Raw genomic sequence first — 72,089 nt, 5'->3', positions numbered from 1 at the left:
GAACTTAATCTTGAATACAAATAAGGTTAAAACTATATAATATCACATCAAACTAACTCCTAATAGCAATATCCACTTATTACCTTTTTACACTCAAATACCGGCAGGTGAGGTTCCCAGTGATAATTAACCTGTTGTCCGTCTACCATTACACATTGTCAGGTGAAGCCAATGTGGTGTAGGTGACTGTCTCGTTACCTGCAGGAGCTTCATCGTGTTGTGTGTGTCTGGTACTGTATCAGGCCAGCTGGAAGGTGCGAGGGTTCACCTGAAGATTCGATCCCCCTCCCCCTACTAATCACATTTCACCTGTTGATTAAATACCCCAACGCTACCTGGGGTGTTAGGTTAGGTTAGGTTTGGTTAGTTCAAAAATGCAAAATAAAATTACAAAAAATATATAAACAAAATCCCAACTCTCGACAAAGACAAATACACCATTAGTATTTATCTGGTTAATATTTACAATTCATCAAGAGACAAGCCTCCAGGTGCCTCAATAACTACCTGACACAGATTCATATTACAGGTAGATGAATTTGTAACTCAGGTGAATCTGGGAGGTAATTAAATAACTCAGGTGTTATGGGGATGTATTTAGTGAGGAGGGAGATATGTAGGGGGGCTGTCTTGATATGAGAGAGAGAGAGAGAGAGAGAGAGAGAGAGAGAGAGAGAGACAGAGAGAGAGAGAGTCTGGGTCGCGGTCCGCCAATAGTCCGGGTTTCCCCAGCGGGTCAGAGTTCACAGTTACTTGTCCTGGGCTGGCTTGTGGGCGTGCGGCACGCTGGTGCTGGTGGGCGGCATACTGAGACTATGGGAAGAGGGTGTCTGTGTTGAGGCGGATGTCAGGTGATAGCCGGTGGGCAGTAAAAGGGTGGTTGGCAGACAGTGGGTGGTGACTGGGTAGGTGGCAGGCAGTGGGCGGCGACTGGGTGGGTGGCAGGCAGTGGGCGGCAACTGGGTGGGTGGCAGATAGTGAACAATGACTGGATGGGTGGCAGACAGTGGGTGGTGGGAGGTAGCTGGGTGGCTGGATGGATGGCAAGCGATCTAACACACACACACACACACACAACAACTACTACTACTACTACTTTGCCGTCACTCGGAATCGAGTAGAACGATCATCCACCTATGGTACAATGATATGAGTTATTAAGGATGTCACCTTCGTTGGTGAGCTCTGAGGTGATTCGAGAGGCCGATACGGGACCGGCAGGGCCATCCACAGATGTTGCAAATGTGGAGGGCCACATCTAGTGCGGGAGGGGCGGCGGCAGCGTCTTTCCGGCGCTGGCGCTTGTCTGCCTCGGTTTGCAGTCGGGCTAACTCGAAAGTATTGACACCTTCTCGTGTGGTGCTCCTCCAAGCGTTAAGAATTGTCTCCCAGGTGAAGGGGTCAATTTGGCACTTTTTCAGGTTTGTCTTAGGACTATCCTTATACCTTTTCAGTTGCCCGCCAGCGTTCCGTTTACTATTCATTAGGTGACTGTAAATTAGCTACTTTGGCAGTCTACATGTCGTCCATGGATAATGGTAGCCTCGATGCTCCTACAGTTGGTGTCAGCGAGATAACTGGCATTTGTTCTCTTGTCTTCCCAGCGAACTCGGAGGATGGAACGTAGACTATGTTGGTGAAAGTTTTCAAGTGCCTTGAGGTACCTCCTGTATGTGACCCATGTCTCGCTGCCATATAGCAGGGTGGGGAGGAACCCTGCTTGATATATTGTACATGCAACTTTGTAGATAATTTCAGCTTCCTTCAGCTGAAGACATGGGTACGGAGTCTGCTAAAGGCTTGAGATGCACATCTGATCCGATGCTGAATTTCTTCATCGATGTCTGCCTTGGTGGGAGTCGAGATACCGAAAGTGGGTAACATTAGAGAGGGTAGTACCGTTAAGCTGGCTAAATGGTGGAGGTGTGGCTGAGCTAGGGGCAGGCTGAAAGAGAATCTGAGTTTTACGTACATTCACCTTATGACCGACGTGTATATAGGCATCTGCGTAGGTGTTCAGAATTTCCTGTTGATTGCGTTCAGTGTGAGCAACAAGGGTGAGGTCGTGTGCTTAATGAAGTTCAGTAATGGAAGCTACTGACACCTTTGTTCCTGCCTGGAGTTGTCTTATGTTGAAAAGGCCCTTCAACCGGTACTGGATGTCCACCCAGCCGGCTAAATTGGCACGAGTAAGGAAGGCAACCAAGAAAATGGAAGAGAGAGTTGGTGCCAGTACACATCCTTGATTAACCTCCGTTTGGATGGGGAAGAACTCAGACTGGGTGCCATTGTGCAGGACACTGTCATTCATCCAATATGGAATTGCCTCACAATGGCTATGAATTTTGGTGGGCTGGTAAAACGGCCGAGGGTCTGCCATTGGGCTTCCACGTTGACTGAGTCGAAGGCCTTGGTTAGGTCGATGAAGGCCATGTACAGGTCACGACGCTGTTCTCTGCACTTTTCCTGTATCTGGCGGGCAGCAAAGATCATGTCAGTGGTGACACGTGATGGTCATAAGACACATTGAGATTTTGGGAGGAAGTTTTTCGCCTCAGGAAGAAGTTTGTTTAGGAGGACTAGGGCGATAATCTTGACAGCTACGGACAGCAGCAAGATCCCACGGTAGTTACCACAGTCTCATCGGTCTCTCTTGTTCTTATAAATATTGACAGTGGAGGCGTCTTTAAGAGCTTGGGGAATTTCCTGCTTTCCCCATATGATGTCCAGGAGAGAGTGGAGATGGCTGGTAAGCAGAGGACCTCCAGCTTTATACACCTCGGCTGGGATTTCATCAGGCCCTGAGGCTTTGTTAGTTTTCATCTGTTGATGGCAGTAGCTACCTCATCCAGGGATAGAGGATAGCTAAAGTGGGTCAGCTCTGGATGCTGAGGGACCTGCTGGGTAGTCAGGACACCCATATCAGTGTTTTGGTTGAGCGGTGAATGGTAGTGCTCTTTCCCACCGAGTATGGGAGCTAACGCTCCTCTGGCAGTGTGAACGACAGACAAAAACTACCTCAAGGAGAGGAAGCCAACCTAACCCCACCTAACCCCTGAGTTGTGTGTGATATTTGACTAGTTGTGATGAATGAAGAAATTTCATTTACTTCCTTTTCACTTTAACTTATCTCTTTCTCCCTCTTTTCATTTTTCCTCTTTCATCCTAACTTCCTCTTTCATCTCCCCTTCTCTCCTTTCTTCTCTCTCTCTTCCTCCATTTACAATCATAATTCACATATCATAGCCTATGTTCATAATCCTCATCCTCTTCCTGCAACTGTCAAGTGAATTGTGATACCCGGAGGTGTAGTTGCAGGAAGCATGGTCTAGAGTGCTCAGTTGCTTGTGGATATTACAGAGGGGTGGGCTGCACAAATGCCATGTCATCTGTGGACACCCAACCCGAAGATGACAATACTGAGTTTAAAAAGATTCCATGTCATATGTTGATGAATTTCAACTGACTGATCATGCTATATGTAACGTCACAATTTGGTGCACTTTGTTTACGTGGTAACGTGATCTTTACTAGCTATATGACTTATCTACGCACATTAAAAATATGTTATGAAAATAATCTAAAATTTGTTTTCCAATAATGTGTTTAGTTATAGGAAACTGCAGTGATAAAGATTTTGTACAATACTGGCATAGTAAAGATTTTTGGGGGTAGTGGTAACCATCTATAACATATAAAACCGTGTACAGTTCTTTAAAAGCTTGCATTATTTCATTCAAAATTGTTTTAAATAAGGACAAGGGAGAGCAGGATAGGAAACGGTTACCATAATGCAGTAGTTATGTTATAATTACAAATATAGAGTTAATGATCAAAGTCGGCAGGAAAAAAAAACAAAATTTTTAAGTTAATAAGTATATTTATTTCTGATTTTCAATAAAACTTGACAACAAATCATCATTACAAAGGTATGTGTTAATAACCAGTGATGGTATCTTTGGCTTGATACCAAATATTCCACTGTATCCTTTTATTTATATAACTGAAAAAAAATTACAAAATATAAATTATTTCCTTCCCTGAATTCAACAAAATTTGTTAAGTTTGAGGCCAAATTTCTTAGCTCTCGCTTCTATAGCTGCCCTTTGTTCTTGACTTAAGCCTGGGCCGGAGTAGGGCCTCTTGTTGCCCACAATCATTTTCCTCTCTGAAGAGGGGTTTTCAATGGTCACTAGCTCTTCTTGCTTTGGGACCACTTTTTCTACATCCACGGGACGTTTCAGAGGACACATAAGTGTAGAAAATGTTTCAATTTCTTCTTCTGGCAAGAATGGCATTTCTAGACTTGGCGATTCATTCTCTTCTTTTCCTCCTTTACGTTCAGGAACGTATTGTGTAAACGTCTCGGGGTTGCGCCATTTCATCCACAGGTAGACGTATGCTTGGTCGTAACGCTTGCCCATGCGTTTCATCTTAATCCCAGTTCTTTTTAGATGCATTCCAAAATTGGAGAAAGCAGCCTGAGTTAAACCATTCTTTTTGCAGTAAGAGACATAATCGTCTTGCAACTCCTTACGAAAAATTCTGTCATTGTCAAAATCACTGAAGATAACCTTTTGAAGTATATAAGTCATGAATGAATCTCGGCCAGGGTAAGGGCGAGGGTCGTTGACAAATTCAGCAAAAATTCTGTTTTGCAAGTCCATTTTGTCGATATGGATTTCTTACATCTTACTCAAGGACATCAATTTATTTTTCGGGGAGTTGGAGCAAAAAAGTAATATTACTCAGGTTGGAACTTTCAATAGTGAGGTTAATTGAGTGGTAAAATTTATTATAGTCGAGAGACAGAATTGTGGTGAAGATCGTAGTACAAATCTATCCTCTCCTTACTACAATCTCCCTTCCCTTACCATCCTTCCACTGATTGAGTGTTGCAGTGAAGATGTAGTACTAGTGTTGCAGTGAAGATATATATTGTGTTGTAGTGAAGAGGAAGTACTAGTGTTGCAGTGAAGATATATTATGTTGTAGTGAAGAGATAGTACTAGTGTTGCAGTGAAGATATACATTGTGTTGTAGTGAAGATGTAGTACTAGTTTTGCAGTCAAGATATATTGTGTTGTAGTGAAGAAGTATTGTGTTGTAGTAAAGATGTTGTACTAGTGTTGCAGTCAAGATATATTGTGTTGTAGTGAAGATGTAGTACTAGTGTTGTAGTGAAGATGTAGTACTAGTGTTGTAGTGAAGATGTAGTACTAGTGTTGCAGTCAAGATATATTGTGTTGTAGTGAAGAAGTATTGTGTTGTAGTAAAGATGTTGTACTAGTGTTGCAGTGAAGATATATATTGTGTTGTAGTGAAGATGTAGTACTAGTGTTGCAGTGAAGATATATTGTGTTGTAGTGAAGAAGTATTGTGTTGTAGTAAAGATGTTGTACTAGTGTTGCAGTGAAAATATATATTGTGTTGTAGTGAAGATGTAGTACTAGTGTTGCAGTGAAGATATATTGTGTTGTAGTGAAGATGTAGTACTTGTGTTGCAGTGAAGATATATTGTGTTGTAGTGAAGATGTAGTACTAGTGTTGTAGTGAAGCTGTAGTACTAGTGTTGTAGTGAAGATGTAGTACTAGTGTTGTAGTGAAGATGTATTGTGTTGTAGTGAAGATGTAGTACTAGTGTTGCAGTGAAGATATATTGTGTTGTAGTGAAGATGTAGTACTTGTGTTGCAGTGAAGATATATTGTGTTGTAGAGAAGATGTAGTACTAGTGTTGTAGTGAAGATGTAGTACTAGTGTTGTAGTGAAGATGTAGTACTAGTGTTGTAGTGAAGATGTAGTACTAGTGTTGTAGTGAAGATGTATTGTGTTGTAGTGAAGATGTAGCACTAGTGTTGCAGTGAAGATATATTGTGTTGTAGTGAAGATGTAGTACTTGTGTTGCAGTGAAGATATATTGTGTTGTAGTGAAGATGTAGTACTAGTGTTGTAGTGAAGATGTAGTACTAGTGTTGTAGTGAAGATGTAGTACTAGTGTTGTAGTGAAGATGTAGTACTAGTGTTATAGTGAAGATGTAGTACTAGTGTTATAGTGAAGATGTAGTACTAGTGTTGCAGTCAAGATATATTGTGTTGTAGTGAAGATGTAGTACTAGTGTTGTAGTGAAGATGTAGTACTAGTGTTGCAGTGAAGATGTAGTACTAGTGTTGTAGTGAAGATGTAGTACTAGTGTTGCAGTCAAGATATATTGTGTTGTAGTGAAGATGTAGTACTAGTGTTGTAGTGAAGATGTAGTACTAGTGTTGCAGTGAAGATGTAGTACTAGTGTTGCAGTCAAGATATATTGTGTTGTAGTGAAGATGTAGTACTAGTGTTGTAGTGAAGATGTAGTACTAGTGAGTGAGATGTAGTACTAGTGTTGCAGTCAAGATATATTGTGTTGTAGTGAAGATGTAGTACTAGTGTTTGAGTGAAGATGTAGTACTAGTGTTGCGTGAAGATGTAGTACTAGTGTTGCAGTCAAGATATATTGTGTTGTAGTGAAGATGTAGTACTAGTGTCGCAGTGATGATATATATTGTGTTGTAGTGAAGATGTAGTACTAGTGTTGCAGTGATGATATATATTGTGTTGTAGTGAAGATGTAGTACTAGTGTTGCAGTGAAGATATATATTGTGTTGTAGTGAAGATGTAGTACTAGTGTTGCAGTGAAGATATATATTGTGTTGTAGTGAAGATGTAGTACTAGTGTTGTAGTGAAGATATATATTGTGTTGTAGTGAAGATGTAGTACTAGTGTTGCAGTGAAGATGTAATAGACAAGCAGGTGCGGTAAGTGAGGTCTGGGTATACTAGCAGGTGCGGTAAGTGAGGTCTGGGTATACTAGCAGGTGCGGTAAGTGAGGTCTGGGTATACTAGCAGGTGCGGTAAGTGAGGTCTGGGTATACTAGCAGGTGCGGTAAGTGAGGTCTGGGTATACTATGCGAGGTCTGGGTATACTAGCAGGTGCGGTAAGTGAGGTCTGGGTTAGGTTAGGTTAAGTTAGATTTTTTCCCTATAGATTCAGATTCCTCCCTATAGATACGGATTCTTGCCTATAACTGAGAATGTTTTCCGGTATACTCTTATGGCTCCTGTACTATGAAAGAGGTTCTGTTGTTGATCACGTTCAGTACCTCTCTTCCTTCCTACCTGTTAATTAGTTCTGCAGGTGATGTTTACACAGTACCTGATAATGATTTCTAATTGGTTATTGTAATTATAATAGTTTATTTAGTCAGTAAATACAAATTGAATAACAACAGAAGAATTATTAGCATTACTGAGCCTTTCAAGTGATGTGGCAATTTGGATACGTGTTTATGTCTGGGCAGATGGAACACTGTTTATGTCTGTCTGTCTGCATGTCTGTCTGTCTGTGATTTAGGTTTATTATCAGGTGTAAGAATCGTATAATATATAGTTTGGGTAAGTTCATAATATCATGTGATTGGTTTGGATATACTGAGGATCGTGAAGTGGGATTGTGATTGTTTATGTCTGTTTTTTATTGTCTACGTAGTGATTGGCTGTTAGTCAATCTGTATATGGTAGTTTAACTTAAAGAATGTAGCAGAGAGAGAGAGAGAGAGAGAGAGAGAGAGAGAGAGAGAGAGAGAGAGACTTACGTAATATTATTCTTGTAATTTTCGTTATTTCTACTCAACAATGATAACTTAATTTGGATGGGTCATTCCATCTAAACAAACCCAAATCTGCGAAGTAAAAATAAAATGCAAAATTACTTCCATTGACTTTTTACATATGATTTCGTTTATATAATTTCTGTTTCGCTTTTGTCTGATAAGTTCAACGGACAGTCTGACCGGTCTCTCTTGTTCTTATAAATATTGACAATGGAGGCGTCTTTAAGAGCTTGGGGGGGATTTCCTCCTTTTTATTCTCCAGGAGAGAGTGGAGACGGCTAGTAAGTAGAGGCCCTGAGGCATTGTAATTTTTCATCTGTTTGATGGCAGTAGCTACCTCATCCAGGGATGGAGGACAGCTGAGGTGGGTCAGCTCTGGATGCCGAGGGACATCCAGAATGGTAGTGCTCTTTCCAGTGCTGAAAGATGCCTTCTTCGTCTTAGAGAATTATCTTCGGATGAGCAGAGGGAAGCTGTGCCATGTGTTATTGGCCAATAAAATGTTTTAGTGGAATTGAAAAATTCACGAATTTTGTTGAACTGCAAGTTTTTGCTTTTCACATGTTTTATTTTTAAACCAGTCGCTCTTTAGTTTGCTAAGTTCGCGTTGGGCCACCGTTTTCTTCTTGCAGAAGGTAACGGCTTTTGTCCGAGACCGAGGGTTATTCTGCAAGTCGGGTAAAGCACCACATTTGTCACTGATGAGTATATTGATTTCCGGGTCATTTTCTTCAAACCAGTCCTCGTGTATTCTTTCGATTCTCGAGGGTCTCTCTACAGGTTTTTATCATGACAGTGTCAAGAATGCCCCATTTAGCACTGGGATTTGGTTGTTTGTCGTCGGGTTGTTTATCAGCCCACGTTCGAGCAACTCTCTGAAAGCATGTGCTACTGCTGGACCCTCCAGACGCTTAGTGTTAAAACCTCTTCTGGAGGCCCGTTGCCTTCACTGTTTTGGGGCGCTGTGAAGTGAGAGTTTGGTTCTGACGGACAGATGATCAGTATCGCAGTGGTCTGAGCCACGCTTGGCTCGGATGATGAGGACATCTCGACTATCTCTTTCTCTGAGAATGATGTAGTCAATGAGATGCCAGTGTTTGGATCGTGGGTGTTGCCACGATCCCTTGAACTTGTCGGCCTGCATAAACAAGGTATTGGTGATAGTGAGGTTGTGTGCAGCACACCTGCTGAGGAGGAGTAGGCCGTTGGGATTATACTTGCCTAGTCCATTTCTCCCTATTATTCCCTGCCAAATGTCAACATCTCTGCCATCTCTGAAATTGAAGTCACCAAGGAGCACAACCTAGCCACGAGGAAGCACATCAGGAGTCTTGATAGTGAAGAGGCTGTGTACTGGCCAGCGGCCGTAGCTGAGAGCGAGAGGAAGTAAGCAGTGCCTGCACTTTAACACTAACGAAATGCTGCCACACTCGATGCATTACACCACTCTGTGCGTGCACGCACGCACGCACGCACACATGATGTTCATAAACTCCTGCAACTCACAACTTAACACATTAATAAGTCGGGTTGTACACTCAACAGGCACAAACCGTAACTGATGCGTGAAAACAAAGCTCATAAAATACTTTCTCTTGTTAACTTATCATAACTGAACTCAAATGTCAATAGTATAAGAAAATATTAATTACTGTCTGAGTGAGTGTCAGCAAATCAAACTTGTTTATCCTTCCTGTGTGATGACGTAACAGTGAGCGTTACCTGACAATGCGTTACCTGGCCATGTGTTACCTGGCCATGTGTTACCTGGCCATGCATTACCTGGCCACATTACAATGGGTGTTTGTCCTCAACAGCACCCATTATATATAATTTAGACCATTTCTACTACCAGGAGGACGGTGGTGGTACTGCTTACCACGTTACCAGAAGGCGTGGACCAGAAGGCGTGGATCAGAAGGCGAGGATCAGAAGGCGTAGATCAGAAGGCGTGGATCAGAAGGCGTGGTCATCTCCTTCACTTGTACTATCCCCAGTCAACTTCTTTTTTTTTTAGGTCATGTATTCACTACCTTACTCTGTATGTGTGTGTGTGTGTGTGTGTGATTTGATTTTGCCGCTTGCAGCGGCTACTTTATTGTGCACCCCACACTCATCCTGTGAGCGGTAGCGCAAAAGGATTACAGAGTAGGGTTTACAAAGGGTCATAATAATTAACCCCCGTTGTCAGGATATTATGGCACTGAAAGTTACACAGTATTTCATTTACATTATTTGTTTAGTTCTATACATAAGGGTAACTTATTCACAAATGCGTGAGAACAGGCGTGTGAGGCAGTATGTCTGGCCTCACACTTTGTTATTCACATTTACGTGGGAGGTATTCAAGCACATTGCGTATTTGGTTCTGTACATGAGAATTGATATAGTTACTAAGTGCAAAAAAGTGGATACAATCTTAATATGTCGGCTATCTTGCCATTAGAGATGAAGTGTTGTGCCATTTCACACACAGTGTGCTTGGACCTGTCCCTAAAAGGTTCTATCTTCACACAGTCGAGGACGTAGTGTTCAAGTGTGTGGCCATATGTATGGCCACACACTTTACATTTAGTTTTGTTTACATCTGCTTGAGGAACATACTGTGTGTGTGTGTAGGGAAGGGTGGAGGGAAGGTGGCGTGTTTGCGTAGGGGAAAGATGGGTAGTGTGTGGAGGGGAAGGACGACCTGGAGGGAGACTGGAGTGTGTGTGTGTGTGTGTAGGAGAGAGATATGTGGAAGGAGAGGTGGAGGGAAGATGCAGTGTGTGGAGGCTGGAGTGTAGCGTTCAAAGCTTCAATAGTCAGAACGAGGCCTCAAAATTTCAGTGTTTGGAAACCGACTTCAAGATCTCAGTGGATGGATCTCCCTCACAACATTCACACGGCCCCTCACCTCTACCACCGTCTCACACCATCGCCACCTCTTCGACCTCAAACAACACACAACAAGTGAACCATCTCAAACGTGACGAGGAGCAGATCTCTATAAACCACACAGGAACACTTTCACCAACTTTCGCCTCTGTAGTAGAAAAAAAAAGTGTGTGTTTGTGCATTCATTAACTCTCTGGATGAGTCAACACTGGGGTCTCAATGTTTGTTTATACCGCAAGATGGCGTATGTAAGTTAGTCATGTGACCGGGAATCTCGCGAGAAACAACGAGATTTTGGTTCTTGTTGTCATGTGGGGGATTTTCTTGGGGGCCATTATAATATTATACTGGTGGTGGATCATAGACTCGTAAATCTCAGGGTTTAGGATAGGAGTTTGTGTTTTACGGTCAGTGTTAGTGTTTTGTTAGTCCAGCTTCGGTAGAGAGAGAGAGAGAGAGAGAGAGAGAGAGAGAGAGAGAGAGAGAGAATAAGAGACATACAGAGATACGATAATATATTCACTTTCTGTCAAGTCTCTAGTGCAATATTAACGCCATTTTCACCACCATCTTTATATTGAAACATTAATATGGTAGATACATCCTCCTCACAACTCTAGTAAATGGCTGATTTAACGTAAGAATCATTGAGAATTCATCTTTGTGTCGTAATATTAATGGCGAACATATTCGTTCTCATGTGACCAGCTAGGAGGGAAATTATTTTAACCTATGACCCTTTGAGAATCCATGATGTGTTAAGCTACGTTTGGGGGTCTTGATGGTAAGAGTCTTTGCTAGTGAGGTCCTTGTTTGTACTGTTGCCTCCCTCTCTCTCTCTCCTGTTATTATAATAAACAAAGCGACTTTCTTATTCACTCGAGCGTTGGTGGTTAGGATCGTGTGGTTAATACCTTGATGAAATTACTGGTGTGTGTCTGTCTGTCTCACTCTTTCTTCACTCATTCACTCTCAATCGTTCTCTCCCTCTCCCTCTTTCTCTTACCATCTCTTCCAAACACCTTTTAAATCGTCCACTTATGCAACTCGCTCTTAATTGTATCATTAGCATTTATTTTCAGATTTTTTAAGAGAATGTGTTCCTGTAATAATAATAATAATAATAATAATAATAATGATAATAATAATAATAATAATAATAATAATAATAATAATAATAATAATAATAATAATAATAATAAATAGCACCGGACCTATCACCCAGCCTTGAGGAACGCCACGTGTTCAACTCATCCAATGGGATACTTCGCTATTTCCTCCTCCTGCCTCACCGTGTACGTTAGCCGAGGATCCACTTGTATAAATATTGTTCAGTCCCCTTCGACTTTACAATAACAGAGATGGAAATAAATAGATAGACATGAATAAACACAGAGAGAGAAGAGAGAGAGAGAGATGTCAGTCGGCAAGTCAAGGAGGTAACGTAAAAGCTGTCTTCTGTGTCATTTCTTCTGGGAACGATTGTTTTGTGTGGGTTGCCTGTGCTAGTGCTTGTGTTGTATGTGTCAGAGTTTGTGTGTTGTATGTGTCAGGGTTTGTGTGTTGTATGTGTTAGTGTGTTGTTTGTGTCAGTGTTTGTGTCAGTGTTTGTACCGTATGTTGCATGTGTCAGTATCTACTCACAAACGCACCAGAAAAAAACATCGAAAACCACGAAAAGTTGAAATACCACAACTTAATGAAGACAAGTGCTAAGGTTCTGTAGAGGTTAGCTAAAATAATCCTCATATCTGGACGCTGACCTTGGGTAGATGAAAGGTCACAAGATATTGGTGACCCCTACCTGATGTTTGACCCAATTTGACCTCACCCTGACTGACATTTGACCTGACTTTTCTTATCTCTTTTTTCTCTCTATCTAGTTTGTCTGTCTGTCTGTCTCTCTCTCCCATCATTACTGTTATCATCACCACCACTAACACCAACAGCCATCACCAATAATACCATTTCCACCACTCAAGAGGTTAAATTACTCAAGGGTTAAATTATCGTGCTGGAGGGGTTAAATCATCATACTCAAGGGGTATGGTGATCAATGATCCCAGCATGATCAATGATTCCCGACGATCAATGATTCCCAACATGGTTTCACAAGTGGGCCTTCATGTTTAACTAATCTCTTAACAATCTTTTCAACTGTTTTGGAATCGGTAGATAACGGGCACGATTATGATGTGGTTTACCTCGACGTTAGCAAAGCCTTCGATAGAGTCCCCCACGAAAGACTAACACGAACAGTGGTGGCTCATGCATGTACTGTAGGGCAGCGTCTCTTAGTATTGACGATCGAAGCGAAATATTTTCTCCTTCCGTTCAGGTTTTGTTAGTTATGTAGGATTAAGTTAACATGTAAACCCGAACCCTAACCTAACCCGAAAGCTAACCTGACTAAAACCTAACCTAGCCAAATTAATACCTAGAACTAAAACCTGGAACAACTTTACATGATGTCATTATACAGGTATATTCGGAGTCTTAACAACATTGATATGTGATAATAAATAAACGAAACTAAAAATAAGTCACACACTATTAAACAATGACATATACTCTCCCTATCATAGCTCGTGGGTGACTGACTGACCACTCCTCCAGGCAAATGATCTCATCTTAGACCGGAGTCACCCAGGCTGTGAGTTGCCATCGTGTCTTTTACTTTAAAATTATAAGAACAAAATGTATTGTAATTTACTAATAATATTCTTACAACTTTTACTGATTTTAGGAGATAATATTACAATTATTTTTAAATGAACAGGGTTTGAGATTATAGAACATAATTTATTACTAGAGTTAATTTAGAATGTCAGCCACGTTTGCCTCTAGTGACGTCATCATGGCAGAGCTAAGAGTACCATGTTTTGTCTTTTATTTATCTGGCGTAAAATTTTTTCCACCAATATTAAGTTAGAGATTAATGGATGTAAATTATGAAAGTTGTTTTATTGTGGAGGTGACCTTTAAGAAATAATTCATTGATTTATATTACCAATTCTTTCTCTGGATATATTATACTCTCTCTCTCTCTCTCTCTCTCTCTCTCTCTCTCTCTCTCTCTCTCTCTCTCTATTTTTTCTCCCCGTCTTTCTACCTTGTCACAGCTGTCTCCCTATAATCATTCTCCCTCTCCCGCTCCCCCCTTTCTCTTTCACCCTCTCTGTCTCTCAATTCTCTGTTTCCCTCATTCTCCTTATCGTCCCCATCTCTCCACTTCCTTAACACGAGTCACAAACAAAGTATTCCTTCAGTGGTTCCAAGACAGTGAAGACGTGGATAACGACAACGGAAACTGAGTCACTCCAAGACACTCTCGCTCCACACCTTGTACGTTGTCGAGGCGTGTCCTAAGTTTCTTGAACCTGAGTATGTGAGACGTGAGGTAAGCCAGGCAGGTATGTATTTATGTGTGGTAGGTGTATGGGTGGTGGTAGGTATGTGGTTGCTGGTGTGGTGGTGGCGTATGGTTCATTAGTTGTTGTTGTTGGTGTGGTTGGGATGTTGGTGTGTGGGTGGTGGTTGGTGTTGTGGTGGTGGTACTGTTATTTCCCCCCTCTCCATCTTACACCCCCTCCCCCATCCTACCCCCTCCCCTATCCTACACCTCCTCCTACACCTTAAAGATACACCAGACTTTACATAAAAGGAACGACTGATAAGAGAACATAACCTGCATCAAGAGCTTTAACAGGTAAGACAATCGACCAACATTAGTGGACCCTCATACACTAAATACGATTAAGCGTTTACACATATTAGATCAGTGAGCGGACATAGGTAGGACATGGGAGGGCGACTTTCGGAGAGGTATATGGGGGTGGATAAGGGGAGGGGGTAAGGGGAGGGGGATATGGGGTGGGGGATATAGGGAGGGGGATATAGGGAGGTGGACATGGGGAGGATGATATGAGGAGAGGACATAGGGAGGGAGACATGGGGAGTGAACATAAGAATGGAGGAAACTGCAGCGGGCCTATTGACCCATACTGGGCAGTCCCATTTACACCCAACCCCTATCGCTCATATATCCATTCAACCTATGTTTGAAGCTATCCAGCGTGTTCGAGTTAATGATGATATTTGGTAACTTGTTCCACTCATCCACTACTCTATTTTCGAACCAATGTTTACTATCTCGCGCCTAAATCTAAATTTGTCTAATTAAAAACCATTGCTATATGAGTTCGCTCCTGGTTGGATAGTTTAAGTACCTTTTGTTGTATCACCGTTGTTTGACCCTGAATTGCATTTATACACCTCGATCGTATCGCCCCTCACTCGACGTCTTTCCAGAGAGAACAGACTAAGATGCTGTCCCTGTACTTAAGGTTCCTAATGCCCGGGATTAGTCTTGTCATTCTCCTCTGAATTCCTTCTAAGGTTTCTATATCCATCCTGTAGTACGGTGACCAGGAATGAACCATATAATCCAAGTGAGTTCTCACAAACCAAGATATAGTTTCAGGATAACTTCGCTAGTCTTGTTGTAACTAACACTCTTTTGTATGAACCCATGTACAGTCACCCAAAAAAGTCCTGTTGCGAACCACGATTCAGACTCGTGAACCCGAAGCAGTAGACACTGATACATTATTCTGTCCATAAATGCTTCGGTTTCAAGAGCCTGAATCTCGGGGTTCATGGTTCGCGACAGGACTTTTTTGGGTGACTGTACTTTGTTAGCCTTAGTTTAAGATTCCTACTTATCATGACTCCCAAATCTTTCTCACAGTCGGATTTCTCTATAACATCGTTGTTCTTCTGACATCTGGTTTCTCTGTTTACATCTCCTAGACTAAGTACTTTACATTTGTACACATTAAATTTCATCTCCCATTTTTCAGACAATGTGAATTTTTTTTAGATCTTCCTGTAGTTTTGCGGAATCCTCGTAAGATTTAATTACACGCCCTATTTTAGTGTCGTCAGCAAATTTACTTATGTTGCTCTCTACACCTATATCTGTGTCGTTTATGTATATAAGAAATAGTATTAGTCCAAGTATTGAGCCTTGGGGTACTCCACTAGTGACGTCACCCCAATCGGATTTAGCGCGGTTAATGCTTACTCCCTGTTTCCTGTCCTGTAACCACGCCCTAATCCATTTTAGAATATCTCCTCCAATTCCATGAGCCTCCAGTTTTCGCATTAGTCTTTCGTGGGGGACTCTGTTGAAGGCTTTGCTAAAGTCGAGGTATACCACATAATAATCGTGTCCGTCATCCATTGGTTCGAAAATGGTTGAAAAGAATGTTAATAGATTTGTCAGACATGAACGCCAGCTTGTGAAGCCATGTTCAGAATCTTTGATGAACTTGTGCTTCTCCAGGTGATTTCGGATAGATTTTGAAATTATTGCTTCCAGCAATTTACCTACAATTGATGTTAATCTGTCTGGACAGTAGTTAGAGGATAGTGATCTATCTCCCTTCTTCAAAATCGGTATTACATTCGCTATCCTCCAGTAGTCTGGTACTACACCCGTTTTTAGTGACATGTTAAACAACTTTGCTAAGGGCATACTAGGCTCTTCCTTACATTCCTTTAATACTCTGGCAAATATCTCATCGGGAACCTGGTCACTTATTAGGCTTTAGCTTGTCTATTTGTTTACTAACATCGTTACTAGTCACTCCTATCTCGCTTAATCTATTTTCTTCACAATCTCTGTATATAGTCGGTGCCTCGGGTATCATGTTTAAATTTCTAGTGGTGAAAGCCGTTGAAAATTATCTGTTCAGATTATTTCTCAATTTTCCATTAGCTCCCCAGTATCTGACTGTATTGGTCCAATCTTTTCTCGTGTTTTAGTTTCATACATTTGGAAGAATCCCTTGGGGTTTGACTTCGCCTCCCTTGCTACCTTCAGTTTATTATTCCTCTTTGCTTTTCTTATCTCGGTCTTAACCCTACTAGCCAAAACCTTATAATAATCTCGGAGATAAACTTATTATTTATCCATTTAGGGTCATTGTTATTTGATCTGAGTTTTTTGTATGGTATATTCTGCCTTTGTGCATTAAGTAGGGAGGAGGATATGGGGGGAAAGGGAGGGGATATGGGGAGGGGAGGAGGGGATATGGGGGACATGGGGGGAGGGGACATGGTGAAGAGGGGATATGGGGGGGGAGACATGGTGAGGATGGGATATGGGGAGGGGGGCATAATGAGGAGGGGGAAATTTACAGGCACTGATATCTTGGGAGAAGGGAATAGAGTTGGGCTGTGGGAGGGCGAAGGAGGTCAGTGAAGGAGATCTTAATCTGTCTGTGCGTGTATATATGTGTGTGTGTGTGTGTGTGTTACTTAGAACAGTCCCCAAACACCCCCAGCTTTATATACACAACCAAAACAAAAGCTGACGTAATCTACACGTGTTATGGAAGCGCTCGGGTATGATCCAATTTACTGTCAACACTGATTGGATAAGTAGGTGAAGATAATTTGATGTCGAGTGAAGATGGATCAGGTGCGGCAAAAACGGTGTTTACATGAGTCAAGGCATCAGATAAGAGACTCAACATGCACTGAGGAAGTCGATGCAATTCTGATATGAATGCAAAGGAGTTTGTGCATTAAAGGGTAAGGAGGCTTATGTTAGTTAGTTCCAGGTTGTAGTGTGTTTTTGATTCTGTAAGATGTCTCCTTTCTATTGTCAGTGCATGTGTTATTAATGTGTTATTGTAAACTATATCAGGTTACGTTTATAAATGGTTCATATTCTCAAGCATTTTATATCTACAGAATAAAATACAAGTTTTTGTCTGGACTGTGAACGGTACTGTACACAAAAGCAAATATATCCAGTAACAAACTTACCATAATAGAATATTTGTACAACAAATTGTATTACATTATGAGTAAATACATTAGCAAATAATATAAAAAAATATATATACTGTACACAATACAACATACATCATTCAATATTGCCATATATGTTTAAACAGATGTAATGTATATTGTATACACTCACTCCAAAAGGTGTCGTTACGATTTTGTGAGAGACAATATGACATAATGGACGAAGGATTTTGACAACCCTACCGAGACAACAGGAGTCACAGTGTTCATTTTGAAATTCATCGGACTCCCCCTTAAAGTTACCTTCTGCAGCGAGTTACATATTAAAACAAAATGCCAAATATGAGAAGATAATTGATGAAACTACTCACCATTGTGCAGTAGAGGTGCCACGCTGACGTACACCCGGCGTCACTTCCACCTGGTACAGTGGCTGGCGCGTTTTGCGAGATGTGGCAGAACTGTGGAATGTTTATCTAGCATCTTTAGTCTGGCTACTGCTGTTGGGCTCCTTAGGGCCATACCGGAAATTTTAATATGATGCAAACAAACACATAGGTGCCACATCTCACAAAACGTGCTAGTCATTGTACCAGATGGAAGTGTAGGCGGCTGTACACACAACACATCATGCTGGGAATCCTCTCTCCTTCTGAACACCGTGGAGGAAGAGTTGCCACTGATATCCAACCGAGACTGGCCCCCAAGTGTTCACTGAAATCATCCATCATTATTGTTTTTGTTTAATTAATTTAATTTCAAAAGTTAACTAGTTAATATAATCAATTAATTTTTCTTGGAAGTAAACAGTAGACTCGTAGATCCACTAATATATATAGTGGCGATTAATTGCTGTGTGTTTCTCTGTCTCATAAAAATAGGTAATTCTGCTGCAGCTCCTTTGTGCCTATGTAACCTGACTTAACCTGGACCTGACATACCCCAGGCCCAGGTATAAAAGGGCAGGTCATCCATATAATGTAGTTGACTCCGCAGCTCTTTTGAATTTTAAACAGAAACACAATGGAGAGAGTTGAAGGAAGGTCGAGGGAAGATTTATTATTGGAGTATTGTATTGACCACCAAATGAGTAATTATTTGGGTTGAAACAACAAACATATCCAGGCCTGCACAACTAAGCCCCCTTATCACCACAACTACAACGATCCTACCACAACTACACCCTCCCTACCACAACTATGCCCTACCCTACCACAACTACAACCACCCTACAACAATTACACCCCCCACGCCACACCACCAGTCAAGCACATCCTCTCCCAAGTATAAACTAAAGCCTATTGCTTAACTTTACAGCATTCTTAAATCGTGTTGGTCGGACCTTCCCAGTTCAATAGACCATGGCGTGGCCTGGGTGGTGATTATAGCCAGGGGTGGTGATTATAACCAGGGGTAGATAATATAACCAGGGGTGGTGATTATAGCCAGGGGTAGATAATATAACCAGGGGTGGTGATTATAACCAGGGGTGAATATTATAGCCAGGGGTGGTGATTATAGCCAGGGGTAGATAATATAACCAGGGGTGGTGATTATAACCAGGGGTGAATATTATAGCCAGGGGTGGTGATTATAGCCAGGGGTAGATAATATAACCAGGGGTGAATATTATAGCCAGGGGTGGTCAATATAGCCAAGGGTGGTCAAGTGGTCAGGGTTAATATAGTTTTTGCCACCGTGTTGTGGGTGTCCTTGACGCCCGCCAGCCAGCCAGCCAGGTTACACCTCTTCTCCCTCCCTCCCACCCTAGTCTGTCTGCCAGGGAACCACCGAGTATCTTGGATTACCACCCACTAACTACCCATTGAGGCTGCTGCGACTGAGTGAACCACCGAATTAGAAAACCACTCCAATCTATATTTTGTGACAGGAGGAGTACTGTAAGCCCTCTCCTTACCCCCTACTCAGTCTGTATAAACAATGTGTATTATGATCCCAGTTTTACCAACACTTGTATGATGTCTGTACAAAAATCACTACCGCTTGTACACCTTGGGAACTCCACACTCAACCTGCTAAACACCTCTGTTGTTTCCCTTAGATCACCTTCACTTCACACCCACTGTTATGATTGAATATAGGACGTTTGGTTTGGGCCAGGGTGGCTTACCCCTAACCTAACCTAACCTAACCAAACCAAATCTAACACTCTCATACACTTCATATCCCCCCCCCACACACACGCATTCTGGTCATGCTCTCCCTCTCAGCCCCCTCACCCTCTCACTCACTGCCAGTCTCTCCCTCACTCCAGCCCCACTCTAGGTCTCTCTGGCGACCAGTCACCTCTCTCATGCCAGTCAGAGAGAGGTGGACTGTGAGGACAGGACTGTGTGTGTGTGTGTGTGTGTGTGTACTCCAGTCAGTGACCTGTGGTGAGGTGCGTGGTGAGGTGTGTGGTGTGGTGTGTGGTGAGGTGTGTGGTGAGGTGTGTGGTGAGTGTGGTGAGGTGTGTGGTGAGGTGTGTGGTGTGGTGTGTGGTGTGGTGAGGTGTGTGATGTGGTGTGGTGTGTGGTGAGGTGTGTGGTGTGGTGTGTGGTGAGGTGTATGGTGTGGTGTGTGTGGTGTGGTTACGTGTTACTGTTACTAATATATTTATAAAAGGAAACTCAGTCAGCCTTATTGGACACCAACATCAAATACGTAAATCACAGTTATTGACCTACTATCTCTCTTTCTGTCTCTCTCTCTCTCTCTCTCTCTCTCTCTCTCTCTCTCTCTCTCTCTCTCTCGGCTCTTCAGTACAAAAGACCAGCTTGTGTAGGTGAAGTCTCTGTCACCTTCAGATAACAGTATAGTCGAGAGAGAGAGAGAGAGAGAGAGAGAGAGATAGAGAGAGAGAAACCAAACTGCCCAGAATCTACCAGACACTCCCGTTCTGGCTCAGGAAATACAAGGGAAAAACATTATCTCTGAAACCCGTAACTTGTTCCCGTCCGGTTGTAGGGTGTGGTAGTGGGTGTGGCTAACTGACAAAGGGTGTGGCTAACTGATAAAAGGTGTGGCTAACCGGTAAAGAGTGAGGTAGTGGGTGTGATTAACTATTAGATAACATTTCTATAAGCAACAATAAATAATGTACTTAAAGACAGGCAGACACATAAAATATTCAGGAGTAGGAGAAGTAATTTTAAAGTAACCTAAAAGTTTAAAAATTAATTATAAGTGTAAGTAAAATTAGTATTAATTGTCTATAATTAAATCATAAGTAATTGGTTATAAGTGAAATTAATAAGAACCCTTACCTGTAAAGTAGAATTATTTAGTCCCTTTATAAAGTTAAATTATTTATGATTAATTACATTAAAAATACAGTCACAAAGAAAAAAAATATCAGTAATTAAATCAAGTCAAATTATTACGATATATATAAACTGAAATTAAACATCAACTAAAACAAAAAATAACAATTAATTAAACCAAACGAGACTCAACTCCACGAAATAACAGGGTGATCAAAAAGTTCCTGTGCACCTGTAAAAATAAACACTCTAGTTTACCTTGTTATACCTGCTTTATTATTGACCTTATTCAACTTAGAACAAATACTAGATATCCTCATAGTAAATGTTTAAAGTGTATACCAGTTGTACTATGTATTATAATTAGGAAAAAAGTATAATAATGTAGGTATGAGAAGGAAGAATTATTGTCGTCGTTAACTGAGGTGCACAGTGACTTTTGGATCATATAACTTTAGACAATTCAGCCTGGGACAAGGATGAGGTTTGTCTATGAGGGTAAAAATGAGTTAGTGGTGATTTGATGAGGTGTGAGGGTGAAGTGTGAGGGTGTTGTATGAGGGGGGAGTGTGAGGGTGGTGTGTGGTGTGTGAGGGTGAGGTGTGAGGGTGGTGTGTGAGGGGGGAGTGTGAGGGTGGTGTGTGAGGGTGGTGTGTAGTGTGTGAGGTTGAGGTGTGAGGGTGGTGTGTGAGGGGGTGTGTGGGGGTGGTGTGTGGGGTGGTGTGTGTGTGAGGTTGAGGTGTGAGGGGTGGTGTGTGGGGGTGGGTGTGGGGTGGTGTGTGGGGTGGTGTGGTGTGTGGGGTTGGGGTGTGAGGGTGGTGTGTGGGGGGTGTGGGGGTGGTGTGTGGGGTGGTGTGTGGTGTGTGAGGGTGGGGTGTGGGGTGGTGTGGGGGTGGTGTGTGGTGTGTGGGGTGGGTGTGGGGTGGGTGTGGTGTGTGGGGTGGGTGTGTGTGTGTGGGGTGGGTGTGGTGTGGGGTGGGTGTGGTGTGTGGGGTGGGTGTGTGTGTGTGGGGTGGGTGTGGTGTGGGGTGGAGTGTGGTGGGTGTGGTGTGGGTGCTGTGTGGGGTGGAGTGTGAGGGTGTGAGGTGGTGTGTGGTGTGTGAGGTGGGGTGTGGGGTGGTGTGTGGGGTGGGTGTGGTGTGTGGGGTGGGTGTGTGTGTGGGGTGGGTGTGGTGTGGATGGGTGTGGGGGTGGGTGTGGTGTGGTGCTGTGTGAGGGTGGAGTGTGGGGGTGGTGTGTGTGTGTGGGGTGGGTGAGGTGTGAGAGTGCTGTGTGAGGGTGGTGTGTGAGGGTGGAGTGTGGTGTGAGGGTGGTGTGTGAGGGTGGTGTGTGAGGGTAGAGTGTGGTGTGTGAGTCAGGGAGGGTATGTGAGGGTGATTATCAAGCGTGTTTATCTTATGTCAGAAACAATAAAAAGTAAAGTAACATTAAGAGAAAGAGACAGACTAATGGATATTAATCTCCTCATCCAAACAATGTAAATTATCATATAAATCACTTATTAATTATCTCAATAAGTTACATCAAATACAACAGCTGTAATAAATTCATTAGATAAAAAAGAATAAAAGAATAAAGATGAAGAATAATACGGTGACTGGGAAGCTTCTTGTTCTTTCAAGAATATTTTAACTTAATATAATTCATAATATTTATTCTTATTGTAGTTTTGATTAAGTGTCTCTAATATTGTCATGATTGTAATAATAAATAATATTCTTTTATTTATTTATTTATTGGATGTTTTATTATTTATAGTACTGTTTTTGTTATTAGAATACATATTATCTTTAAAAAAAATTCGTACGTGAAAATTAGATCATAAATACTAAATTCCATCAGAGTTTCGTAAAAATTCTCACAAGTTCGAAATGTTTACCTATAATAACCAACGCCTCTGTATTTATTATAATTTAACGGCATTTATAAATAAAATCGTAAGTTAGGTTATGCCATGACAGGTGGTAGAACTGTTATGAGGGGGGGGGAGGGGGGAGGGAAGGAGAGAGGGAGGGAGGGAGGGAGAGGGGATAGTGGATAGTGAGAAAGAGGGGAGGGAGAGAGGGGGATGGTTAGGGAGGGAAAGAAGAAGGGAGAGGAAGGGGGGTAGAGAGAGGGAGAGAGACAGGTGTGATAATAACTCTCACCTGGCCACGGTTATAAGTCATGTGTGTTGGCTCCTGAAGACGGCAGTAGCCTCTGTTAACACACACACACCGCCCTCAGGTGTATGATTTATGGGGCCACTTGATTTATCTCTCTCTCTCTCTCTCTCTCTCTCTCTCTCTCTCTCTCTCTCTCTCCCTCAGGTTTATTTCCTCTATCTGTCTGTCTCTGTTTGTCTGTCTATATGTCTGTCTCTCTCTCAGGTAAAAGATAAACACGGTCATCAATTACATCGACGATAAAGGCATTTCAACATTACATTACCTGTAATTAAAGCTCCCTCGGGCATAGCTGTAATACTAAACAAAATTCCTTTATTATGTAATCTGTATATAAGGTTCTCGTTAGCGTTTCTTTACCTATCGTTTAATTGGCCTTTAATTCACCTTCCTAACGATCATTATACGGCAATTAACTCAGTATTGTATAGGGTTACCAAGAGCCTTTTAAACCAATAATAATAATAATAATAATAATAATAATAATAATAATAATAATAATAATAATAATAATAATAATAATAATAATAATAATAATAATAATAATAATAATAACACACTAAGTCCGGTGATGATGTCATTACAATACTTGGGTATTCGTGTGACGTCATCACAATGAGTCGATGTTGATATGACGTCATTGCAGCGACCACTAAGATTACGACAACATATACCTCCCACTCTCTGTTTACCTTCGTGCACGCACACACACACACACACACTACCTTTCTCAAATGAAGGCTTTTGTTAAACCACCAATGTATGTAATAAGTCATTTATGTCCAATGTATATTTTCAGCCTTCGGGCTGCAGAACTTTTTCAATAAACCGTTAATTATTATTATTATTATTATTATTACTATATACCAGTATGGGAGATGTAAACAGGGAAACCAGTTACCAGATGAACAACGATGCCATAGAGAAATCCGACTGCGAGAGAGATTTAGGAGTAATGATAAGTAGGAATCTTAAGCCAAATAAACAATGTGTTTTTGCTCGTAACAAGGCTAATAAAGTACTTGGGTTCAACCAAAGGAGTGTTAGTTACAAGACTAGCGAGGTCATCCTAAAACTGTATCTAGCGCTTGTGAGACCTCACCTGGATTACGCAGTTCAGTTCTGGTCACCGTATTACAGAATGGATATAGAATCATTGGAAAGAATCCAGAGGAGAATGACAAGACTAATCCCGGGCATTAGGAACCTTGAATACAGAGACAGGTTAAAGCAACTTAATTTGCACTCCCTCGAGACGTAGAGTGAGGGGCGACCTGATAGAGGTGTATAAATGGAAGTCAGGGTTAAACAAAGGGGACATTACGAAGGTACTCAAACTATCCAACCAGGAGCGAACTCGTAACAATGATTTTAAATTAGACAAATTTAGATTTAGGCGTGAAATAGGTAAACACTGGTTTGGAAATAGAGTAGTGGACGAGTGGAACAAGTTACCAAATATCATCATTAACTCGAATACGCTGGATAGCTTCAAACATAGGTTGGATGCTTATATGAGCAATAGGGGTTGGGTATAAACGGGACTGCCCAGTATGGGTCAATAGGCCCGCTGCAGTTTCCTCCATTCATATGTTCTTATGCATACATACTTCATACGTCACAAGCATTAAAAATACAAGCTCCACGCACACATACACACACGTTTATAGCCCCTACAGCCATATACCGTACACGCCCTGCATAGGTGTGCACTTACACACACACACACACACACACACACACACACACACACACACACATATATATATACCTGCACGCCCACATCTCACCCATCAAACCACATATGGGCACACCATCAACACCTCCCACACGCCCACGACTCTGTATACAACCCACGCCCACGATACCCAAGACTTGCACTCACGCCCATGATTGCCTAACCTAACCTCACTCTTTCTTCTCTTTCTCATAATCCTCATCTTCACACACACACACACACACGGGAAGATACAGGGAGAGACATACAGTCAAACAGAGACATACAGACACACAAAGACTGACAGACACTGACAGAGGGAGATAGATAAAGACAACGAGAGAGAGAGAGAGAGAGAGAGAGAGAGAGAGAGAGAGAGAGAGAGAGAGAGAGATTGATGAATAAAGACAGATGAATTAAGATAGGGGGCAGTGGTAGTGGTGGCAGGGATGGTGGCAGTATTGGTGGCAGTAGTAGTGGTGGTGACGGGGGTGGTGGCAGGGGTGGGCTGGGGGAGGTGGTGGCCTTGGGAATCTCTCGTGTCATGGCAGAAGACTTGCAAGTTCCGGGTTGGTTGTCTAGGTGGCGCTGGTTAACACACAACATCTCTCTCTCTCACTTGATGTCTGCATAAAACTTACTCACCTTCCTTCTGATTCATTCTGTCATCCCTCACTTCTTCGTCTTTCACTCCTTCCTCTCCCTTCCACACACCACCCCTTCCTTCCCTCGATCCCTTCCAGCTCCCACTCTCCATTCCCCCAACCACCTTCCCTCCCTCCCTCCATCTCCCAGCTAGGTCAGGTCAGGGGCCCGGCGTGACCTCACACGGGCCCTCGTGACCAGGGTGTACCGGGCCATCAAGAGGCGACCAACGGAGCTGAGACAATGACCGCTTTGTGTTACCTCCGGCCTTAACACCCTCGTCCAGTTGGCTTCACACACGCACCTACACACCTTACTTGTATACCTGACTGCTGCCCCGGCTAGGGTAGAACCTTGCTTGTATACCTGACTGCTGCCCCGGCTAGGGTAGAACCTTGCTTGTATACCTGACTGCTGCCCCGGCTAGGGTAGAACCTTGCTTGTATACCTGACTGCTGCCCCGGCTAGGGTAGAACCTTGCTTGTATACCTGACTGCTGCCCCGGCTAGGGTAGAACCTTGCTTGTATACCTGACTGTTGCCCCGGCTAGGTGTTATTATAGGATGCGGTCTACCGATTTGGAGTTGTGTCTACCGGAATATTTACACTGTAGCATCCATTAACCTAACCTAACAGTCCAAGAGCTAGGGGAGGGGAGGGGGGGCTGTAATCACCCGTCTGAGGCTAAAAGGTTTGATCGTATTTTTGAAATGTATATTAAATGAGTAAGTCAAAATACCAGTTTTTACTTGATACAGCCTGGCCAAAAACCTATGGCAAAGGGCTAAAATTTGTACGTAACAATCTGAGTTATATTTTCTATGTTTACAGGAAAAGCTTGTCAAGATTAACCATTTCCATGTATATGTATCATTCTATATAATTATTATTGAAATATAATTTAGAGGTCAATCTATAATTGAGTGGCGAGGTTTTGTCATTAAATGCTGTACTTTACTTCTATATCATTATGGAGCTGTTAGTGATAAAAATCAGCACTGCATTTCAACTGGCTGTGCAGTTTCAGAAAAAGTGATCGAGTTAGCACAGTGTATTGATATCGGCCAGGAGTGGTGTGATAGTTCGTAACAGGCTGTTTTAATGACGCTAGTAGATTTGGAAAACCAATACCATGTTGTAGAGTGACGAACTTTGCAACAGATGGAGTAAAAGTCAAATTAACTGGGAAAGACACGAAGATCCAAGCAGCAAGAGACCTATTTGGAAGGTCATTATACCTAGTCACAAAAATTAATATTGATCTTTCTAAAGTTTGAGTTAACCTATCACCCCTGTACCTGCATCTCTGGCACTTCTTAACGGATTAATCAATAAAACCGGAAAGTCTGCACTAGTAAAGAAACTTGAAACGAAAGTAAACAGTCAGCCACCTTCCACAGTCGATACTTGTGTTATAGATGCAATGTTTCTCATCAGATCTTTGTCAGATCTCCCTGCTACCTATGGCGGGGTGGCTGAAGTTTTGCTGTCAAAGTTGTGTGCTCATGCTAGACGTGCGGACTTTTTGTGTGATTCTTGTACAAGTCCACCAATGAACGACACATGAGTGGTGCAATTGATGTCAGCGTTGTTATTGCTGGCCCTGAACAGAAATGACCAAAAAACTTTCAGACACTGTTATTCAGCCTATTCAATCCACCACTCTTCAAATTCCTTGCAGCTTCATGGAAAAAGAACACATACAAAGAATTGTTAGACGGTCATGAAATCTATCTAGCATTCGAAGAAGAGTGTTATAAATTTGAAGTAAAAAGAGGATCAATGTTTCGACAGATTGTACCTAAACTTGGCTGTCAGCATGAGGAAGCTGACACAAGTGTTGCTTGCACGTGAACCATATCAAAGAAACCACGACAGATGCCCAGGTTAGTGTTAGAGCAAATGACACAGATATACTAGTGACCCTTCTTTACCATGTTGCAAAGGGTACTGGCACTATCAAGGTTTGGATGGACCTTGGTTTTAGCAGCAACAGCTCTCGTAGATAGATAGATTATACAAGACAGATTAGCATTTTTTTTGTGTGTGTGTGTGTGTGTTGAAAGATTTAATACAGATCCACGTATTAATAATCTGTCAGTTTAAGTTATGGATCACAACACCTGTCTGACCATTACCTCCTATTATCACCTATGCACTAGTCACCTGTACAATTAATAGCCCCTCGTGATGCCTTGTACCTGGTCATCACCTGAGAGAGGGAATATATAGCTGAAGGACTTTACTGAACGTGTAGGTTAGTGGAGAGGGAGACTTGTGTAGGGGGTAGCGTGGAGGCATTGTACTGTATCGCCTTCATTTCCTCAACTATAAAGGCAGTAGTTGAGTGTGGTATCCCATCCAGTCTAAATACGTTTTTTCGACAATCTTTCCCAAGCTGCCACGAGTGACTTCCTTCTTCTTCATCCTCCTCTTCCCCCTCACCCTCTTCTCACCCTCTTCCTCCTCCTCCTCGTGGTCAAAACGTCATTTACACATCCCACTATTGGACAGCACATCGGTCTTGCCTCGGCGATGTCCAGTGGTGAATTAATTGTCCGGTGAGGAGGATAATGGCCAAGAGGAGGGCCATGGCCAAGCACATCCTCTCTCTCTCTCTCTCTCCCTCACACACCTTCTGTTAGTCTTCTCCCGCATTCCTCGACCTACACTACACATTCATTCGACCTATATTACACATTCATTCGACCTACACTACACATTCATTCGACCTACACTACACAATCCTCGACCTACACTACACATTCATCGATCTACACTACACATTCCTCGACCTACACTACACATTCATCGATCTACACTACACATTCCTCGACCTACCCACCCTACCCTAAACGCCAATGACCTATGGATATCTGAGGTGAGAACCCTGACAGGTAAGGGTCGTGCTGATTAATATACCTGGTGTAGGTCTGTCATCTGTCAACCCAGGTGGTGGAAGGTTGACAGGAGGTCGACAGGAATACATTACACACCTGGTTGACGGGATGGTGACTTGATTTGTTGTTTGGTTGATTGGTTTGGTTGAACGGGGGGTCGGTTGGTGGATTGGTTGTTTAGGGATGATTGGTTGAATGGGGGGTGGTTGGTTGGTTGTCTGTTTGGTTGATTAGAGTGGTTATCTAATACTGACTGACTGACTAACTGACTGTCTCTAGTAATAAAAGTTAGATCGGTTAATGTTAGTTAATTAAGGTCAGGTGATAAATGTTCGATAGGTTAATGTTAGTTAATTAAGCTCAGGTGCACAGGTGGAGGACACAGGTGTACACAATGACAAGGTTTTAAATAATGGTTGAAAAACATCAGGGAAAGTCAACAACACGTTTGGTTATTGAGAGTTTGGGGTCTTGGGTGAAGGTGCTGGGGGAGGTGCTGGGAGACGATGCTGGGTGGGGGGGTGCTGGGGGAGGCTGGGTGTTGGGGGAGGATGTTGGGTGGGGGGGGTGCTGGGTGAGGGTGCATGGGTACTGATGGGGGGTGCTGGGGTAGGGTGATGGGTGCTGGGGTAGGGTGATGGGTGCTGGGGGAGGGTGATGGGTGTTTTTTGTGTGTGTAGAGAAAGGATGGGTGAAAGAAGATTAGAGGTGGGGGAAGGAAGTTATAGTTCGGAAATTGAAGAAATTTAGGAGGAGGTAAGAGAGGGCGGGCTGACCGCCTAGCTAAGCTAATAGTGTGTTAGGGTTGTGTCGGGTTAGTCATTGTCTGTCGGTACAGGCACTAGACATCCTACCCTGTCCCATATATGGGTGTTTTAAGGGCCTTATTTCATATTCCGCCGACTCTACTGGCGGATGCTGGTCTAGGGAGGTTGTCTATTGCCTGGCCGTATAGATCGGGGGTGGTAATGGACCTTTTAAGATTTGGTAATTTTTTGGGAATCATGTATGGTTGTTGTCGGTGTTCTTGCTCTGATCGTTCTATCTTTTGCCAGACTCTGCTGGCCAGGGTGTGCAGCTGCTGGTTGATGGGTTTTATTCTTAGGTCTCTTTGTATCTCAGCTGTAGTTCTGGTGAAGGGGTATCTTTCACCTGTGACGAATCTCAGGGCTTCATTAGAACCACCTATACATTTAATAATTGGGTGGTGCTCACAATATGAAGAGGTACTGCTGGGTAAGTTAATATCGGTATGATAAATGATGTCACTAGGCAGAGTATTTTCTCAGGAAGCACGTTAAAGCGATATAGTTTTCTCAGCTCTCTTCTTGCCGTTTCCTTCCTGGTGTGGACATGATGGGAGTAACCTGTCGTGGATATATGCAGGCCCAGGAGGGTGCCTCTGTTATTGCATTCTATCTGGGTATTATTGGTTACTAATGGATGGTTTTCCTTCTGCATAAGGGTATCACTGTGAATTTGGGGAGACTGGATTGAATTTTCCTTATTTTTTCAAAGTTATTTATCCTATTTCCCGTCTGGTGTTGTCAACCTGTAGTGTACGTGATTTTCCTCAATGTGTTGTTATTTGAGTGATGTTATCTGCATACACAATATCTTCGTTTCCTATTCTGGTAGGAGGCGGGGTGTCACTTGTGTAGATGATATATAGGGTGGGAGAGAGAACACTGCCCTGAGGGACTCCGCTCATGAGTGGGAAGGTCTCTCCTGTGTGTTGTCCCACCCTCAGTCTGGCATTTCTGCCGTCAAGAAAGTTGCATAGCAGCTTTTCGATTTTGATAGGAAGTCCGAGTTGGAGGATCTTATATTTTAGACCTTCATGCCAGATTTTGCCAAACGCCTTTGCTACATCCCAGAGAGTTAGATTACATTGGTTGCCACTCGCTGCGGCTCTGGCTGTGTTCTCATATGCCTGGGCTACCGCTGTTGAGGTGAACTTCCCTTTCCTGAACCCAAATTGTCTGTAATTCATTCTGTTGGTCGTTTTTAGGCGATTTTCTCAGACGGTTATAAGAGGTAGTTGTGGAAGCACCCGTCGTTTAATACTGCTATGTCTGGGGTAGTGGCCGAGTTCCTACTGTAGAACGTGGGAAAGTCTGGGCCTATTAGCTGGGCTTTTTTGTCAGTTATGAGGCCAGCGAGGCCTCTTCCAACATTGTTAGTATGCCTGGGTGGTGGTATGATAGAAGTTTGTAGAAGTTCCCGCAAGGCAGGTAGTCTTATTATTTCTCCTGGGGGGCTTTTGTTCTAGGGGGGTTTTGTCCTAGGGGGGCTTTGTCCTAGAAGAGTATTTGGAACAAATCTTGTAGTCCCTGGATTTGGAACAGTTCACACTATCATGATCCTCAATGGGATAGCGCCTGAGGCAGGTACGTGTGTGGTGATACTGTTCCTGTTGGATTTGGTGGGACGGTATGCTAGGGCTGAATGCGAGGAGACCCACGTTGGTCGCTTTTACAGCCGCCCAAGTGTTTTCTTTTTCGAGCTCTGCCTTTATTTCCTCGTCAGAGTTTTCATACACCTGTTCATCCGTTTAGAAGCAGAGAACAGTTCTTTGAGCCTTCAAAGAAAAGAGGCAAAAGTGGGTCTAAATGCCCTTCCCTTGTATTGTTTACACATCTTAGGGAAAAGAGGCGCATGATCCATGAGCAGGATAAAGCCATCTTTAGTCTCTATTATCTTATGGGCTCTGACATTGTGTTTGAACATGGTGTCTCTCAGCTTCCGTTTGGTGGACTTATCTGGTGCCTTCTGGTTTGTGATTGTTATTTTCGTTAACAATCTTTTGTCGCTTATTTGAAGCACGATAATTCGGCGCGAGTTATGTGTGTAGACGAGGACAGTGTACAGTATAGCGTTGTCAGGTCTTACGTGCCCTATGCCGGCAAGATAGAGGGCCGGGATATCAGTTGCCCCACTGTCTTGGTTGAAGGTTTTAAGGAACACAAGGGCAGTTAACTCCCAAGAACAGCAGCTTGGTATGGCGAAAAGAAGAGGTTAAGATTCAGATTAGAAATGGTGTACAAGTATGTGAGTTTGTTATTGTGGCAACGTCTGGCAGCGTGGCACTGGCTGAGGACATGACAGCGCTATACTGAGGAGGCAGCGGGAGGAGAATGGCCGTTTGGTCTGAGGTGGGCTTGACCGCTGGCCTACTGGGAGGCTTTTCCTCTCACACACACACACACTGAGCTGGCATGCCCAGCCGGGCATGAACATAATAAAATACTGTTAATTCTTTATTGTGATGCCTAGATCAGGGTTTATCGTGGTGGTGCATCGATTTCCCTTCCCTCCCTCCTTTCCTATCACTCTCCCTCCTTCCCTCCCTCTTTTCCTGCCATTCCTCCTCCCTCCCCTCCTATCTATCTCTCCCTCCCTATCTCCTCCCTTGCTATCAGTTTTCCGTTCTCCCTTCCTATCTACTCTCCCTTATTCACCTCTAAACGAGAGCGTGAACACACTTAATCAGTACACTAACACACACACTAACACTGTCTATTATCTGGTACCGCTGATAAGAGGTGATATGATATTCAGAGAAGAAAGGGGGGTGAAGGAGGAGGGGTGAAGGAGGGGGAGGGTGTAGTGGAGGCGAGAAGGGAGGAGGAGGAGTGTAGTGGTGGAGAGGAGGTACTGTCGAGTCGAGCTCTCGTGGCGGGGCAGTGAGGTGGTGGAGTCAAGTGAACAGACATGCTGTCCCCCTCCCTCCCTCCCTCCCCTCCCTCTTAACCTAAAGTCGTATTTTTATTTAGTTTATTAATACCTACGAAGTTCAAATTAAATGTTTCTATAACTTTAAGGTAAATTATCAAATCATCTTATGTAAGGTTAATATTTCAATCAATCTAAATGGTATAAATACACAGAATTGGTCTACTAACGCCATAAAAATAGTAAAATAATACATTCTTGGTAAAAGTTGGGTTAACACGAAGGTGAACTAGATTAAGAAGAGTTAGGTCAGCTCATTATGGCGACAGGTAGTGCAATCCGGGTCAGGTATGGGGACAGGTGTGTTTTGTTAATCTTTAATTTATCTATATCTCTCAGTCTATATATCTATCTTTCCTTCCCTCTCTCTCTCCTCCCTCACACCTTTCTCATTCACCGTTTTTTTCTTTCTTTCTCTTCCTCACCCATTCTCTATGGCTCAATGTCTTAACCTCTCCTCCCATTTATCACTATTATATCCCTCTTCCTCGTCTCCCGCCACTTTATCATTACTCTCTTTCTCCCCTTACCCTCCCTCTCTCATGACCCCCCACCCCACCGTCCTCCTCCACACACCCAGTGTACGGGCCGTGTAGGTGCTGGGAGCAGGGGAGAGAGTGTATCGTGTTTGAGCCTCTGTTTTGGTGGGATATACTGAGGCTAGAGGGACGGGAATCTCACAGTGTGTTCGTGAATATTGGTACATCTTCCTGCTACAGTCATCACGAAGCTTACATCCCAACTGGCGAGGAAGGAGCTGTAGTTTTGTAGACGACTCCGTACCAAGTGACGGCAGCGTGGCTCGACTGGTGTGTCCCCTGCCTAGCCCTCTCTCCCCCCACCCAACCCCGGGTTGTCTACGCGCACTCGCCCTTGTGGTAGAGGTGCGTAAGGTCTACCCTCACTCCCGTACCACCACTACCGTAGAAACAAACACACGATTTGGCGCCCACCCCAGAAGTTGGTTTCAACGTCAACAGAGTCCTCGCTTCAACTAACAAGTAAGACGTTCTCCTATCCCACATCAGTGTGATATTAGTGATCTTTAACGGCAGACTGAACTACTAAGTGATTGTTTCTGTTGTGTGTCGCTCCGTCCCACGGCTTTGGCGACATTTGCTCGTCACGTATGCCCTTCTTCCACGGACATAGTTGACACCGCCACCACCTCTCTGGCGCAATCTATAAGGCCTGATTTCTCTCACAACAGTCTGACCCGGCCGACGACAACAGGATAACAAGTTCACCACCACCACCACTTCCTACCATGGCTGAAGCAGTGGAAGTCGCTGACGGGGTTGTGTGTAATGGACCGACGACCACTAAGAAGAAGGGCCCCCCACTTGTCCCCCGAGATAAATTCACTCGTCTTGCTTTTCCCGTAGAAACAACTGAACCTGAAAAAGCCCTGTGGTTGAAGGCTTTCAATGAGAAATACCCGAACATAGAGGACGTGTTCAAGATAAGATTCTCCTCCCGCTATTTCTATGTTCCTCGCAAGGACACTGAAGTCATCAAGGCCATTACTGACGGGAAGATTAATGGTCTCCGCCTCATTTTAAGTGATGCGCCCGGCCGGAATATTAAACTAAAGGAATACCTCGTGACCAACTACCCTAAGGAATTACCCCTCGACATGGCTTACCATCTTCCTGGTGTGTGTAAGGCCAGAAGAATGCTCAAAGCTAGTGTTCCGATGAACAGAATCATTATCTTGTGGGACGGACATAAACCACCTCCTAATACGTTCAATTTCGTGGAGTTCTTAGAGAGTCCTTGTCCTATTAGACCATTTTATTCCGCCGCTGTCATATGCTACAACTGTTATGGGACGAACCACGTGGCCAAGTACTGCAAGAGGGAAACCACGTGCGGACTGTGCGCGGAGAAACACGACACAAGGTGCTGCCCACAGAAATCACAACCCCCCCCAGAGGAAGAGGCTAAACCCAAGTCCCGTCGCGCTCGTAAATCCCAACAGAAGAGAGCTAAAGCCAGGCTGAAGTGTGTGAGGTGTGGCCAGCAAGGAGTACCTGTCTGGCACCACGATTGTCCCCGGCGGCCTCATCCCGTGATAAAGGACGATGATAGATCAGACACCTCCAGCTTTTGTGCAAGAAGCGACAGCGACAACAGCAGTCCAAGACAGGCATCACTTGCTGCCATCCGCAACACTCATACGCTGGATGCTGTTAGACAGGCATTAGACGAGTGCCCCGAGTTTATTGACGCAATTATACAGAAGTTAACATGCAGAATGACTCAGGTAATGAACGTGTCTGATCCAGGTAAACCAACTGCCAATAAAAATGTCGGAACAATGTAAGGGTATACCCACTACATAATCACACCTGTTAAGTGAAGACTATGTTTAAAGTGACTTGGTAAGAAAATAACCAATACATTGAGAAACCAGTTGTGATTGGTGTACACTGTAACGATTAGTCATGTGATCAGAACGCTCTTCGACTTCGAGTGTGAACGTGTAAACAAGACGTCTGTACTCTCAATAATGAAGGCCAGTTTAACAATAATGGAAAGTTATTCTAAAAAAATATCTTAATAGTTTCAGATTTAATTAAGTGAATATTTTGTTTTTTTTCCATTCTTATGTTTTGTGTTCAGTACATTAAGTGTAATAAGGTGATAGTCCCAACCAGGCACACACACTGGACAACGGAGTCAACACAAGCCAAACTGAACCTAAAGGCACCTACCTAATTAATGACTTCCTTGTAGTGTGATATTCCGTGACTCAAAGTGTTTTATGTGTCATCCTTAATGTGTTAAACTATCATGGTAAATAACTTTTGTATTAAATCTTAAAAATCTTGAAATATTGATAAATGAAGAGAGAGACCTGGTAATTGTAGTGGTAGCAAGTAAGTTCAGAGTATGGCCAGCACAAGAGATACCTGTATGGCCAGCACAATAAGAGTCACATGTATGGCCAACATAAAATACCCCTGTATGGCCAAGACTACAAAAGATACTTGCATGGCCAACATATTGTATCATGAACACAAGAATGGAGGAATCTATGTCAGTTCTATATTTAATTCAGGAATCCTTAAGATATCCTGAAACTTTATCCTAAATTTACTTATCTACAATGATTTTTTTTATTTGTGATGTGTCACTTATATAGATAACCTTTTATTTTAGTATTATCTCTTGTGTATGAAACTCTGTCTTGTGTGGCAGTGAACCAATGATAACACCTTCAATACCAAGACTTGACTCAACTTGTTTGATAAAGCACAATTATATACCCAATTATTGTGAATAAATATGACAAAACAAACTAATTCATTTTTTTTCGTTCCATTAACTCACTCTCTCTCTTTCTCTTTCTAGTCTAAACCTTCACCATCTCTTTCTGTGTTACTGATAATAATAATGATAATACAAATTAATAATAATAATCATAATAAAAATAATAATAATGACATTAAAATCACTAAATAATAATAAATATGAAAAATAAAAACTATAACAAGAGATACAACTTAGGCACCCAGAGCTACTAAGACCACACCCCATGCTCTCCTCTCAGTCCCAGACCTCCATAAAATATCATGGTGTGAAGGTGTGGAACAACTTAACCCCACTCATCCGAGCAAAGACTACGCTCCCTTCCTTTAAATCATCTCTAAAAAAATATCTATTGTCGAAGTATTAATATTTCTTGTAACACTTACTATATTTACAGTACCTGCTTTTATTGTACCACCAAATCCGTTTTATCGGAAATTATCATGTAAATAAATAAGTAATTACCATTGCAATACACATAATTGCCAACTAGACATATCCTGAAAGCTCTGTCCTCTTGTTCAACCTTATTACTGCACAACCCAGGTTGTACTGCTCCCCCATTATACTTGTTTTTAAATTCCACTCTAATTTATATATATATGAGTGTGTGTATATATATATATATATATATATATATATATATATATATATATATATATATATATATATATATATATATATATATATATATATACTGTATGCATAGGTATGTGTATAAGTATGTATAAATAAAAAAATAAAAAATAATAAAATAAATAAATATTGAAGTGATAACCGTGGTAACACTATGAGATGTACTTCTTACCACCATGCTATTGTACTATTCCAGATGATACTAAATGTTTCATAATACTTCCTTGAGATAAATGTACAGTATATATCAGGTGCCTCAAAGAGAGCTCAGGTTCTCAACTGGCTCAGCCATGTTAATATTGTTATTATTATCCACTCTGTATCCGTATTTTTCTGGCTAAATAAACTGTTACAATTCAATTGTTACAATTCAGCTGAGTTTATCTGAACAGAACAGGAGCCACGTGGCAGCCTGGTTGAGATGTCGACTGTACTCTCTGTTTAACTGTGCATTTCTTTGCCTCACAGGAACGAGATCTTCGGCGCATAAGCCAGCAATTGATATTGAAAGTTTATTTAGCCAGAAAAACACAGATACAGAGTGGATAATAATAATATTAACATGGATGAGCCAGTTGAGAACCTGAGCTCTCTTGTAGGCACCTGATATAAGAGCATAAGAATGGAGGAAACTGCAGCAGGCCTATTGGCCCATACTGGGCAGTCCGGTTTACACCCAACCCCTATTGCTCATATAAGCATCCAACCTATGTTTGAAGCTATTCAGCATATTCGAGTTAATGATGATATTTGGTAATTTGTTCCACTCGTCCACTACTCTATTTCCAAACCAGTGTTTACCTATTTCACGCCGAAATCTAAATTTGTCTAATTTAAAACCATTGTTACGAGTTCGCTCCTGGTTGGATAGTTTGAGTACCTTTGTAATGTCCCCTTTGTTTAGCCCTGCCTTCCACTTAAACACCTCTATCAGGTCGCCCCTCGCTCTACGTCTCTCAAGGGAGTGCAAATTAAGATGCTTTAACCTGTCTCTATACTCAAGGTTCCTAATGACCGGAATTAGTCTTGTCATTCTCCTCTGAATTCTTTCCTAGGATTCTATATCCATTCTGTAATACGGTGACCAGAACTGAACTGCGTAATCCAGGTGTGGTCTCACAAGAGCAAGATACAGTTTTAGGATGACCTCGCTAGTCTTGTAACTAACACTCCTTTGTATGAACCCAAATACTTTATTAGCCTTGTTACGAGCAAAAACACATTGTTTACTTGGCTTAAGATTCCTACTTATCATTACTCCTAAATCTCTCTCGCAGTCAGATTTCTCTATGGCATCGTTGTTCATCTGGTATCTGGTTTCCCTGTTTACATCTCCTATACTGAGTACTTTACATTTGTCCACGTTGAATTTCATCTGCCATTTTTCAGACCATTCGAAAATTTTTTTTTAGATCTTCCTGTAGTTTTGCTGAGTCCTCGTCAGATTTAATAACACGTCCTATTTTAGTGTCATCAGCAAATTTGCTTATGTTGCTGTCTATGCAGATATCTATGTCGTTTATGTATATAATAAATAATAATGGTCCAAGTACTGAGCCTTGGGGAACTCCACTTGTGACGTTGCTCCAATGGGACTTAGTGCCATTAATGCTCGCTCACTGTTTCCTGTCCTGTAACCACGCCCTCATCCATTTAAGGATATTACCTTTGATGTCATGTGCTTCTACCTTTCTAATTAGTCTTTCGTGGGGTACTCTGTCGAAGGCTTTCCTAAAGTCGAGATATGCCACATCATAATTGTGCCCCTCGTCCAACGATTCGAAAACTGATGAAAAGAATGTTAATAGATTAGTTAGACATGAACGACCGCTTGTGAAGCCATGCTGGGAATCATTGATCAATCTGTGCTTCTCCAGGTGATTTCGAATAGAGTTTGAAATGATTGCTTCCAGTAATTTGCCTACTATTGATGTTAGACTGATTGGGCAGTAGTTAGAGGGTAGTGATCTATCCCCCTTCTGGAAAATCCGTATTACATTCGCTATCCTCCAGGATTCTGGTACTACACCTGTTTTTAAGGACATGTTAAACAACTTTGCTGAGGGCATACTAAGCTCTTCCTTACATTCCTTTAATACTCTGGCAAATATCTCATCGGGACCAGGTGACTTATTAGGCTTTAGTTTGTCTATTTGGTTACTAACATCGTTACTAGTCACTACTATCTCGCTTAATTTGTTTTCTTCACTATCTCTGTATAGAATCGGTGCCCCAGGTATCATGTTTAAATTTTCGGTGGTGAAAACTGTTAAAAAATATTTATTCAAATTATTGCTCATTTCTCTGTCGTTATCAGTGAGCTCGCCGGTATCTGACCGTATTGGTCCAATCTTTTCTCGTGTTTTAGTTTGATACATTTGGTAGAATCCTTTGGGGTTTGTCTTCGCCTCCTTTGCTATCCTTACCTCATTATTCCTCTTGGCTTTCCTTATCTCGGTTTTAACCCTACTCGCCAATACCCAGAGGCAAATTTCGCCACGATTTATTCTTCTACCTATAGCCTTCCTTTGGCCAATGATGTTCTTTAAATAATTATGTATCCACTTAGGGTCATTGTTGTCTGATTGAGTTTTTTGTATGGTATGTTCTGCCTTTGTGCATTAAGTAACTCATTATTTAAATTGTCGTGGAACTCGGCAGTCTCAGATCTCGTTATCAGGTTGGTGTCATCTGTCAGGTTCACGGCCAAGAGCGACACCCCCTATTATTGCAACTATATCTTGCGCTAGTCAGGCCGCACCTCGATTATGCGGTTCAGTTCTGGTGCCCCTATTATAGAATGGATATAAATTCACTAGAGTCGGTGCAAAGAAGAATGACAAAAATGATTCCGGGACTTAGAAACCTTCCATATCAGGATAGGTTAAAGAAACTTAACTTGCATTCCCTAGAAAGACGAAGAGTGCGGGGAGATATGATACAAGTATTTAAGTGGGTGAAAGGAATCAATAAAGGGGATATAGATAAAGTTCTTATAATATCCGAACAGGATAGGACTCGGAGCAACGGATTCAAGTTGGATAAGTTTAGGTTTAGGAGGGAGATTGGAAGAAACTGGTTCACAAATAGGGTGGTGGACGAGTGGAACAAGCTTAGCAACTTTGCAGTAAGTGCGGGAACTCTGGAAAGTTTCAAAAGGAGGCTAGATAGATTCATGGATGATAGAGAGTGGTAGTAACTCTCGACAGGAGCTGCCATGCACAGACCAACCGGCCTATTGCAGACTCCTTATTTTCTTATGTTCTTATGTTCTCAGCTACCTCTTTAAACTGTCAAAGTTTGCCCTTCTGAAATCTGGTACTTCAGTGGAATTTTCCTTAGGTCTGCCCTAAAAATCTAACTGGAATCTAACTTCTTTGTGATAGCTGTTTGCAAGTTCGTTCCCTACTGTACGTTTATCTCAAGGAAGTAAACGGAACATGAGAGAAAAAGTAACGGAAAAAAGGTAACAGAAAAAGAATCAGGAAAAAAGTAACGGCTAAAAAGTAACAGGAAGTAAAGCAACAGTAAATAGATGGTTTAGTACGTTTATCTCAAGGAAGTAAACGGAACATGAGAGAAAAAGTAACGGAAAAAAGGTAACAGAAAAAGAATCAGGAAAAAAGTAACGGCTAAAAAGTAACAGGAAGTAAAGCAACAGTAAATAGATGGTTTAGTTCAAACTACCTAATACCTCTTTGTGCGGCCTAACCTAACCTCTCCAGCCCTAAACCGGCCTAACCTAACCAAACCTAACCTACTACCCTATCCTAACCTAAACCCACTTAACTTAGCCTATCATATCATAGCTTATCTTAACCTAACCAAACCTTCATAAGTTGAAGACCCGACTACTACAACAGTTTATGAACACCTGCCTCCCCGCCTCCACCTTCAGGATGCCATACCTACTGTACTAGAATAATGTAATAATGTATATTTTATCAATAAAGTCCTTGTATATATGTTTTTATTCATAGTTTATTTCATGTATATGCTGTTACTTTTTCCTGTAAATCGATTCTACCACTGATACTTTTTCCTAGCAAAATTTGTTACTTTTTTCCGTTACTTTCTTTTCGATCACCAGTAAGAACATAGCAAAATGTAAACACGATTATCACTTCGTTATTTATTTATTTTATTTATATATTGTTTTTACATTTATATTATAAGTATAGACATATTTTACAGTGGAGTTGATGTACATAAATATGATAAGGGAGGGAAGCAGTACACCATGGGTTGTATTAAGGTGGAACAAGAGGACAGAGCTGTCAGTATCATGTCTAGCAGGAAAATATATAATTATTGTAATGGTAATTTCTATCTATCTACAAGACAATTTATGACAATGGTTTTGGTGGTACAATAAAGGTAGGAATATAAAGTAGGTATTACAAAAATATTAATAATTAGGCTATATATTTTTTAAGAGTCTTTGCTCGGATGGGTGGGGGTAAATTGTTCCACACCGTGATATTTTATAGAAATATTGACTGAGGCAACAGTCACTGAATGCCACATACATCTGTGGCTTAACTAACTCAGCTAGGGTAGATATTTTTGTATTAGGATATTGAATATTAACGTAATAAAATGGCCTTGATGGTGTGGCTATAAAGAGTGGTTGGAGGCAATGGTGAAGAAAAGGGTTAGTAGTAGTGGTAGTGTTAGTAGTAGTGGTAGTAGTAGTGGTAGCGATGGTGGAGAGTCGGGTAGAGCAAGTAGATACCATTCTCAGTTAAGGGAGGAGGGAGGGAAAGAAACGGAGGGGGGAAGGTTAGGGTGGAGGAGGGGGGCGAAAAGACCCCCTATTGTGAGGGGCGATACCGACTCTCCCTCCACTCCTAAGCCCCCTCCCTCTCTCTCCCTTCACCTCTCACTCCCTCTCATATCTACACTCACTTCTAAGCCCCTCCCTACAATTCCCTCCCACCCTCACCATCTCCCACATCTACACCTCTCCCTCTCACCTTCTCCCACGCCTTTAGAAGTGAGAGTATGGTAGCTACAAGAGTAAAGTATGGTAGCTACAATAGTAAAGTATGGTAGCTACAAGAGTAAAGTATGGTAGCTACAAGAGTAAAGTATGGTAGCTACAAGAGTAAAGTATGGTAGCTATAAGAGTAAAGTATGGTAGCTACAAGAGTAAAGTATGGTAGCTACAAGAGAGTAAAGTATGGTAGCTACAAGAGTAAAGTATGGTAGCTACAAGAGTAAAGTATGGTAGCTACAAGAGTAAAGTATGGTAGCTACAAGAGTAGTATGGTAGCTATAAGAGTAAAGCATGAGAATATAAGATAAAGTTACGGTAGCCACAAGAGAAAAGCACAGAAGACAAGATAGGAAGATATAGCCACAAGAGCAAAAGCATGAAGAAATAATTAGTAAAGTGATGAGACACAAGAGCAAAGTTACAGGAAATACAAGATAAAAGTTACAGTAGCCACAAGAGTAAAGCATGAAGAATATGAAGAGTACATAGTAGCCACAAGAGCAAAGGTGGTAGTAGCTGACAAGAGTATACATGGTATTGGCCAATAGTAAAGTGCTATAGCCCAATAAGATATGTAACACAAGAGCAAAGTTATGAGAACACAAGAGGATGGCAGCTTACAAAGCATGGTAGCCACAATAAAGGAAGCATGCAGCCACAAGAGCAAAGCATGGTAGCCACAAGAGTAAAGCATGGTAGCCACAAGACAGCATGAAGCTACAAGAGTAAAGTATGTAAAGCATAATAGTAAAGTATGGTAGCTACAAGAGAAAAGTATGGTAGCTACAAGAGTAAAGTATGGTAGCTACAATAGTAAAGTATGGTAGCTACAAGAGTAAAGTATGGTAGCTACAATAGTAAAGTATGGTAGCTACAAGAGTAAAGTATGGTAGCTACAAGAGTAAAGTATGGTAGCTACAAGAGTAAAGTATGGTAGCTACAAGAGTAAAGTATGGTAGCTACAATAGTAAAGTATGGTAGCTACAAGAGTAAAGTATGGTAGCTATAAGAGTAAAGTATGGTAGCTACAAGAGTGAGACCATAAGTAAACTACAAGTGTGAAGTGTGAGATAATTATAAGTATCTCAATTAAAGTGAGTCATTAAGACTGTGATTTACTACAGCTATTTAATAACCCAACGAGGAAGATCTCAACCACAAGGTAAGAATGATTAATGATTTACTACACATGGTTAGGTTAGGTTACGTAAAATTGAATCACCCTAGAACCACCTCAACTATTACTACCACCACCACAATTACAATCACCATAACCACTACTACTACCACCACCATCACCACAACCACCAATCTATATCACGAACCAGTAAGCACAATTTAAAATTTACTTAATCAAACGTAGAAAGTAATTCATATACCCAAACTGACAGCCAAGTCTCAAACCAAAAACCTTCCTTTGTAAACTAAGAGAAACATTTTTATTTATTAATATTATTATTTTTATTTTATTTTATTTTTTTCTACGAATTTCCTCGAGATGACCCACCACCACCCTGCGTGTATTGTAAAACGTGGTCTTACGCTTTGGGGCCGCTGTCTTATTACCAGCCACCTGAAGGACTCTCTCTCTCTCTCTCTCTCTCTCTCTCTCTCTCTCTCTCTCTTGACGGATAATGTGGTAAACAAACACTGAAGAGAAATGTGGATGGAAGTAATTAAAAAAAATCTCGCAGGTGTTGATCAAGCAGGTATGGTGGTGGTGGTATAAATAATGATAAACTATGGTAATTACTACTACTATTGATAATAATAATAAATAATAATAACATTGGATCTCAAGTAATAATATATGTGGAAAGCGTTATCAGGAAGAGTACAGTAACTACGTGCACATGATGTAATGGACGTGCACAACACAGGCTATCCTTATGTGCACGTGTAGTTAATGGTGTGTTCCTAATGGTTAATGTATACACTCTAAACACACACACACACACACACTCTCTCTCAAAACACACACTTCCATCTCCCCCCATCAACCTCATTTTTGTAAGAGAGAGAGAGAGAGAGAAAGAGGGAGGGAGGGAGAGAGAGAGAGAGGGAGGATAAACCAGTTTGGGTTATATTTGAATTTGAATCACTCGGAGCGAGGAGGCAGTTGGGGCGTGGCCGTCCTACTACTACTACTACTGGCGGGGGAGGCATGTAGTAGTAGTGGTGGTGGCAGTAGTAGTAGTAGTAATGGTGGTGATAGTAGTAGTAGTGGTGGTAGTAGCAGTAGTAGTAGTGGGTGATGGTGGTGGTACAGTAGTAGTGGTGGTGGTGGTAGTTGTAGTAGTAGTAGTACCACCACCCAGTAGTAGTAGTGGTGGTGGTGGTAGTTGTAGTAGTAGTAGTACCACCACCCAGTAGTGGTGCTTGTGGTGGTGGTAGTAGTGGTGGTGGTGATAACAATAAGGTGCAGCAGAACACGCCAAGTTAACCTTAACAGCGAGTGAGTGTCCGGCCGACCAGCCTAGGAATGAGTGTTAATTAGACCACCTCCTAGCTCACCCTGGCGACACTCCTTCCTTCCTTCCCTCCCTCCCTCCCTCCCTCCCTCCCTCCCTCCACTTGCTCCCTTCTTTCCTTCCCTCCATCACTTCCCCCTCTGTTCTGTCCTTCCCTCCTCCTTCTTCCCTCCATCCTTCTATTTTTTTCTCTTTCCTCTATCCTTTCTTTCTCTCTCTTCTTTTACTCCCTTCCCTCCCTTCTTCCTCTTCTTTCCTCCCTAATATCCCTCCCTCCTTTCCTTCCCTACACTCTAGTAGATGGATGTTGTCCCCTGGATGAGCCGGTGGGGTGGATGAGGTCTATGTCTCCGTCAACACACCCAACACACCCACCCACCTGTACCATCATTAAGGTAACATGAGCAAATTATTCCACATCTTAAAAACAAAACAAAATAAAAACTTAAACAAACAACAAAATCAATAGAATTTAAATTAAACTTGGTCTAGTTTACTCTAGGAAAGAATTATTTGTATGGCTATCGTTCACCCCTGCTTACTATAGAACATAAACATAAGAAAATAAGGAGTCTGCAATAGACCGGTTGGCCTGTGCATGGCAGCTCCTGTCGAGAGTTACTACCGCTCTCTATCATCCATGAATCTATCCAGCCTCCTTTTGAAACTTTCCAGAGTTCCCGCACTTACTACAAAGTTGCTAAGCTTGTTCCACTCGTCCACCACCCTATTTGTGAACCAGTTTCTTCCTATCTTCCTCCTAAACCTAAACTTATCCAACTTGAATCCGTTGCTCCGAGTCCTATCCTGCTCGGATATTATAAGAACTTTATCTATATCCCCTTTATTGAGTCCTTTCACCCACTTAAATACTTCTATCATATCTCCCCGCACTCTTCGTCTTTCTAGGGAATGCAAGTTAAGTTTCTTTAACCTATCCTGATATGGAAGGTTTCTAAGTCCCGGAATCATTGTTGTCATTCTTCGCTGCACCGACTCTAGTGAATTTATATCCATTCTATAATAGGGGCACCAGAACTGAACCGCATAATCGAGGTGCGGCCTGACTAGCGCAAGATATAGTTGCAATAAGACCTCTGCACTCTTGTTACTTACACTTCTAGATATAAAACCCAATACTCTGTTTGCCTTATTTCGAACATTAACGCAATGTTTTCTAGGCTGTAGGTCCGGGCTTACAAGTACCCCTAGGTCTCTTTCACAAGTCGACTTCTCTAGGCTGATGTTGCTAAGGCTGTATACATTATCAGTATTTGTTCTTCCAATATTAAGTACGCTACACTTGGTGTTGAATTTCATTTGCCATTTTTCAGACCACCCCTGCAGTTTATTTAGATCCTCCTGTAATGCATTTGCATCCTGCCCTGAATTAATCTGCCCCCCTACTTTGGTGTCATCCGCAAACTTGCTTATGTCACTACTGATCCAGTATCTAGATCGTTTATGTAGATTATGAACAAGAGTGGGCCTAGTACTGACCCCTGGGGAACCCCACTGGTTACACGTCCCCACTCAGATTTAACACCATCTACGCTGACCCTCTGCGTTCTATCGGTGAGCCATGATTTTATCCAATTTAAAACTTTCCCCTCGATACCATGAGCCTTAATTTTTCTCAGAAGCCTCTGATGCGGTACTCTGTCAAATGCTTTGCTAAAGTCTAAGTAAATAACATCGTAATTTTCGTCATTATCTACTACCTCGAAGACTTTCCTAAAAAACGTCAGCAGATTTGTTAGACAAGATTTTCCCTTTGTAAACCCATGACTTAGCAGGGTAATGTAAAAGTTAGGAAGAAAGAAAGAAATATTAGTGTTTTTATAAGGAAATTTAGTATGGTGGGAGATGTGTTCAGTCTAAGATAGGATGAGGGTATATGAGGATTGAGGAGGAATGTGTAAAACAGTTCGGTGTAGGAGAAAGAGGAAGGGAGTAGGGAGGAATAGGATAAGAAGGAGGAGGAGATAGAAGACATGCAGGAGGACAAGGAGGGGAAACAGTAGAAAAAAAGAAGGACGAGGATGATAAAGAAATGGACGAGGGAAAATAGGAGCAGCAGAAGGAGGATGAAAAGTAGGAAACGAAGGAGGAAGAGGAGAAAAATGAAGAGGATGCAGAGTAAGAAGGGAAGGAGGAACATGAGAAGAAGGGGGAGTAAGAAGAGGAGCAGGAAGAGAAAAAAATGAAAAAGAAGGAGGAACAATGAAATGGCAGAATGAGAAAGAGAAAGCTAACTTAAAAGTCACAAACTTGGTGAAATAAATCATCACTTCTGTTTGGGAAGCATTGAACGTCACAACAGTGTATACAACGACAGCCAGACGGAAGGTGAAAGTGTAACATTAAGACTCAGGTGTGTACAGATAGATCAACAAGAGCCAGGTAAGTCGGAGTAATGAGAAACTGTTTGTAGAGATTCATGTCTTTTGTAGAGAGTTCAAACACTTTTCTAACTATCATGGGAAAGTATTTGACGTATTAAAGAAACTAGCAGTACAAAAATAAATAAACTTACACTTATAGTACATGAAAAGGGAAGAACTTGCTGTTATGATACATTACTGTGCTTTAACAACTCATTAAGAATAAACAAACAAACAAAAATGATTAATCTTTAGTGATATGTTGAGGTAAACAAACACTCACATGAGCCCCCTTAATTGTCGTGGAGGCGAAGGGTTGCCATGGAGACGAAGGGTTGCCATGGAGACGAAGGGTTGCCATGGAGACGAAGGGTTGTCATGGACACAAAGGTGGCCACAAGTAGATAAATACATAATGTTGTCTTTGACACTAGTGAATGAATTATCATGTTAGATGAAGAGGAGAAGGGGGGGGGCAAGATGCTGTAGGGTGGAGGTAGTGTACAGGGCCACCAACATTCTCAGTACCCACACACCCAGTAGTGGTGGTGGTGGTAATAGAGATTGTGGTGGTTGTGTTAGCGGTGGTGGTGATAGTGGTAGTGGTGATAGAGATGGTTGTGGTAGTGGTGGTGAGAGTAGTGATGCTCCTCTGCAGGCAAGCCACCACCTTACACACACACCTCTCCTCTCCTCTCTGCATGACACTCACGACTCCCCTCACACCGTATGCTGCCCTAACACGCGTCCACCGCCGCCTCCTCCCACGAATATCAGTATTAATAACCCTCCCCATCTCCTTCCACCTTCCTCACCACCCACACCTCTCACCACCCACACCCCTCACCACCCACACCTCTCACCACCCACACCTCTCATCACATACACCCCTCACCACCCACACCCCTCACCACCCACACCACTCACCACTCACACCTCTCATCACATACATCCCTCCCTACTTCCTCCTCTAGGTAGGAGTGGTTGTCAAGCATCTTCTCCTGTACACTGATCACAAAAGCGTCCAGTGATATACAGAGAATGACCCGTGCATGTTAAGTGGTAAAGGGGGTGGGGGAAGGGGCAGAGGAGGTAGGGGGCCAATGAGACGGGGACGGGGGCAAGGGGGAAGGGGCAGAGGAGGTAGGGGGCCAATGAGACGGGGCAAGGGGAGTGGGGCATTAGGGCGGTTCACTATGTCTGACCGTGGCGAATATCGAGTCATGAGACAGACAGACAGACACACACAAAATCCGTTGAAACACATGCACACTCATTCTCTTATTTCGTATCATGCAACAGAACTCTCTCTCTCTCTCTCACTATATTTCAGGACAGACTGTAACTGAAGGAACGATAGATAAATAGAATCCATTATTCAGTGATTACAGAAGTTAAATATCGGTCTACTGCTGTGTGTGTGTGTAATTGTTTTACGAATGAGGGTTTGAGAATTGTTTGTAAACTTAGAGAGAGAGAGCCACCCAGGTCTTCCCAGCTTATCTCAGGATCACACTACCTAGACCTGTTACCTGGGCAGGTGACCTCAAGAGAGAGTTGGCCCGACACACACACAAAAACTAACCCTCCCTCCACACCACTCCCCCACCTCTCTCCCCCCCCCCACACCACACCCCCACCTCTCCCTCCCCCTCACACCCCCACCTCTCCCTTCTCCCACACCCCCGTCTCTCTCCTCCACCACGCCATCCCCTCCCACAACCTCTTCCCCACACACCAAACCTCTCTCCCCCTCACCCCACCTTTATCTACCCTTCCCTCCCCCACCCACACCAAGAACGAGGGAGTAAGGGAAACGTTTGGATACTGATATTAACAGTGAAACAATTTATTTAGCCAGAAAAACACTGAAACGAAGTCGACAATAATAACAATATTGACATGGTTGAGCTAATAAGAGACCCTGAGCTCTTTTAGTGGCACCTGATATATACTTATAAGCAATGTGATGAATATCGTGAGTGGCAAGGATCGGGAAATATTAATCTTCCTTTTTTCCTCTCCCCTCTTCTTCTCCTTCTCCACTTCTTCCTTCTCCACCTCCCTTCTTTACCTCCTCTCTTTTTCCTCCTTCCCTGCCTTCCTTCATCCCTCTCCTTCCCTTCGGTCCTCTCCACCTCCTTCTCTCCTCCCACTGTACAGTATTGACACACACCCAGGTAGAGTGGTCAAGTGGACACCCTCTCACTCACTCTCCCAAGAGGATCCGGGTTCGACTCCCAATTTCAAATTCAGAAAAAACTTAGAAACATCACTGTCGGTATTGAGTGTTTATAATATAGAACTATTGCTTATACATTACGTAAATAGAAAAATATAGACATCTTAGTTGCAGCAATAAAAGAAATCTATTATGATCTTGTTTACCAGCATTTAATACACTGTCACACACTATGGGGGGCCTCTGGCTCTTCAAAAACACAATCTCTGGTTACTGCACGAAGAGAGTTGTGCAGACAATGACCTACTTGAAAAACTGATCACACTGACGAACAATTTGCTAAATTGAAAATGTTTCAATTCGAGGATATTAACACCTACTGTTGTGCCCTATTTGTTTACAAATCTGTCAATCACTTGATTGACAATAATTATTTCCAGTTTCGGAATAATCTGAGATACAACTTAAGACACCCAGAGCTACTAAGACCACCCCCCATGCGCTCCTCTTAGTCCCAGATTTCCATAAAAAAATCATGGTGTGAAGGTGTGGAACAACTTACCCCCACCCATCCCAGCAAAGACTACGCTCCCTTCCTTTAAATCATCTCTTAAAACGATATATATTGTCTAAGTATTGCTATTCTTGTAACACCTACTTCATATTACTGCTTTTATTGTACCACATAACCATAATATCACAGATTGTCTTGTAAAAATATAGAAATTACCATTGGAATAATTATATTTGCCGACTAGACATGTTACTGACAGCTCTGTCCTCTTGTTTCACCATAATACAACCCATGGTGTACTGCTTCCCTCCCTCATCATATTTATGTATATCAACTCCACTGTAAAATATGTCTATACTTATAATATAAATGTAACAAAAATAATAAATAAATAAATAAATAAATAAATATTGAAATGATAACCTTGGTAACATTCTGATATATTCTTACTACCACCATGCTATTGTACTATTCCAGATGTTAATAAATGTTACATAATACTTCCTTGAGATAAATGTATAGTATATATCAGGTGCCACTAAGAGAACTCAGGCTCTCAACTGGCTCAGCCATGTCAATATTGTTATTATTATCCACTCTGTATTTGTGTTCTTTTGGCTAAACAAACTGTTTCAATATCAATAACATGGTACCCGGAAAAAATGGCACAATTTTCATACAAGGACAAAATGGCACAACAAACTACACTTCGAGCTCAAGAACCACAAATGAGCTAACAAGCCTATGTTTGAAGCTATCCAGCGTATTCGAGTTAAAGGTGATGTTTGATAACTTGTTTTATCACCTTTGTTTCGCCCTGATTGCCATTTATACACCTCTATCATATCGCCCCTCACTCTGCGTCTCTCGAGGGAGTGCAAATTAAGATGCTTTAGCCTGTCTCTGTACTCAAGGTTCCTAATGCCCGAGATTAGTCTTGTCATTCTCCTCTGAATTCTTTCTAGTGATTCTATATCCGTTCAGTAGTACGGTGACCAGAACTGAACCGCTTAATCCAAATGAGGTCTCACAAGCGCAAGATATAGTTTTAGGATGACCTCGCTAGTCTTGTACCGAACACTCCTTTGTACGAACCCAAGTACTTTGTTAGCCTTGTTTCGAGCAAATACACAACGTTTACTAGATTTAAGATTCCTACTTATCATTACTCCTAAATCTTTCTCACAGTCGGATTTCTCTATAACATCGTTGTTCATCTGATATCTGGTTTCTCTGTTTACATCTCCTAGACTAAGTACTTTACATTTGTCCACATTAAATTTCATCTGCCATTTTTCAAACCATTTGAAAAATTTATTTAGATCTTCCTGCAGTTTTGCTATAACGTTCGTTGGGAATCTTAAACAATAATATGCAATGTGACATTTTTAATTTTGTAATTCATTTATGTACGAGTTTTCACTAACATACGGTAGAATGTTTTAGTTAATGGTAATAAATGTTATGACGCTGATATAACTCTAAGTAGGTTTCAGTAACAAACGTTATAAAATTTTAGCGAAAACATGTAAAAAAATTAATGTGCCATTTTTTCCTCGTCTGATGATTATGCATTTTTTTTCCGGTGCCATTTTTTCCAACATTCCAATAACATCTGTTGCCATGACTTAACTCGCCTTCCTCTCTCTCTCCTCCTCTTCCTTCTCCTCAGTTCCCCCTCTTCACCTCCTCCTCCCTCCTTTCCCTTTTTCCTCCTTACTCCGTCTCTTATTCCCCTTTATCCCCATCCTCAATTCTCCCCTCCCCTTCCCCAATTCTTCTTCCCCCCCTCCATCCCATCCCTACCCACCCCCCTCCTCCCTAATTGTATCCAGAGTGTTAATCCTCGACGCTAATCCTCACCTCCCATGGCCTCGTCTCAATCTCCGGTCCCTAATCTCTCTCTCTCTCTCTCTCTCCAATCCCACGCCTCTATAGACAGAAACACGCACACATACTTACATAGAGATGCACATATACTTGCATAGACACACACACACACACACACAAACACACGAGAACATCAATCTGCATTCTATTCAAAGGCGGATCCAGGGGGGCCCTGGGAGTCCGGACCCTCCTTTTTCATCACAAAATACCTATACTTTTTCTTTAATGCAGTAATGTACTTTATCACCTTCTCTTCCTTTCTCTTCTCTCAGCCCTCACTTCTTCATCACCTCCAATTTCTTCCTCTCCCTCTTTCTCACCATCTCTTGCTTCTTCATTTTCCTCTTCATCGCTTCCTCTTCCTCTGGCTCCACAAAAACACAACCCCTGATTACTGCACAGAAGAGAGTTGTGCAGACAATGACCTACTTGAAAAAAAAAACGATCACGCTAACGAACAATTAGCTAAATTGAAAATGTTAGAATTCGAGGATATTAACACTTACTGCTGTGCCCTATTTGTTTACAATCTGTCAATCACTTCATTGACAATAATTATTTCCAGTTCCGGAATAATCAGAGATACAACTTAAGACACCTAGAGCTATTAAGACCACCCCCCATGTGCTCCTCTCAGTCCCAGACCTCCATAAAATATCACGGTGTGAAGGTGTGGAACAACTTACCCCCGTGAAATAGGTAAACACTGGTTTGGAACAAGTTACCAAATATCATCATTAACTCGAATACGCTGGATAGCTTCAAACATAGGTTGGATGCTTATATGAGCAATAGGGGTTGGGTGTAAACGGGACTGCCCAGTATGGGCCAATAGGCCAGCTGCAGTTTCCTCCATTCTTATGTTGATTTTCTAATTATTAATATTTTTGTAATACCTACTTTAACACACTTTTCTTGTACCACCAAAACCATTATATCACGTATTGTCATGTAGATAGATAAGGGTTGCAATAATTATATATTGGTGCTACTATAGTATGCCGTCCACCGAGCTGGAGTGTCCACCGGGATAATTGCACTGTAGCGTCTATTAACCTAACCAAACCTCACCTAACATAATATCAACTCCACTGTAAAATATGTATATACTTATAATATACATGTAGAAAAAAAAATAACGAAGTGATAATTGTGGTAACATTGACATGTGCTTACTAACACCAAGTTATGTGTACTATTCTAGATGATACTAAATGTTACATAATACTTCCTTGAGATAAATGTATAGTATATATCAGGTGCCTCCAAGAGCGCTTTGGCTCTCAACTGGCTCAGCCATGTTGATCTGAATTGAATTGAATTGAAACAGTTTATTTAGCCAGAAGAACACGATACAGAGTGGGTAATAATGACAATATTAACATGGCTGAGCCAGTTGAGAACCTGAGCTCTCTTTGTGGCACCTGATATATACTATATATTTATCTCAAGGAAGTATTATGTAACATTTAGTATCATCTGGAATAGTACAATAGCATGGTGGTAATAAGAACATCTCATAATGTTATCACATCAATATTTATTTATTTTAATTATTTAATATTTTTCTTAGTTTATTTTTATTTATATTATAAGTATATACATAAATTATAGTGGAATTTAAAAACATCAGTATAATGGGGGAGCAGAACAACCTGGGTTGTACAGTAATAAGGTTGAACAAGAGGACAGAGCTGTCAGGATTATGTCTAGTTGGCAACTATGTTTATTGCAATGGTAATTTATTATCTATTTACATGATAATTTCCGACAAAATGATTTTGATGGTACAGTGAAAGTAGGTACTGTAAATATAGTAGGTGTTACAAGAAATATTAACACTTAGATAATATATATTTTTTAAGAGATGATTTACAAGAAATATTAATACTTAGACAATAAAAAAATTTTAAGAGATGATTTAAAGGAAGGAAGCGTAGTTAATATTGTTATTTATTATCCACTCTGTATCTGTGTTCTTCTGGCTGAATAAACTGTTTCAATATCAACATTCTCTCTGCCACCCTGCCTAAAAGAGAGGACCCCCCCCCCCTCACCAGGCCGGGCAGTTAGGATACAAACCCAAGAAGAATAAGATTTCGACCGAGGAAACTCACCTACCCACCCCCTCTACCCCCCCTACCCTACGTACATACTTACCCCCTCCACGTCCCCCCACTACCTACCCTCTTCTACCACCTCCCCTACCCACCTACCCCCTGCCACCTCACATAGCCAACCGCTACCTTTACGCTTACACCGCTTAATATCAACACACCTCACAAACACCATACACTCGCTTATACATCAAACCTGTCCGTAGAACTGGGAGGGACTTATGTACGTGTTGGGGATGATGTGTTTCGTTGTACGTGACAGAAGGGGGTGGTGGTGGTCGTGGGGTGTCTAGTAAGCGACGGGGGGAGGTTTGGTATTTCCTTCTGTGGTTGGGGTGGAGGAGAGACGAAGGAACCCACGCCGTCACTACTACCCCCAGAGGAGATGGGTTTATGGTCCATGGGTCGGTTAGGTGGTGGTAGTAGTGGGGTAGTAGGTGGTCGTGGTCATGGTGGTAGTAGAGGAGTAGGTGGTGGTGGTGATGATGGTAGTTGTAGTGGTAGAGGTGGAAGAGAAAGTGATATTGGGAGAAGTAGTTGTGGTAGTGATTGGTGATAGTGGTGGTGGCAGTAGTAGTTGTGGTAGTGTTTATGGTGAGGACTATAAGGTAGAGAAGTAGGAGGAGGGAAACGGTCTTAAGTTGTCAGGGGAGAGGGGGGTAGAGGGAGATATGAGAAGGGAGAGAAGACGAGGAGACGGTTGGTGGTCAGGGAGAGAGGGGGGGGGAGGGGGGGTATGAGGTGACTACTAGAACGGTGTGTGGTGGTCTACTGTACCCATCACACTCACTTTACTTATTGAAACAGTTTATTGAACCTAACCTAACCCCCTTGTTGAGAAATGTGTAAATATTTCACTCAAAGTATATTTTCTTGTTAAATGGAGACTATTATAGTGATACATAGGTGGAATATTTAAATGTACACACACACACACACACAAAATGACCCCCAAAGTAAAATTATTTCAATACACAGAGATATGGAGTCACAATTATACTTAAGACTATTACTACATCAATTATCTTTAGGTCAGAGATAAAATTCCGCATGAATCGTGAAGAATTTGTACCTCGGAGATCTTATAAGGTGAAGCCTGACCAAACTCCCAAGCATCATCAAGCTCACTCGCTAACCTTAACGTATAATCTTGTGGGGTTAAATTGGTGACTTTTTTTTTGGTGTAACTTAAATAAAATATAAACCTGAAGTCAGTTTCTTTGTTCTCATCTACCAGAGTGACATTGAGTGAACCAGTGTTAGGTGGTGAGGATTCTTACTCATGTGACCACACTACCCGAGCCACCTGAACCAGCGAGTTTTACCACACTGTTACTATGAATTGACACATGCCTATACACTCTCCCTGGTTTAGATACATTCCTACTCCCTCACGTAGACACCCCCTCCTTCACCCGGCCACAGGACCTACACCTGTCACCCACCTGACATGGCAGATGACTTGTACCCTAAGGATGGCGACACACACACACACACACACACACACACACAAGGACCTAACTCCTAAAAGTCGTCCTGCTGCCCTTTTGCAGTGTGTGTGTGTGTGTGTGTGTGTGTGTGCTGCAGGGCCTGTCAGACGTCTCGGGAACTCCAAGATTCGTAAACACCCGAGGATCCCCCCGACGTCCCTGGGGATTTACCCGTGTGTGACAGTCGTTCCCCAGCACCTGACCGACTCTTGCCCTGATAACTGTCTCCCCACACGAGGACACCCACCTGTCGGAGTCCTACAAACACACCCATCTGTGGACACTCGTTTCTCAGCGTCTAAGGAACATGAACAACCTACTCCCAGCGTCCTAGGAACATACCCAGATATTGAAACCCATCTCCTGGTATCCTAGCAATGCACCCTCCAGTATCCCAGGAAGGAACCCCAGCCATGCACGTCCCACAGCCTCAGGAAAACACACACACACCCAGACATCCATCTCCAGACGTCCCAAGGGCGTCCGTGAGCCAGAGTCGACCATAACGTGGTGTCGCTTCCCGGGTGAGCCTGAGGTGCGGGTGCTGTAGTAATTACCCGGGACTCTCTCACGACTTATTCACCTCTTATCTTAATATCAACATTTATGAAGAATCAAATTACCACCAGCGCCAGGTAGGGTAGGTGGCGGCCAGCGAGGACAACATCCGGCTCGAGAGGACAACATGCGCCCACGAGAACAACACACGACCATGTTATTGATATTGTAACAGTTTATTTAGCCAGAAAGACACAGATACAGAGTGGATAATAATAACAATATTAACATGGCTGAGCCAGTTGAGAACCTGAGCTCTGTTTGAGGCACCTGATATATACTATACAATTTATGTCAAGGAAGTATTATGCAACATTTAGTATCATCTGGAATAGTACAATAGCATGGTAGTAATAAGTACATCTCATAGTGTTACCACGGTTATCACTTCAATATTTATTTATTTTATTATTTATTATTTTATTTTTTATTTTATTTTTTTACATTTTGTTTATTTATTTATTTATACATACACATAATAACATAAGAATGGAGGAAACTGCAGCGGGCATATTGGCCCAAACTGGGCAGTCCCATTTACGCCCAACCCCTATCACTCATATATCCGTCCAACCTATGCTTGAAGCTATCCAGCGTATTTGAGTTAATGATGATATTTGGTAACTTGTTCCACTTGACCACTACTCTATTTCCAAACCATTGTTTACCTGTCTCGCGCCAAAATCTAAATTTGTCTTATTTAAAAGCATTGCTACGAGCTCGCTCCTGGTTGGATAGTTTGAGTACCTTTGTTATATCTCCTATGTTTAGCCCTGACTTCCATTTATACACCTCGATCGTATCGCCCCTCACTCTGCGTCTCTCGAGGGAGTGCAGATTAAGATGCTTTAACCTGTCTCTGTACTGAAGGTTCCTAATGCCCGAGATTAGTCTTGTCATTCTCCTCTGAATTCTTTCTAGTGATTCTATATCCGTTCAGTAGTACGGTGACCAGAATTGAACTGCGTAATCCAAGTGAGGTCTCACAAGTACAAGATATAGTTTTAGGATGACCTCGCTAGTCTTGTAACTAACACTCCTTTGTGTGAACGCAAGTACTTTGTTAGCCTTGTTTCGAGCAAATACACATTATTAACTTGGTTTAAGATTCCTACTTATCATTACTCCTAAATCTTTCTCACAGTCGGATTTCTCTATAACAACGTTGTTCAGCTAATATCTGGTTTCTCTGTTTACATCTCCTAGACTAAGTACTTTACATTTGTCCATATTAAATTTCATCTGCCATTTTTCAGACTATTCGAATTTTTTTTTAAATCTTCCTGTAGTTTTGCGGAGTCCTCGTCAGATTTAATTACACGCCCTATTTTAGTGTCATCAGCAAATTTACTTATGTTGCTGTCTACGCCTCTATCTATGTCGTTCATGTATATAATAAACAGTAATAGTCCAAGTACTGAGTCTTGGGGTACTCCACTAGTGACGTCACCCCAATCGGATTTAGTGCCGTTAATGCTTACTCGCTGTTTCCTGTCCTGTAATCACGTCATAATCCATTTTAGAATATCTCCTCCATTGCCATGAGCCTCCACTTTTCGTATTAGTCTATCGTGGGGGACTCTGTCGAAGGCTTTGCTAAAGTCGAGATATACCACATATCGTGCCTATCGTCCACTGATTCGAAAACAGTTGAACAGAATGTTAATAGAATACTCAGACATGAACACCCGCTTGTGAAGCCATGTTGGGAATCATTGAATTCAACTTGTCCTTCTCCAGGTGATTTCGAATAGAGTTTGAAATTTGCCTACAATTGATGTTAAACTGATGGGATGGTAGTTAGAGGATAGTGAAATATCTTCTTTCTTGAAAATTGGTATCACATTCGTTATCCTCCAGGATTCTGGTACTACACCCGTTTTTAATGACATGTTAAACAAATTTGATAAGGGCATACTAAGCTCTTCCTTACATTCCTTTAATACTCTTGCAAAATATCTCACCGGGACCTGGTTGAAATCTCCTGTAATATATGTGTGTGTGTCCTCAAATAGTTCAATCATCGTCATCAAAGGTTAAACCATCTTCCTCAAAGGGTCAACACTTCAACATCGTCCTGAAAGGGTTAAGCACCCTCCCCCCCCACTCCCTGGATACCATTAACCAGGTGTGTCTCAGTCATCATCCCCATCACACAGGTACAACAGAACAGCGACCCTGACATAACTCCGGCATAACCCACGCGTTTCCGGGGTGACTTATAGACCATTAGTGGAGAAGTCGGAATATCGGGGTTCATGGTTCAGGGGGAGGGGGATTGGTGGTTCAGGGGGACAGGGGTTTGTGATCAGGGGGAGGGGTGAATGGACCTTACTAGTTGACTGTTTTGTCAGGTGTTTGTTTCACGAATCATCATAAAAGGCTTCTTCATCGCCTTCCTTGAAAACAAAATCTCCTTCACATCTACCTTGAAAAGTACACATCTCCCTCAATCTACCTTGGAAAAAAAAACACTTCTTCACATCTACCACAAGAAATAATACTCTGACGAGATTAGAATCTCACTGCTTGCATAGACTAATATCACCTCGAGTAAATTAAGCGTCACGTGTCTTTGATGGGAACATTCTGCCATAAATTACCACTTATCTTTCCTCTTCATGAGACTTTTATTGTGTTTTCGTAAGCGACATGGCGAGGAATCCGGATTGGCGACTTGGGGACATCGATACTTGTAGTGACTTGCTGGGCGGGCGTTCTTGAGGCTATGTTGTGGCTCTTACTGGCCAGGTCTCGTCTTGCTGAGGGTACGAGCATGAAAGAGCGGTTTCACCACCAAAACTAACAACACCAAAACTAACAACAACCTCAACGATGATGATAATGATAATAATCTTTATAATCATTAAACAACGCGATTAACTGAAGTAAACATCATTTTCTAATTAACATATAGTGTGCTTGTAAACCCTGGCGGATGTGATCAAATATGGGCGGGAAAGACGATCTGAACTAATCATATTATCCACGACAAGAGATGAAAAAAAAAAACTATTTCCATCAACAAAATTCGCCACAGACTTAATTTAATTCAGGCCAAAACTGTTATCTGTTTTTTTCTAAAGAGTTTCTTGACTTTAGAAAGAAATTTAAAGACAAGTATCACATAAGAGTTTTAATTTTTCTTCAATTGGATATCAGACTGTCATTTGTTTGGATTTCAGACTGTATTTTGTTTGGGTTTCAGATTCTCATTTGTTTGGGTTTCTACTGTCTTTTGTTCTGTAATGTTTTCGAGAATCTATATTTTTCTGAGTCTAGCCCCGCGACCTCTCCTCCCCCACCATGAAATCGGTAACTCATGACACTATAGGAATATTTCAGTCGAGTTTATGTTGGTGTTATGGAGGTGGAGGAAAAATGTTTTTAATTCAGAATGTAAAACTTTATAACGTCGTTTATAAGAGCAGGAAAAAACCCCGAGAGACTATGTGGTAAATTCAACTTTTTCTCTGCATTATAAACGTGTTTGTATAAGTTAAAGGGCATTGTAGTGCTTCAGAAAATACAAATATATATATATATATACATAATATTAATAGCGCGTATACAATGGATCCTCTATTTAACGGACTATATGGATAGGAAATTCCGTTATATCGAGGGTCTTTTATATGTAAAACCTCCATCTATCGAATTATATAAAAAATCATTATATCGAAGGCCCGTTAAATATGATATCCTCATTTAATGGATTACCTGGAGAAACATGTCCGTTATAAGAAAATTTCAGAATATACAAATAATACCCCCCCCCCCTCACATCTCCTCTACTTATCATAACCCGGGAATATATGACCACTAATATAATTAACTAGAATCTTCACATACTCGAGTGGGACTTAACGCGGCCGCTATACCCTAAATCTTCCTCGAGTGTGAGGCTCAAGAGGCTATAATGCCAGGGGAACATGCCAGCCCCTGTGTCTGCTGCCAGGGTCTCAGTACACACGCTATAACACCCAGAGCTTGTGCACGATTCCCTCCCTGACGCTGATAACGTGTGTGTGTGTGCGTGCGTGTGTGTGTGTGTGTGTGTGTGTGTGTGTGTGTGTGTGTGTGTGTGTGTGTGTGTGTGTGTGTGTGTGTCCTCTTATACGCACAACAGTATTCCCAAAGGTAATTTACGACCAGCGCTGCGGGCGACGTATCAGTCAACCAGCCAGTTATCAGGACAAAAACAACACAGCCTCAGCAACAACAGATACAAGACTGTAAGACTGCAGACTGTTCCTCCAGACGACGTTCCAGGAATAAAGACTGGAGACTGTTCCTCCAGACGACGTTCCAGGAATTAAGACTGGAGACTCTTCCTCCAGACGACGTTCCAGGAATTAAGACTGGAGACTGTTCCTCCAGACGACGTTCCAGGAATAAAGACTGGAGACTGTTCCTCCAGACGACGTTCCAGGAATAAAGACTGGAGACTGTTCCTCCAGACGACGTTCCAGGAATTAAGACTGGAGACTCTTCCTCCAGACGACGTTCCAGGAATAAAGACTGGAGACTGTTCCTCCAGACGACGTTCCAGGAATAAAGACTGGAGACTGTTCCTCCAGACAACGTTCCAGGAATTAAGACTGGAGACTGTTCCTCCAGACGACGTTCCAGGAATAAAGACTGGAGACTGTTCCTCCAGACGACGTTCCAGGAATAAAGACTGGAGACTGTTCCTCCAGACGACGTTCCAGGAATTAAGACTGGAGACTCTTCCTCCAGACGACGTTCCAGGAATAAAGACTGGAGACTGTTCCTCCAGACGACGTTCCAGGAATAAAGACTGGAGACTGTTCCTCCAGACAACGTTCCAGGAATAAAGACTGGAGACTGTTCCTCCAGACGACGTTCCAGGAATTAAGACTGGAGACTGTTCCTCCAGACAACGTTCCAGGAATAAAGACTGGAGACTGTTCCTCCAGACGACGTTCCAGGAATTAAGACTGGAGACTGTTCCTCCAGACAACGTTCCAGGAATAAAGACTGGAGACTGTTCCTCCAGACGATGCTCCAGGAATAAGACTGGAGACCGTTCCTCCAGATGACGTTCCAGGGAATAAAGACTGAGACTGTTCCTCCAGACGACGTTCCAGGAATTAAGACTGGAGACTGTTCTCCAGACGACGTTCCAGAATTAAGACTGGAGACCGTTCCTCCAAGACAACGTTCCAGAGGAATAAAGACTGAGACTGTTCCTCCAGACAAACGTTCCAGGAATAAAGACTGAGACTGTTCCTCCAGACAACGTTCCAGGAATAAAGACTGGAGACTGTTCCCTCCAGACGACGCCCAGGAATTGACTGAGACTGTTCCTCCAGACGACGTTCCAGAATAAAGACCGGGAGACTGTTCCTCCAGACGACGTTCCAGGAATTAAGACTGGAGACTGTTCCTCCAGACGACGTTCCAGGAATAAAGACTGAGACTGTTCTCCAGACGACGTTCCAGGAAGACTGAGACTGTTCTCCAGACGACGTTCCAGGAATAAAGACTCGAGACTGTTCCCTCCAGACGACGTTCCAGGAATAAAGACTGAGACTGTTCCTTCCAGACGACGTTCCAGGAATAAAGACTGGAGACTGTTCCTCCAGACGACGTTCCAGGAATAAAGACTGGAGACTGTTCCTCCAGACGACGTTCCAGGAATAAAGACTGGAGACTGTTCCTCCAGACAACGTTCCAGGAATAAAAACGAGAATATCACGAGTATTCCAGGTGGAAACATATTTATAAGTCAATTAGACAAAAGAGTCTCGTAGGGCAGGAAAAAACTGGGTCCGACCGTCCCAGTCCGCACTCAAGCATGACCTCAGAATCCGGACCCTGCCCCCAGGAGGTCCTCTCCCACAATAACTGGCTCTTATAATATCCAGCGAGCGGCTACCTTCAACATCACCTCCTGACGAGAAGACTCCTGAAGGCTGGGTCCTCTTCTACACTTCAAGAGGGGGGGGATGTGGAAGGTGGGGTGGTGGGGATGTGGAAAGTGGGCAGGGGGATGTTGAAGGTAGGGATGGTGAGGGATGTTGAAGGTAGGGATGGTGAGGGATGGTGAGGGATGTTGAAGGTAGGGATGGTGGGGGGATGTCGAAGGTGGGGGTGGTGGGGGGGGATGTTGAATATATAAAACCGTCAGTGATGGCCGCCTTTATCACCTCCTGACGAAGGCTTCCTGCTGGTCGAGTCGTCCTATGCTGTTTCAAGACGATTCTCCTTACTTACAGGAAGCTGAAGGACCTGGACTAGCCTACAGCCCAAGGAGTTCCCGTGGAGTCCTTGTTAAGTCCTATACAACACCTATGAGGGTCTGGCTCCGGGAAGGTCTGCTAAAAAGTACAGGTCTATTTAACGGACGAAATGCGAGAGGTTAATCCGTTATATCGAAGTCCGTTATATATGAAACCTCCTTTTAACGGACTATATGTAAGAAGTTAGTCCGTTAGATTGGAGTCTGTTATATGGAGGCTCCCAGAGGCTCCCAGAATCTCTCTCTCTCTCTCCACACGACCAGTTGCCGAGGAGGACAAGGCTCGTGTCGGGTTTACCCCCCCACCCCTCACACACGATGAACCATTGGGTAATCTTAAAGTGGTTTATAATTACCCGATGCAGACACACACACAGACCCGGGTATAGTTCACCTCCATTGTTTGCCTCTGTTTACACTCTTTGTTTCCTTGATTATATTATCTACACTTTTTTTTAATTACTACTGTCTTCTTAACTCATACGAGGCCAGACGAGACACAGGGAGATAGTGACGAGAACAGTTACGAGATAGAGTTAAACGGAAACGAGATCACCTGAGACAGACGCACACTAACGAGGACGGTGTTCATACGAAGCCAGACGATAACGAGACATCTCCCTGGCTTCGGGTTACAATGTAGAGGTCTCGTATTATCTCGGGCTCGGGGTACGTCAGCTGTACCTCGTTTCCTGCCAGAATTACATGATACGGAAATAACTGTACCGTTGGTTGTATATACCATTAAACATCAAGGTAACAATGAATCTACTTAGTGTTAATTTTGGATATCAATGTAAACACCAATATACCAATTGTTATAGGTAGTAATATACGACAGTGCCAATGTAGTATAACAGGATCAACGTTCAATCTCGTTACCAATATCTTCGTTGCTGATGTCTCGTTGCCGATGTCTCGTTACCAATGTCTCGTTACCAATATCTCGTCACCACCAATGTCTCGTTACCAATGGATTAATACACTAAGTTAAACATCTTATTACACACACACACACACACACACACACACACACAGTTACCCAGGTACACTCTAAGACACCGAGTTCCGTCTCAGCTGACCTGCATTACCCAAGGCTGAATTAGGTTGAATTTTATAATTTCAAGATTGGCCAATTTACCCTCAAGATGAATAAACCAAGACTGGGTTAAGGTGTTGGTGATGCAGGAGAGGTACTGGGGAGATACTGGGGAGGACTGGGGTGACTAGACACAACAATGCTTCGGGTTCACTGGTTCTCAGGGGTTCGAGGCTCGGGGATCAGGGGGGGGAAAGGGTTTTAGTAGTTGACTGTATGTGTTCCCAGGTGAGCAGTTGTGTTATGGGGAGACGAACGGTGGAACCTGAGTGGGGGAGCTGACTCAAGGTGGTGGAGGAAGAGACGGAGGAGGAGGATGTGTCAGATGCTTTCATATTGACAGCTATTTCCGATGTGTGCGGTGTTCTGTCTCTCTTCTAAAATACGATTAACCTGTCATTACAAGATGCACCAAAGTTAAGATTCTAAACAAAACTCACACTTATAACTTAATTGTTGTCAAGAGATGAAGCGAGTCAAGTTAGTTATGTTCTTACATCTGACGTAAGGGGCTTGGGGTGGAGGGGGAGAGAAACAAAAATGTCCACAAAAAGGTGGATCTCAATTCCCAATGATCCGAAACTTCACAAAATTTCACCCACACACACCTCCACCAATCACGTGAGAGTTATACAAGCTTAAGCACTACTCCACACTCGTGACTCAACCCACCAATCATATAGTTCAAGCACCACACACTCGTCGCTTAACCCACCAATCATTGTCCGAGTACCACACACTCGTCACTCAACCCACCAATCATAGTCCGAGCACCACACACTCGTCACTCAACCCACCAATCATTGTCCAAATACAAGACTGAACCATCAACCAATCATAAACTAACCCTCTATCCACCAACTGATTATGCGCCAATAAGACACCACGCTCGCTTCCCCCGATCACAAACCCACCAATAAAACACCACCCTCGTTTCACCCGATCACAAACCCACCAATCACGAGTAAGATAGGTGTTACCGAGCGTCACATACTACTTGTGAATTTTGAGTTATTTTTTTTTAAACTGATGCTGGTGTTAAAACTGACAACCAACAATAATAATAATAAAAACAACAAACAATAACACTGGTTTAACCCTTCGACGACTATGGTTTAACCCCAGGACTAAAAGGGTCAAGTTAATACTCTACCTAAGATGTACTAAGATATGGGGACTACAAGGTGAAACGACAACATCTTGAGAAGCAATGAACAGTAGAGAAGAAATGTCACGAGAAATGGTGCAAGATTTCAGTACAGTTTCCGGAGACGACGTGAAAACCTGATGTGATGAGACGGTAAACACACTAACTAAAATGTTTATTGAGGTGTTGTAGTAGATGTTTACTAAGGAATTGTTGGTGATCATATAGTGTTTAGCTGTCTGTGCTTGGTGTGTGTGTGCGTGTGTGTGTGTGTGTGTGTGTGTGTGTAACGACGTTTAACAGTTCACTAAACACGATCCTCACTGCCAAGGACACATACAGAGCTGAGAAGGAGGGAGGGAGGGAGGGGACACAAAAGGAAGAGAGGAGAAATGGAGGGGAGGCAAGAGAGGGAGGAACCAGGGGATGTGAATGGGAGGGAGGGAAAGAGAAACAGGAAAGGAGAAGAGAGAGGAGCAGAGGATAATTTGGGCGACAGGGAATGCCATATGGGAAGGAAGAGAGAGCCAATATGGAAGGGCCAGGGCAATATGGGAAAGGGCCAGGGGGCACATGGGAAGGGGATAGGGGGCCATGTGGGGAGGGGGAGGGGTAGGTCATTAGGAGAGGTAGGAGGGGAACCATGGGGAGAAGGAGGAGGTTAGGGAGAGGAGGATGGTTGTGAAATTTGGGTGAGGAGGGAAGAGAATGAAAGGAGAGACGGACAGGAGAGGAGAATGAAGAGAAGGGATAAAGAATGTGTGATGTAGGGGAGGAGGGGGATGAGAGAGTGACATGAAGAAGGGAAGAGGAGAGGGAGAGTGTGAGAAGAAGGGAGGGGGAGAGTAAAAGAGGAAGGGGAGAAGGGAGAAAGAGAGGGACAGTGAAAGAAGAACGAAAATAGGAAGAGGAGGAGAGATATGAATAGAGAAGGAAAATAGGGAGTAGAAGTGGATGGGAAAAAAGGAGGGAGAAGGAAAGGGGAAAAGAGGATGAATAGGGTAATGGGGTGAACGAGATGGAGGGACAGAGAGGGAAGTGAAGAGTAGGAAGAAGAGGGAAGGAAAGAAGAGGAAGAGAAAGAAAGAAGGAAAACAAAAAAACAGGGAGGGAGAATGAGGCTGGGTTTAGAGGAGGAGGAAAGGGACAGAGGGAGGGGGGGGAGGGGAGGGAGGGAGGAGGAGGAGGGAGGGAGGGAGGGAGAGAGACCATTAATATTCGTCACTCAACTGTGATAAAAATAACTCAACTGACGTCCAGTACTGGTAACGGCCCGTGTGCGTGCGTGTGTACGGTCATGTGTAAGTTTATTGGTACGTGTGTGTGTGTCTGTGTATAACAAACTCCTAATATCTCTCGCCCTTACTTTCTCTGGACCTCAACCTAACCTAACCAATATTTATCTTACACAAATTAATTTCCATAGAGTTGTAGCAATAAAAGCAAAAAGTTATCTTTATATGACAAAAACGTCTTGAGAGAGAGAGAGAGAGACTTTACAAAAAATGTAGAATTAACCCCCCAAAAAAATATAAACCACAACAAAGAATCAATAAATAATGATTCTAGGTGGCGAGATACCCATAGCAATAAGACAGAACACCAGGACGTAGAGGAGGGTTATTCCCAACACCAGAAGACAAGTCACCACGTAATCCCGACCTCCCTTCACATTACCGTTGGTGGTCACTTGGAGGAGGAACTCAGGAGCACTGACATACGAGTTGTCGTCCCTACTGTAATCGTTGAAGTGAACGGTGCTGTACTCTGGGGCGCTAAGGTAGTAGCACGGGCAGGTGGATTGGTTGAGGAACAAGTTCGACGACCATGTATCCGACGGTGTTCTCGCTCCCGCTCCCTTAGTCGGCCTGCGAGCTACCTTCATCGTACACGAGGCATCAGATGGGTCGTCAGGGTTTGCGTTAATCTTACGTTGGATTTCTGTCATAATATAAAACAATATAAATAAAAGCAAAAGAATAAACATCCACTGTGGGGAAAAAAATACGAAATGTCAACAAAAGTAGATGGTTGTATTTTTTATTATACCCAGATGTTAGGTTAGTTTAGGTTATTATCCTCATTCCACTTCGAAAAACATACACACACACACACACACTCATTAACGCACTTCTTACGACCCATACGACGCTCTCTATGAAGCACTCTTATTACGCATCCTTAGATACCCATTGACGCACTTCTCGCGTACTCAAACCGCACTTTATGGCATATTTCTCATGACCCCTATGGCGCCCTCTATGGCGCACCTCTCACTGACGCACTTTTCACGTCGCCTGTAACCAGTTCACATCTCCCACAGGAAGTAACCTTTTGCCTTCTCACTACTCAGGAAATCGTTGATGCACTCAGCCGTGGTCAACTGATCTTACAGGCAATCTCTTACCACTGGGGCTACCAGGTGTTGGTCTACAGGGTACACACACACACGGAAAACACACACACCTAGAAAAGTGCAAAGAGGGCATGCAAAGATTATTCTCCTTCTACTCCACATACCTGGAAGGCTCAACACTGGGACCCTTGACTCACTGACCATCACCACGACCATCTGCAAATTTGGTAAGAAGCTTCTACACCATCCCCCACACCGGCCCCTACTACCACCTGAGATCCCCTGTCCGAGAATTGCTGTTCGACACCACAACCGCATCCAGCCCATACGTGCACGAACTGATCGCTATAAGAACAGCCCAGTCCCAACCATTGTAAAAATTATCAATAACATGTAATAAATCAGTGTATTCACTCCCAGTAAACACTGCTCCCTACACTGTCACTATGTTGAAATGAACTGTATTTTGAGCTGATCCCCATCTAAGTTACTATATGTCTTATTTGTGTCACTTATGTCACTTGTATATTATTTGTAATTCGTAACCCATTCCCCCAATATGTAACTGTATATTTTCAGCCTTCTATTGCCAAGCTTCTTCAATAAACCGTTAATTATTATTATTATTATTATTATTACACATATACAAAACAACATTATTACCAACACAAACCTTAAGAGAGACAGTTACCAACACTTAGCGATTCCCAGGTGTGATGCAGGTGTGATCTGGCAATAGTCGACTCACCCAGCACACCTGAAGGAGGAAACATTCTAACAGGTTCTTCTGGGTAAGACTAAACAAGGTACTTCCTCCTGCGGTCATGCTGTTAGTAACATGTGACCTGGTATGACCTCTCTCTCTCTCTCTCTCTCTCTCTTTATCTTCGTGTAGAGATTATTGAGAGATATACATTTATATTTCTGTTTCCGTGTACAGTTTTAGTTTAGCATTGGTAAGGCTGCAGAACAGTTTCGTCTACCGTGAGTAACTGTGTCAGGTCTTGGTACTGAGTCGTGGTGGAGATGTTTAAATAGAGTTACAGGTATATATACAGGTACAGGTATATACATACAGGTACAGGTACATATATACAGGTACAGGTACATATATATACAGGTACAGGTATATATATACAGATACAGGTGTATATATATACAGGTACAGGTATATATATACAGGTACAGGTACATATATACAGGTACAGGTATATATACACTGCAACAGTGTATACACTGTTGCAGGTGTATATACAGGTACAAGTGCATATACAGGTACAGGTGTATTTATACTGATGCAGGTAGAAGTTAAGCTGAAGGGGCACACGCTTTTTCCTTTAGAGATGGAGGGAAATTGCATTGTTCCCTCCCTCCCTCCCTCCCTCCCAGCTAGTCCTCCTCCTGTCTCATCCTTTATTCACCCTTCTCTCCCTTCCTCTAGTTCGATCCCTCTTCCTCTTCACCCTCTCTGAATTGTAAACATGAGGAAAGAGCTCGGACTGCCCTCCCTATCTGAGAGGATGGCTCCACTTAATACCATGTTTTGTGTTAAACTTTTGAAGAACAATGGTCCCCAAACTACAGCTAAAACTGAGTTGATGTTCTATCTAAGTTATCCCGACCATCTCGCCAACCTTCCACAAAAGACTCTCTTTGGGGCGTGGCTTCATAAAAGTGTTGCAGATCTCTTGAAACTGAATGTCCCAATCACCCCAGACGAACCCATTAATGCCATTCCTCCTTGGATGGACATATCAGTTCCTATTAATTACACTCCTGTTGGTAGTAAGCAAATGTTAAACACCGATGTGATGAGATGTGTCACACAAGAAACTATTAACAGACACATAGAGAGTATTAAATCAAGTGAATGTTATGCTTTTACTGATGGTTCTGTGCAGACAAACACAGGTAGAACAGTCTGTGCAATTGTAATATATAAAGAAAATGAGATGATAGTGTCAAACAAGCAAAGACTGAACAACTGGGCCAGCACAACACAAACTGAACTAATGAGAGTCTACTTAGCTACAGACTACCTTAAGTAACTGTGTTACTTAAGGTGTTACTACTGTGTTACTACTGATATTCTGTGACTCCCATAGTGATTTTAAAGCAATGAACAGTCCGTCAGGCTCTATGTCCACACTGATTAGTCCTTAAATAGAAAATAACTTGTACTGTACTGTGTATGAACCTCTGTCCTGCGTGGCAGTGAGAAGTGATACCACCCTCAGTGTCAAGACCTGACTGAATTACTCACAATAGGCAAACTGTAATACAAGCTTTGTCAATAAATTTGTTAACCATTATACACCCTCCCTCTCTCCCTCATCTATCCTCTCCCATGCCACCTCAAATTGTTCATTCTCCTCCCTTCCTTCAATCCCTTCTGTCTCTCCTCCTCCTCTCCCCCTTCTTCTTTTCCCTCCCTCCCTCCCTCCTCCTCCCTCCTCTCTCTATCCTCCTTCCTCATCCATCTCTCCCTGTAGTTAACTTTATCCCTCGCTTCTCCCCCCCCCTCCTCCCCTACTCCCACTCCCCTCCCTCCTAAACTGGTCATAAGCTCGGGAAGGTGTCAAGTGTCAGCTGTTCAGAGTAGTTACTTGAGTGACCGTTGAACCACACACACACACACACACACACACACGAAAGACCGGCAGTTAGACAGACACAAACAGTCAGTAGAAGTTATAAATAAACTTAACCCCACCCATCCGAGCAAAGACTACGCTCCCTTCCTTTAAATCATCTCTAAAAAAATATCTATTGTCGAAGTATTAATATTTCTTGTAACACTTACTATATTTACAGTACCTGCTTTTATTGTACCACCAAATCCGTTTTATCGGAAATTATCATGTAAATAAATAAGTAATTACCATTGCAATAAACATAATTGCCAACTAGACATAATCCTGAAAGCTCTGTCCTCTTGTTCAACCTTATTACTGTACAACCCAGGTTGTACTGCTCCCCCATTATACTTAGGTTTTTAGATTCCACTCTAATTTATATGTTATATGTGTGTGTGTGTGTATATGTATATATATATATATATATATATATATATATATATATATATATATATATATATATATATATATATATATATATATATATATATATATATATATATATATATATATATATATATATATATATATATATATATATATATATATATATATGCATATGTATATATATGTGTATATATGTATAGGTATGTGTATATGTATGCATAAATAAAAAAAATAAAAATAATAATTAATAAAATAAATAAATATTGAAGTGATAACCGTGGTAACACTATGAGATGTACAGTACTTATTACCACCATGCTCTTGTACTATTCCAGATGATACTAAATGTTACATAATACTTCCTTGAGATAAATGTATAGTATATATCAGGTGCCTCAAAGAGAGCTCAGGTTCTCAATTGGCTCAGCCATGTTAATATTGTTATTATTATCCACTCTGTATCTGTATTTTTCTGGCAAAATAAACTGTTACAATATCAATTGTTACAATTCAGGACGAAGTAAATAAATAATTAAATTATATATATATATATATATATATATATATATATGTAAGTAAATCACTGTAGGTGCGCGTGATCTAGGTATATGCTGATAACCACAAGGAAAGAAGAAAACACGAAGATGTGAATTACACGAAAGCGCTTGGGAACTTCGTGTTTTCTTTTTCCTTGTGGTTATCAGCATATACCTGGATCACGGGCACCTATATATATATATATATATATATATATATATATATATATATATATATATATATATATATATATATATATATATATATATATATATATATATATATATATATATATATATATATATATATATCAGTTGCCTCTGAAGATGTCTTGAGTAAAGACGAAAGCTAAGGTGCTCCGTTGTTTCCCTTTTTCCTGTGTGATTTTATCAAGAATTATCTTATCCACGTTCCCATTATAGATCTACATGAAATATATGGTCCTTATGGTGTGTGAGAACCTTGTTTATGGTACAGGTACATGTTTGTGGTACAGGTACATGTTTGTGGTACAGGTACATGTTTATGGTACAGGTACATGTTTGTGGTACAGGTACATGTTTATGGTAAAGGTACATGTTTGTGGTACAGGTACATGTTTGTGGTACAGGTACATGTTTGTGGTACAGGTACATGTTTGTGGTACAGGTACATGTTTGTGATACAGGTACATGTTTGTGGTACAGGTACATGTTTGTGGTACAGGTACATGTTTGTGGTACAGGTACATGTTTGTGGTACAGGTACATGTTTGTGGTACAGGTACATGTTTGTGATACAGGTACATGTTTGTGGTACAGGTACATGTTTGTGGTTCAGGTTAATAGTGTTTGTCGTTGCCTGAGAACACAGAGGCTCAGGACCTGAAACTTCTGAAGTAGAGAGCAAACATGGACACCGGATGAGGACCTTCTACAGGAGGTAAGAAGCGTGTTGACGACACAGAAGATGGTAAGGCAGGAATACATCTGAAACCGGAGCCCTGGGCGCGCACACACACACACGGTGGGAGTGTTCAGACGACCAGACATATTCTTTAGTAGAACGCTTCTGTTGAACCTCCTAATGAAGCAAAGAAGCTCCCTGGCAACATGGAGAGTGAAAATCAAGAGCTGGAAGCCGTCCAGGAACTATCTTCAGCTGCAGCACCACGTAACATCCTGACGACGTGAGCCCTCTGGAGGAGCTAACATGTGGACCAGGAGGCCATAAGGAGTTAGAAATATAAAGATACTGTGTTCGGCTGTTCCGTCACTTCATCTAAGTGGAACAACTTTGTGAGGACAACACCACACCAAGACACACATACGGGAGGCGATTGTCAGACGTCCGGCAGCCCCGACATGCAACAGGCTTCACCTTAAGGAGTAAACCTTCTAACCAGACAGAGAAACGGCAGTAAACAAGGCTGCCAGGAAAATTTATATAGATGCCGTTTAGTTCCAGGTCGTGTCAGGTCCCCCCTGCAGCCTCCCTCCGCCACCCGGGCCAAGTTTCCCTCCCAACAGCCGCACTAACTACCCGGTAAGCAAATGAAATGAGACTGGACTACACTATCTATTTCATTAAGATCAACAAGCGCGCCAATAAACCGTATTATGACGGAATCTTTGGCAAATTATTCCCCATAAGAAGACAATGATGTTCATGTTTATAGCGCTGCCTTACGGAGCCGACTCCACTGTTTCTGAAGACGCATCCTGCATGATAATCACCAGCCACACCATTCATAGTCCACATTCCTCATTCTTAGGCTGGAAATCAAGCCATTTTTCTCAAAGCCTCGGTAGTCGTCCCACAAGGAAGCAAGACATTCACATCCGAGATGGGAGTGTAAATTAGTTTGTACTGCCAGAGACTTGGACATTCTAAAGATAAATTAACAACTGGAAACGATTTATCGCTAGAATCTGTCCGACATACCGAGGCTGGAGCCGACGGCCTGGCCGCCATGTTTTCTAGAGATGACGCCCGGGGCAGCGTAAAGCCCGTACTCCTGCCAGACGTACAACTTCATCGCCCTAAAAGAACTCGGGAAATATACGGAACGTTCGAGGTTTCACTAGTGAGAGAGAACCGGAATATGGATATTTTATATTCTCTTTCACGATTTCCGAGGAGGTAAACATATTATGGCTCTCTATGACTGGTGGAACTGAAGACCCGGTACAACATTTGTAAGTTGGTCCATCATCCCTCAAGCCCACTTGCCGCGACCCCCGGACTGATACCATCTCCTGCCTCTCCCTCCCTCCTCCGCCTCTTTTCACTATTCATCCACGCTGTCTGAGACACAGCCGACACCCACAAGCTGAACGATACATTCCGTAAAGCGAGCGAAGGACGTAAGGTTGAGGAACGGGCCGACAGTTTGAGAGGTGACCAGATCGCCAGGGAGCCGGTTATATTGTACTGGCTGCAGGGGCTCGCGTCCCACGCAAAAATTTCACCTTCGTTTTGTCAATTTTCATATATCATCATCACCTTGCACTAGACCCTGACATTCGTTCACCTCCCAGCACCCAGGGTATCCGGCTTAGGATTAGCAGTAATCTCAACGGCTGCTCTGAGGTCCCCGTGAAGCTGCTATTGTTAAGGTTATGGTTTAACTTGTATATACTGAACCGTTCATCCTAGGATGGTCTTACCTGCTTTTACAAACCACGACTCTCTCTCTCTCATGAGCGCTAAGTCACTCACAACTCTCAACTCCCGCCCTAATAACCCACAACAAGTGTACACAAGTTGTAGAGCTCATAAGGGTTCAGTATGTCTCTCGGGTGATGTTTTTAATGGATGTCAACACCGAGTCTTTGTCGAATTTTTTCTTCAAGTTAATACTCCAGATGAGAAAAATCTTGAGTATGATAATTTAGCACCTCGAGTATGATGATTTAACCCCTGGAGTATGATTTAACCCTTGAGTATGATGATTTAACCCATGGAGTATGATGATTTAACCCTTGAGTATGATGATTTAACCCCTGGAGTATGATTTAACCCTTGAGTATGATGATTTAACCCCTCGAGTATGATGATTTAACCCCTAGAGTATATATGATGATTTAACCCATGGAGTATGATGATTTAACCCATGGAGTATGATGATTTAACCCCTCGAGTATATATGATGATTTAACCCATGGAGTATGATGATTTAACCCCTCGAGTGTATATGATGATTTAACCCCTCGAGTATATATGATGATTTAACCCCTGGAGTATAGTGATTTGACCCCTAGAGTATGATGATTTAACCCATGGAGTATAATGATTTGACCCCTAGAGTATGATGATTTAACCCATGGAGTATAATGATTTGACCCCTAGAG

The 72,089-nt window shown here is 42.3% G+C and overlaps 1 protein-coding gene across 1 annotated transcript; it reads left to right on the top strand.

Annotated features, from left to right (window-relative positions):
* Positions 1 to 32,358: 32,358 nt before the first annotated feature.
* Positions 32,359 to 35,078, top strand: LOC121880140. The gene is made up of 2 exons (XM_042387204.1): positions 32,359 to 32,775; positions 32,985 to 35,078. The coding sequence occupies exon 2, from the start codon at positions 33,042 to 33,044 to the stop codon at positions 34,098 to 34,100; it is 1,059 nt and encodes a 352-aa protein (XP_042243138.1). The 5' UTR covers positions 32,359 to 32,775; positions 32,985 to 33,041; the 3' UTR covers positions 34,101 to 35,078.
* Positions 35,079 to 72,089: the final 37,011 nt, after the last annotated feature.

Source organism: Homarus americanus, unplaced genomic scaffold (genome assembly GCF_018991925.1).
Source record: "Homarus americanus isolate GMGI-L3 unplaced genomic scaffold, GMGI_Hamer_2.0 scaffold50564, whole genome shotgun sequence".
NCBI classification, from domain to species: domain Eukaryota; kingdom Metazoa; phylum Arthropoda; class Malacostraca; order Decapoda; family Nephropidae; genus Homarus; species Homarus americanus.
This window is presented reverse-complemented; position numbering and strand designations above follow the sequence as displayed.

Coding starts and splice junctions, on each gene's coding strand:
- LOC121880140 (XM_042387204.1), top strand. CDS start 33,042: ATGGCTGAAGCAGTGGAAGTCGCTGACGGGGTTGTGTGTAATGGACCG.